This window comes from Ranitomeya variabilis, chromosome 4, assembly GCF_051348905.1.
Source record: "Ranitomeya variabilis isolate aRanVar5 chromosome 4, aRanVar5.hap1, whole genome shotgun sequence".
NCBI classification, from domain to species: Eukaryota; Metazoa; Chordata; class Amphibia; order Anura; family Dendrobatidae; genus Ranitomeya; species Ranitomeya variabilis.
In genome coordinates this window covers 627,280,757-627,352,845 of record NC_135235.1, presented here as the reverse complement: position 1 = coordinate 627,352,845, position 72,089 = coordinate 627,280,757, and the positions used below count along the sequence as shown (strand labels likewise).

The following is a 72,089-nucleotide window of genomic DNA, read 5'->3' as shown; positions in this document are numbered from 1 at the left end:
CATTCAAAATTCTACCAACTGCCTCCTTGAGTATGTGAGAACAAACTGTGCTCCTTGTCATATCCCACAATGCAACACATGCAGAACATGTGCTATCCATGTGGTAATCCAGCAGGGGGTGACACTGAGACAGGAAGTCATGCAGAATGGAATAAAAAGTAACTTGCAAACATTTTTAGATGCAGCTTTGGTGGTGAATGGAGTATAAGACTTCACCTAAATGGAATTTCATAGTGTAAATTGGCAAAACATGTAGATCTAAACATTAACCCCTTCCCAACCTGTGACATACAATGGCGCTGTTGCATGATGCGAAGGCTCTGGTGCCCATCGGTTCCCCCTATGACACAATCTTGGGGTGAAATTGTAGCTGGGGTCCACTGTCGCCACAGCCTGAGCTTCCTAGGAGACCATTTTTTCCTCTATATAATGTAAGCGGAAAAAGAGGATGAAAAAACTAATGCGCAAAAATGAAAATTCTCTACTAGAGAAGGGGTTAAAATAGACTTGAGATGTAGGGTGCAGTACCTCTTCTGGCCAAATGCATGGTGATGGCGCTGTTGTACCAGTCTTCCAGCAGGTCGTGGTCACATATGGAGGCAGGACATGGAAATGATGCCTGATAGGAACAAGGCAGTAACATTTTAGTGGCATTTCCTCTTCCATGCGGTTCACAGCCGCATGGGTCAGTATATGGGTCAGCACAGAGGATGTAAGGTTTCCCAAAAGTATGATAATTCATTAACAGCTAGCACTCCCATCATGTCCTCCAACCACTCTAGTAATCTATGTATCAATGACCGGATGCCAACAGCAGAGGAACATCATCAGCGGCAAAAATCTCTCTCCTTTTCTGAGAGTTTGCTGCAATGTAACAAACCCTCAGCAGTGAGAAGTATCAGGTATTCATGTGTTTTCAGTTTTAAAATTTAATATCAATCACCATAAATATGTAATTTTTTTAATCTGGTCTGAATGCCGCTGTTCTCCTGAATACAGTGATCTTTTTCTTTTCTTCCTGCGCCTCTCCGTTCCTGAGATATGGCCTCCTCTTCCCAGTATATAATTCTAGCCTTGTTATACAAGAAGGCGTGGTCACAAAGCAGACACCCTCTTGACTAACAAGACTAGATTTATATAGAAGAAAAAGGAGGACATATCTCAGGAATGGAGAGGCGCAGGAAGAAAAGGAAAACATCGCCGGATTCAGGAGAACAGCGACATTTACATCAAGTAAAAAAATTTACATATTGGCAAGTGACAAATCTCTTTGAAGTGTGAAAAGATTATTTCCATTCAGTGACAACTGGAGATCTTAAAAATGGCAATGAGACCCATATTTACTGAATTCATTTTACATAATTCACATTCAGCAATTATTGCAAGAAACTTCTTAACCTGTCTGAAACGGCGCCACCAGGTTCTGCCTGGTATTGCAGTCTAGCTTCACTGAAGTAAATGGCGCTGAGCCGCAGTACCGCATGCGACCTGTAGACATGTGTGGCACTATTTTTGAATATAAAGCCAAGTTTTTTTCATCCTGAACAATCCCCTTAAATGCTTCTTGCTTGCAGAGCCACAGAATCAAATGTTTCCACTTGATGGACGGGACTTTTCCTTCTGAAATTCCTGCTGGTATAGCATTTGTAGGGGATGTTTTTTCTAAGTGGAGGTGGCAAGACCCCTGACCTCCAGATTAGCCTGTGTCAAGCAGCAACAGTGAGGACATTGTCAGCGGGGGTAATTATATCTGGCATCTACCCTCACATACTGGGGTAATAGATTGGCGCAGCGGACTGGTCTCTTGGCACAGCGGGGCATCTTTCTCTTATGCTCATAAAGGCAATGAAACCGAAGACCGAAAATAGCGCGGTGTGATTTTTAGTAGAACAAGCGGGTGATACGGGAGTAAGGGGGACTAGCAGCTATCAGTGAGTAAGGACATCCATGGTTACATGCAGAGGGTTAATACATGTACAGGTCTACGCCTTTGGCAGATGGGAGTCACTGACTTCACCCGATATGGCGAATATTTACCGGTGTTCGTTTTAGTGCTACCTGTCAGGTTGTGTAACCAGAGCCTCAGTCCACCGCTTAGTCTATGTAAAGGGGAAAAATCCTGCCAGGATATTTACATCATATGGCTGCCAGCGGAGACGAGGAGCAGGACACAGGCAAGGTGTGTGTGTACAGTACTGGGCAAAAGCTTTCAATAGGTGTGAAAAAACTGCTGAAACATAAGAGTGCACAGGTCTGCTACATCAATACACACAGCTCTGCTACATAAACACACACAACTCACCTACATCAATACACAGCTCTTTTGCATCAGCACACAACTCTGTTACATCAACCCGCACAGCCCTGCTACATAAACAAAGACAGCTCTGCTACAACAACACACAGCTCTACCAGATCAACACACACAGCTCTGCTACATCAACACACATCTCTGCCAGATCAACACACACAGCTCTGCTACATCAATACACAACCCTGCTACATCAATACACAACTCTGCTACATCAATACACACCTCTGCTACATCAACACACAACTCTTTTACACCAGCACACAACTCTGTTACATCAATCTGGCGTCATTAATAGGCTTTTCACCATATACTTTGCATTCCTGTGTGAACATGCCACATACAGACTATTTTTTTGCACGGGTGCTCCAAGCAGCCAATTCCTGATTGTAGGTTGGCTGCATCGGTATTATTTGCACCTGTGTTTTCGCTATCTTCATTTGGGCCTGGTGCACCCTGGGTAGTGCAATTGTTGGAGGCCTTGAACAGGTAAGCATCCCTGCCTGTGTTCTGGTGTTTTTTTGTTTAGTTTAGTGGAGGGTTTCCTCCAATGGTGTTTTTTTTATCAATCTGCACAGCCCTGCTACATAAACAAAGACATCTCTGCCAGATCAACACACAGCTCTGCTACATCAGCACACATCTCTGCTACATCAGTACAAATCTCTGCTACATTAACACACACCTCTGCCAAATCAACACATAGCTCTGCTACATCACTATACACAGCTCTGCTACATCAACACACAGTTTTATTACATCAACACACACACAACCCAGGCAACTCTGCTACATCAACCCAAACAACTCTACTAGATCAACACACACGGCTCTGCTACATCAACACACATCTCTGCCAGATTAACACACGCCTCTGCTACATCAGTACAAATCTCTGCTACATTAACACACGCCTCTGCTACATCAACACACAGCTCTGCTACATCACCATACACAGCTCTGCTTCATCAACACACAGCTCTATTACATCAACACACACAACACAGACAACTATGCTACATCAACCTGTAGCGCCCCCACTGCCGCAGGGCCGAGGGGTACCCGGTAACGGGCCTCTGAGTCTCTGCTCTGGGGTTGTCACGGTGGCTAGACCCGGTCCGTGACCCTGCTGGGGGGGGCGTACAGTGATAGGTGTAGATGGAGAGTGGTGGTGGTACGGTGCAGTAAAGGTTGAAGTAAATAACGAGGACACCAGGTTGCAGTCTCTTTACCTCTTTACTGAAGATCTCTGGGTCCTCAGTCCGGAATCCGGATAACCAGGCTGCGCAAGTCCGGCCGGTCCAATGGCACCTCCAGAGTTCTCTTAACAGGTGGAAATCTGTGCCTTCCTTCTAGCGCTAGGTGTTGCGGTCCTTCCCTGCTGTGCTTACGGAAAGTCCCCACAACTGTTGTGTCTGTTTCTTAAGTTCCCTCACAACTCGATTAGATGATGTTCTGCTAATCCTCCGTCCCTCCCTGATGTTACGGTTAGGACGGCACCCGTATGACGGGTAGGCTCGGAGCTCTTCCGGGACAGTAGTGTCGCCCCTCTCGACAAGTTGCCCCCCAAGACTGCATAGGTGATTTAGGTGAGACAGCCCGCCTTAGACTGACTGTCCTGCCGTTGGTTTAGAGTATTGCCTGAAGCTGAATATTGTAATACTCCCTCGGCGTTCCGGCCGCCGGTTGTGCGCCTCAGTAGGATGTTGCCTCGGTCTCACAGCACGACTCCTACTGGTATTCTCCTTCTTGCTTTGATCTAGTTTCTCACTCAGCACAATCTATCTCGCTTCCAATCCCTCCTTGGGCACCACCGCTATGCTGAGCAGGCACGGTCCCGTTACGTTCGCTCAAGTTGCCAGGCCTCTGTCAGGATCCCACCCCTGACAGGGACCCTACTGAATCTTCTCCCACAACACCCTCTGCCACAAGGTGTTGCCTGGTTCCAACCCAGTCAGCTTTCTGTCCTAACTTCCTGCCTGACCCCCAGTTTTACCAGTATGTGAGGAGTGGCCTAATGAATAGAACCCTTAGCTCCCCCTGGTGGCCCGGCTGTGAAATGTATTGGTGTCTGTGATACCTGGTCAGATGAACTCCTTCAGTGCCATCAGACGTACCATAGCTCCCCTTAGTGGCGGAGCCACAGTACTGCAATGACCAGGACTCTGGGGCGCTGCATTCCCCCCCCCGGTTAAATCCAGTACTCCTGGACTGGGAAGAAAACAACAATACAGGTTAGCAAAAAGACATACAATTTTGAAAATGCAATAACAATAAGTAAGCTTGAACAGAGCTTCCCTTTATGGGAGGTGAGGACACTTGAACGTTACAAACATGGTTAAACATTATAAATTACAGGCTATAAATAACTCCTGTTACCCAACCGGGTATTCTACTCAGTGCAAACTTTTGAATAATAAGTTAACATTGCCTTTAAGGATGTACACTTCCTATCCACTAAAGACTTTACTTATAAAACATTATAGTATTAATTAACTCTTTCTCTTTCATTCTCCTTCATTAAATCTGCAGTACCGCCTGTCCTAACTGCTCCAGGCCTACTGCCTCTCCTTTCTTCACAGGACCGCCCCTTTCAGCCCGGGCCTTCTGCCTTTTCAACTACTATACACAGTATAGAACATAACATTTACTTTCAGTTTGAAATCACTGAGCCATCCTTACATAGCTCCCAAGAGGACTCACTGACTAACCCCGTACGGGTTCACTCTCTGTCCTCATTTTTCTATCAACATTATCAAACATTTCTTACAATCAACTGGCTGGATACACATAACTTTTTCATGTAAGCATCATCATCACTTTCTTTTTGTCAAGACATTATTGCTATCTATCAGTCTTAAAGCAATACCATTCTTTAAGTGCAACAAGTGAACATCCCCTTTAAGAGGGGACCAAATCTTTATGAGGTAGCACATCTTCTCAAGCTACCAGTCCATACTCAGCAAACGCTCCGGTGCGGTATCTTCACAAAGATTCCTTCTTTAAGTAAAACCAGTAGGGAGCACCTTTAAGAAGGTGCAAACTATTTGCAAGCAGTTTGTATCATGCGCTGTTCATGATTACGGCAGTTCTTGATAACGAAGAAGAAAATAGAAATAACCAAAAAGCAATAGGGATCCTGGGTCAACAAAGGGATCCCTTTAAGATAACCCTAAACGGGTTTTTGCAGCAAAATCAGGAAACAAACAGTTTAAAGAACTATGTACATGTTCAGAGTTTTAAGATCTTACTCTTGTGGTGCAGAAGGTGATTTCCTTCCGGGCCTCACCAGACCAACGGGTCGCGCTGCCAATCCAAGGAGCAGTTCCTGCCCCAGCAATGACAGGATCCCTCGCCGTGATGCCCTTCTCACTGATGGACCAGCACGCCCCCAGGGTACACGGTGGGTCCGGGTTCCCCGCCGCTCCGCAGGGACAGGTTCTGTTGCCTTTTCAGCAGGAGGTTCATCTTCTGATGTTCCGGCAGCGGCCTGGAGTGCGACGCACCGCTGGACGCCCCGAGCTACCCAGCCAGCTTCACCGGTTTCCCTCCTCCACCTGGTGTAGGTCACAGCGTCACCTGGCTCCAGGTCGCGGGCGAACCTTCCTCCGCAGGACTCCACTTCCTCCCGGTCCACACGGACCTGTAACGGCTCCCCAATCTCCTGTATAACTCCCCTTCCGCGTCGGGAGTTAAAGGATACCACTACACCCCAGTGTGACGGCGGGGTTTCTTCTACGCTGGTCAAGTCAATCTGGGCTGCCGGCTGGGGCCGGCTCCGCCACGCCGTCATCAAGCGCCGCAGGTGTTTGGCCTCCGGCAAGATCCTCATGCCCTGTGTTTGCAGCGTACCTTCAGCCGCGGCCGGGTTGGGAGGAGTGGGGGACACCGGAGATAGACGGACCTCCGTGGGCTGGCCCAGCAGAGCGAGCACGCGGGTATCAGCCTCCAAGCGGCGTGCTATTTGTCGGGCCTCGGCTGCGGCCACACACTCCTCGGACATCTGCCAGTTAGGTCGACCCATCGGTGGTTCCGTGAGGGCCAGTCCCCGCAACGATGGCGTCTCCGAGGCTGTGTCCGGTGATGCGGCTCCATGCCGAGTCAGGTCATCCCCACGCGGTGCTCCCGGCGTCGCCATCTTTATCTCCTCCCCAGCGTCTTCTTCCCGCGGTCTCTTTCGTGGGCGGCCCCGTCTCCATGGTCTCCACCCTCCAAACAGGATCAGGAGGCGGACCTCGGCTGTTGACGGACACGTCCTCAGGACACAGAAATATTTAGACTGGGCGGCCATTGTCCTTCGCGCTCTCCAGCTCGTCTACGCCCACTCCACGCCCCTCTTCTTCTCCTGTGCTCTCCTCAGCGCTGTAATGGCGTCGGATTTTGGCGGCAAGTGGCACAGCACAGTCTTTGCAATAAAGTACAGTCCAAACACACTAAATCACAGTTCCAAGGCACACATGACCTGATTCTTCAGGCTTAAGTAGATCCTGTTCGTGACGCCAAGTTGTAGCGCCCCCACTGCCGCAGGGCCGAGGGGTACCCGGTACCGGGCCTCTGAGTCTCTGCTCTGGGGTTGTCACGGTGGCTAGACCAGGTCCGTGACCCTGCTGGGGGGGCGTACAGTGATAGGTGTAGATGGATAGTGGTGGTGGTGCGGTGCAGTAAAGGTTGTAGTAAATAACGAGGACATCAGGTTGCAGTCTCTTTACCTCTTTACTGAAGCTCTCTGGGTCCTCAGTCTGGAATCCGGATAACCAGGCTGCGCAAGTCCGGCCGGTCCAATGGCACCTCCAGAGTTCTCTTAACAGGTGGAAATCTGTGCCTTCCTTCTAGCGCTAGGTGTTGCGGTCCTTCCCTGCTGTGCTTACGGAAAGTCCCCACAACTGTTGTGTCTGTTTCTTAAGTTCCCTCACAACTCGATTAGATGATGTTCTGCTAATCCTCCGTCCCTCCCCGATGTTACGGTTAGGACGGCACCCGTATGACGGGTAGGCTCGGAGCTCTTCCGGGACCCTAGAGTCGCCCCTCTCCACAAGTTGCCCCCCAAGACTGCATAGGTGATTTAGGTGAGACAGCCCGCCTTAGACTGACTGTCCTGCCGTTGGTTTAGAGTATTGCCTGAAGCTGAATATTGTAATACTCCCTCGGCGTTCCGGCCGCCGGTTGTGCGCCTCAGTAGGATGTTGCCTCGGTCTCACAGCACGACTCCTACTGGTATTCTCCTTCTTGCTTTGATCTAGTTTCTCACTCAGCACAATCTATCTCGCTTCCAATCCCTCCTTGGGCACCGCCGCTATGCTGAGCAGGCACGGTCCCGTTACGTTCGCTCAAGTTGCCAGGCCTCTGTCAGGATCCCACCCCTGACAGGGACCCTACTGAATCTTCTCCCACAACACCCTCTGCCACAAGGTGTTGCCTGGTTCCAACCCAGTCAGCTTTCTGTCCTAACTTCCTGCCTGACCCCCAGTTTTACCAGTATGTGAGGAGTGGCCTAATGAATAGAACCCTTAGCTCCCCCTGGTGGCCCGGCTGTGAAATGTATTGGTGTCTGTGATACCTGGTCAGATGAACTCCTTCAGTGCCATCAGATGTACCATAGCTCCCCTTAGTGGCGGAGCCACAGTACTGCAACGACCAGGACTCTGGGGCGCTGCAAACCCACATAGCTCTGCTAGATTAGCACACACAACTCTGCTACATCAAAACGCACGCACTAACCTATGCTGTACAGAAACACAGCTCTAATATACCATACTGTGCAAAAGTTTTAAACAGGTGTGAAAAAATGCTGACAAGTAAGAGTAATTTCGGAAACAAAAAAGGGTTAATAGATTTTTTTATATGAATTAATAAAATGCTAAGTGAATGAACAAAAGCGAAATGTAAATCCCATCAGTATGCGGTGACCGCCCTTTGCCTCCATGACTTCTTCTCGGTACTTGTCACTTGTACACAGGTTATGAAGGAGCTCGGCAGGAGGTTGTGCAGCTCCCCAGAGACCTGGTCGTTGCAGTAACATCGCTCTGCCACTAAGGGAAGTGAAGGTACGTCTGATCGCACTGAAGGAGTTCACCTGACCAGGTATCACAGGCACCAATACACTTCACTGTCTGGCCTCCAGGGGGAGCAAAGGGTACTATGTATTAGGCCACTCCTCACAATCTGGTAAAACTGGGGGTTGGATAGGAAGTTAGAGAAGAAGCTGACTGGGTTTTGCCCAGGCAACACCGAGTGAGAGAAGGGGTTGCTTGAGAAGATTCAGGGGGGTCTCTGTCAGGGGTGGGATCCTGACAGAGGCCTAGCGAACAAGACAGAACGTTAAGGAACCGCGCCTGCACTACATTGCGGTGGTATCTCAAGAAAGGACAAAAAGCGAGGTTTATTGTGGAGAAGTGAGAAACGAGATCACAGCAAAAAGGAGATAATACCAGTAGGAGTCGTGCCCCGAGATCGGCAACATCCTACTGAGGCGCGTAGCCGGTGGCCGGAACGCCGAGGAAGTATTAGGCTCCAAGCATTACTTCAAACCAACGGCAGGACAGTTAATTATAGGTTGGCTGTCTCACCTAAATCACCTAAGCAGACATAGGAGGCAATTGTGGGAGAGGGGCGACACTACGGTCCCGGAAGAACTCCAGGCCTACCCGTCATACGGGTGCGTCCTATCCATATCATCTGGGGGACGGAGAGAACGAACATCAGAATAGAAACGAGAGTTGTGAGAAAGAACATCAGAAACAGACACAACAGTTGTGAGGACTATCCCGTGGTGCTCAGCAGGGAAGTACTACAACACACAGGCGCTAGAAGGTAGGCACTGATTTCCACCTGCAAAGGGAACTCTGGATGTGCCTTCGGACCGGCCGGTCTCAGCCAGCCCTGTTAGCAGTGCTCCGGATTGCGGATCCTGAAGCCTACAGTAAAGAGGTAAAGAGACTGCAACTCTGTGTCTTCATTATTTCATCGCACCACGCACCACCACCTTTAATTGGACGCCCCTTAGCAGGGTCACGGACCGGGTCAGGCCACCGTGACAACCCCAAGACCGAAGACTGAGAGGCCCGGTACCGAGTGCCCCGCGGCCCTGCGTCTGGGGGCGCTCCAAACTTGGCGTCACGAACAGGATCTACTTAAGCCTGAAGAAGCAGGTCATGTGTGCCTTGGAACTGTGATTGAATTGTGCCTAAACCGTGATTTATTGCAAAGACTGTGCATTGCTATTACCACCAAGAGTTCCCGCCAAAACCGCCGCCATTACAGCGCTAAGAGGAGCGCAGGAGAAGAAGAGGGGCGTGACGTGTGCGTAAACGAGCTGGAGAGCGTGAAAGACAATGGCCGCCCAGTCTAAATATTATTGCATCCTGAGGACGTGTCCGTCAGCTGCTGAGTTCCGCCTTCTCATTCTCTATGGAGGGTGGAGACCATGGAGATGGGGCCGCCCCCGATAAAGAGCGCGGAAAGAAGATCCAGAGGAGGAGACAAAGATGGCGACTTCCGAAGCATCGCATGGGGACGACCCGGCCCGGCATGGGGCTGCACCACCCGTAGCAGCCCCGGAGTCGCCGTCGCTGCAAGGACTGGCCCTCATGGAGTTACCGATGGGGAGACCCAGCCGGCAGTCACCTGAGGAGTGGGTGGCTGCGGCTGAGGCCCGACAGTTAGCATGCCGCCGGGGGGCCCACGACCGTGTGATTTCCCGGTTGGGCCAGCCTACTGAGATCTGCCTGTCCCCAGTGTCTCCTGCTCTATCCATCCCAACCGCGGCAGACCTGCGGTCCCTGCCAGTGGAACGTGAGCCGCAGGCGCCGGATCTGAGGATCCTGCAGGCGGCAGAACGCCGACGGCGCCTGATGGCAGCATGGAGGAACCGGCCCCAACCTGCGGCCCTGGTCGACCTGACGGGTGCTGTGGAGCTCCCACCGTCAAAGTGGGGTGTAGTGGTCTTGTTCAACTCCCGGGAAGGAAGGGGAGTTATCCAAGAGATCGGGGAACCGCTGCAGGTCCGTGTCGACCGTAAAGAAGTGGAGCCTTGCGGTGGAGAGGATGATATGGACCGCGACTTGGAACCCGGAGATGCCGTGACATACACCCGGTGGCAGAGAGAGGTCGGATGGACGGCCAGGGGCGTTCAGCGGTGCGCAACTCTCCAGGTCGCTGCCGGGACTCCGGAGGTTGTACCCACTGCAGAAAAGGTGGCAGAACCCTCCGCTGCGAGCCACCATAACACCCAGACCCATCGTGTGTCCGTGGGTCGCGCCCGTTCTCGGCTGAGGAGGGTGGCCCAAGGAGGGGAGCCGCTGTTGCCTGGACGGGGATCGGGCATTCCCAGACCGCAGAGGGCCGCTTGCCAGGTAAGGCCCGGGTGGAGGCCACCTCCTGATCAGTCAGAATGAAGCCCGAGAGCCCTACCAACTGTACATAGTTCTTTTAACTGTTTGTATCCGTGTTGCTACTGATACCTGACCAGGGTTACTTGTAAAGGGATCCCTTAGTTGACCCGGGATCCCTTTTATCTTGTTATTTTTTGTGTTTTTGCTTCTTTTGTACGTCACCATGTTAAAAAAAAAAGACTGCCTAATTATGGACGGTGATTGGTTCACAAACTGCATTGTAAATAGTTTGCACCTTATTAAGGGTGCCCCCTACTGGTTTTACAAGAAAAGGAACTCTTTTCGAAGAAACTGTTCCTGGAAACAGCACAGGAGTTCCTGCTGTAAACGGACTTGCGACTTGAGAAGTTGCGCTACCTCAAAGAGACTTGGTTCCCTCTTAAAGGGGATGTTCACTAGTTGCACTTAATGTATAATGTTGCCTTAAAAGAAAGTGAATAGTAATAATGTTTTACATAGCAAGTTATATGTAGCCAGTTAGTTAGTTATAGGAAATGTTTAATAATGTTATTAGAAGACTGAGGACAGGAAAGAACTGAAAGCTGAATTTCAGGGAAAATGAACCTGTTGAGGTTAGTGAGTCCTCCTGGAAACCATAGAGAGATGGTTAATCAATCTTATACTGTGAATTAAGGAAAGAAAAGCTTACGGAAGGAAAGAGGCAGTAGGCCTGGGCAGATGGACAGGCGGTCCTGCATAAGACGAGTCAGAGAGTCAAAAGGAAAATGTTGCACTTAGAAAAGAGAAGTACAGAGAAGTTAATTTATATTTCAGAGTTTTATAGTACGGCTTTAGTGGGTTCAGCCTATACGCCCTTAAAGGAAGAGTTAAATTATTGTTCAGAATTTGCACTTAAGTAGAATACCCGGCTGGGTAATAGAAGTTATTTATAGTATGTTATTTAAAATATTTAAACATGTTTCTGTTTGTAACGTTCAAGAGTCCTCACCTTCCGTAAAGGGAAGCACTGTTAAAAATGTATTTGTTCAAATGCATTTCAAAATTTGTATGTCTTTTTTCTGACATGTATTGTTGTTTTCTTCCCAGTCCAGGAGTACTGGATTTAACCGGGGGGGGGGGGGGAGTGTAGCGCCCCAGAGACCTGGTCGTTGCAGTAACATCGCTCTGCCACTAAGGGGAGTGATGGTACGTCTGATCGCACTGAAGGAGTTCACCTGACCAGGTATCACAGGCACCAATACACTTCACAGTCTGGCCTCCAGGGGGAGCAAAGGGTACTATGTATTAGGCCATTCCTCACAATCTGGTAAAACTGGGGGTTGGATAGGAAGTTAGAGAAGAAGCTGACTGGGTTTTGCCCAGGCAACACCGAGTGAGAGAAGGGGTTGCTTGGGAAGATTCAGGGGGGTCTCTGTCAGAGGTGGGATCCTGACAGAGGCCTAGCGAACAAGACAGAACGTTAAGGAACTGCGCCTGCACTACATTGTGGCGGTATCTCAAGAAAGGACAAGAAGCGAGGTTTATTGTGGAGAAGTGAGAAACGAGATCACAGTAAAAAGGAGATAATACCAGTAGGAGTCGTGCCCTGAGATCGGCAACATCCTACTGAGGCGCGTAGCCGGTGGCCGGAACGCCGAGGAAGTATTAGGCTCCAAGCATTACTTCAAACCAACGGCAGGACAGTTAATTATAGGTTGGCTGTCTCACCTAAATCACCTAAGCAGACATAGGAGGCAATTGTGGGAGAGGGGCGACACTAGGGTCCCGGAAGAACTCCAGGCCTACCCGTCATACGGGTGCGTCCTAGCCATATCATCTGGGGGACGGAGAGAACGAACATCAGAATAGAAACGAGAGTTGTGAGAAAGAACATCAGAAACAGACACAACAGTTGTAAGGACTAACCCGTGGTGCTCAGCAGGGAAGTACTACAACACACAGGCGCTAGAAGGTAGGCACTGATTTCCACCTGCAAAGGGAACTCTGGATGTGCCTTCGGACCAGCCGGTCTCAGCCAGCCCTGTTAGCAGTGCTCCGGATTGCGGATCCTGAAGCCTACAGTAAAGAGGTAAAGAGACTGCAACCCTGTGTCTTCGTTATTTCATCGCACCACGCACCACCACCTTTAATTGGACGCCCCTTAGCAGGGTCACGGACCGGGTCAGGCCACCGTGACAACCCCAAGATCGAAGACTGAGAGGCCCGGTACCGAGTGCCCCTGCGTCTGGGGGCGCTTCAGTTGTACCAAACGTCTTGGAGAACTGACTCCAGATCTTCTGTGGATGTCACTTGTGCAGATCACTCTGTCTCTTCATGTGATCCCACACAGACTGGATGATGTGAGATCTGGGCTCTGTGGGGTTGGATCATCACTTCCAGGACTCCTCGCTCTTAATGACATTGGCTGGATGTTTGGGGTCGTTGTTCTGCTGCAGAATAAAATTGGAGCCAATAAGTCGCCTCCCTGATGGTGTTACATGATGAATAAGTATCTGCCTTTATTTCTCAGCATTGAGGACACCAAGAAATGGACAACATTGAGGCCCGCAGACACAGTGGTCAGCAAAAAAAGCTTAGTGCAGCAGATGAAGGACACATCATTTTTCCCTATGAAATAGGAAGATGTCCAGCAGTGCCACCAGCTCAGACCAGGTAGCAACCAGTGGGACCGAGTTATATCCGTGTACTATTTGGAGAGGTCAGGCCAGAAGGTTGGTGACACCAAATACTGATGGAATTTAAATTTCTTTTCTGCTCAGTCATTTTGAATTTTATTGCTTCCAAAAATAAACTTTTATTCTTCTATTTTTGAAAGATTCTTACTTTACAGCATTTTTTTGATACCTGCTATGAGGAGGATCAAATGAGGGCCAGTATGTGTCCCCCAGGATGCGGAAGGAGTCATATTAAATCCGCTGGAGCGAATTGTATTTACAGCAGAACGCCTGTGAGTCACAAGGCAAAATTAAAGAAAGTGTAGATTTTGTCAAAGTAGTGACCCTGTCAGATTTTTAGAAAAACCCGGCAAGGGCTTTTATTTTCAGAGAGATTTGCAGGTTTGGTAGTGGGGCAAATCCCTCTCTCCACTACGGGTTTTGGAAGTGGCTTTATGGCCACGATTCCATTTAATCTCTCAGTTTGGCCTTGGGGTTGTCAGTTCAAGCTGCAAAGCAGGAGGCTCTGTGCAACCCAGGCCTGTTTGAAGCTAACACCCAGCCAGGGACTTCAAAGCAGTTGACGCACCCAAGGAATACGGCGGTGCCATTGTCCACGGCAACAGGTTGGAACAAGGACTGTTTGTGGGAACCTGACTGCGAACCAGAGGATATTGCTTCTGTTTATGTGAGTCTGGAAATAAAGACATTTTTATTTTGAACTTTCTGTGGTCCCTGCCTATCTGTCGCACTGTATAAATGCAGCACCCCAGGGTCCTGGTCATTGCAGTAATGTCATTTTCCTCTAGGGGAGAGTGATATTACGTTTGGAGGCAAAGAATGACAACTGCATCCAGGTATCACAAACATGCAACACATTTCACACTCCACACCGCCAGGGGGAGCTCTGTTCCTATTTATTAGGTCACACTCCTCACATTGGTAAAACTAGTTGCCTGTAGGGAAAGTTAGTTAGTTGCTGGCTGAGCTTCGCTCAGGTAGTTGGTCCCTGACAGGGGTGGGATCCTGTCAGAGATCGAGGAAGAAGGACACGGAGCTGTGCCTGCCCTAAGTGCGGCAGCTCCTAGAAAGAGACATTGAAGGAGAACTGTATTGCAGAGAGGGTGAGAAGAAGTCGTAGCAAAGGAGTGGATACCAGGAGGGGAACAGCCCTACACAGGCTGCCTCCTTCTGAGGCGCAGGATCCCGGGAGCCAGAACACTGAGGGAGCAATGACCCTTTATGCCTTACTCCAGAGACCGGCAGGACAGCTAATATCACGTTACCTGTCCGCCCTATGTAGGGGACAGGGACCTGGTGAGCTGTGCAGACGGGTGGAACCATTGTTTCCGGGAGTTGGGGTTCCGGGGGACGGATTTGAGGGGTGCATGGGAAGCCAGGCTCATGTGACAGGAGGCAGAGTGACGCAGGGAGAGGAGAGGATAAAAAGCAAAACGCGCGAAAGCAGGGACAGAGAAGCGCGGGAAATCTCTGAGGAGAGGAAACTGCAGCGCAGTTGTTGTGTGTGTGCAGGTCGCAGTGAGACTTGCTGGAAGCAGGGGGAGAACGTGCAACAGACACTGCGGGCAATTACCAGAGCCCCCAAAGAGAGGCGCACTCGTCGTCAGCGACCCCCCAGGCAGAGGGGTAGCGCTGATCAGCTCAGGGACAATATTACCGTGCTCCCCGGGAGCATCTTGCCACAGAGTGCTCCGGGCCCTCCTGGGTTTTTCTTAGCTGTGACTGATACCGATTATTCTGCTAATTCTTCTCAAAAAGACCCCTCTCTGGACGTGGAAACTGTTACCCCGGATCAACGTCCGCCTGTGGGAGGTAACGCAGCACCGCAAAAGACATTCTGGACTCGAATCTACACCTGGGCCCGTCAACGGAGGACACCTCCTTCCCCCGCCATCAGGACTACGTCGCTGACGGAGCTTCACCATCAGGACTACGCCGCTGACGGAGCTTCACCATCAGGACTACGTCGCTGACGGAGCTTCACCATCAGGACTACGCCGCTGACGGAGCTTCACCATCAGGACTGCATCGTTGAAACAACGCTGATAAGTGAACTTGGTTGACTTGTTCTGGTTAGTGGGTCACTAGTGAGGCGCTGTCGTGTTTCGCGGGTTTAGTTCAGGGCGCCTATATAGTAGATAGGATTTACTGTGAAATTGTGATCGTGTACCTAAGTTCCCTGCGTGGAAAACTGTTGTTATTCTTTGTTGGGTTGGAAGTTAAAGGAAAGTTAAAAAAACGTTATTTGCTTTCTGACTCCTCTTTGTCCCTGCATCCTTCTTTATCTGCGGTCTCTACATTTGGCGTAGTCGGCAGGATGCAGGATCCAAAGAGGGAGCCAGAAGATACGGAGGATGGGGCTGACCCGAGAGCGTCTCTCTCATTGGGTGCCATGTTGAATAACCTGCCCAAGTTTAATGGGAGCAACATGTTGTTGTGGAGTTGGACTGAAAGGATGCGGGGGCTGCTGAGGATGCATCCTATGACCCCGGCCCTGGAAGCAGAGGTGGCCATTATGGCCTTAGACGGAGAGGCCCGAGATTCAGTGATGTTGAGACCCCCCACAGAGCGGAATACTTTTACCGGGGTGTTAAATGTGTTAGAGGGGACGCACGGGGATCCCACCGACGTGGGAGAGCTGCGGGCCCGGTTGTTTGGACGGCGACAAAAAGAAGGCGAGACTGTCACTCAGTACATGAATGCTCTGCAAGAGCTAAACATTGCAATCGTGCGGAAAGATGGTATGGGGATGGGACATGTTGACGTGACCCTGCGCGACCAACTGGTGACGGGACTGCGAGATGAGTTGACCAAACAGGCTCTACGTGAACGAGTGCGGGTCGACCCGCGCCTGACTTTTTCCGACATAGGCAATGAGGCCCGCACCCGGGAGCAAGAGAGGGGGGTGACGGTCCTGACAGGAGAGACTCGGGTTATCCAGACCGCTGCACCAGGAGGGGGTGAGCCGTCGTGGGTTCAGGAGATGCGGCAGGAGCTCAAACAAATCAGGGACGAACTGGCTGAAGTTAAAAAGAATGCGCGAAGCCCAAGGGAGCTACCCCGGGGGCAAGGGTCTGGGAGTCCAGGATATTATCCGGTCCCCGGTGCTTGCTATGGTTGCGGGGAGGCAGGACATTTCGCACGGGAGTGCCCCCGGAGAGGGAGGGCCTCGTCCCGTCAGGCGTTAAACTAGAGGGCTCCGAGCTAAGGGGACGACGCTCGGAGCCAGAGTCCCCGCGGATGGGTGGTGAAAGTCCCGGAAATTTGGTTGCCAGCTGCCCCCTGGTTTGGGCAGAGTTTGAAGGGCGGGCTGTCCGTTGTCTGGTGGACACCGGGTCCCAAGTCACGACTATGCCCGAGGCTTATTTTAGAAAACACTTTCCTTTGACAGTCAGACCCCAATGGGGTCCCGTAATTCGGTTACAGGCCGCCAATCAGCTGCCCATCCCAGTGGAAGGGGTCACCTGGATGCAAATATCTTTATGTGGGAAGGACCTGGGCCGCCGGGGGGTTGTGTTAACACGGGGAGATCCCGGCCCACAACATACTGTGACCTTGGGGATGAACGTATTGAAAGATTTTGGCAGTTTTCTGTTAGGGGAGACTACGCAAGAGACACTCAGGAGATACAGTGCCCATCAGGGAGCGGTACAGACAGATTCCCCCGCAGATGTACCAGGAAGTAAAGACGTTGTTAGGCCAGATGCTACAAAAGGGAGTGATCCGCGAGAGTCAGAGCCCGTGGGCTGCCCCGATCGTGCTGGTGCGGAAAAAGGACGGCACGCTCCGGTTCTGTGTGGACTATCGTAAGCTAAATGCATGCACCGTCCGAGACTCTTATCCACTTCCCCGTATCGAGGAGTCTCTCTCCGTGCTGGGTCGGGCCAAATATTTTTCCACCTTAGACCTAGCCAGCGGATACTGGCAGGTCCCGATGACAGAAGCAGATCATCCTAAGACAGCGTTTATCCTTCCCATGGGACTATTCGAGTTCAATCGAATGCCGTTTGGGCTGGCCAACGCTCCAGGCACCTTCCAACAATTAATGGAGCGGTGTCTGGGGGATTTGAACTTCGAGGCCACTCTCATTTATCTGGATGACATCATCATCTATGCTCCAACATTCGAGGAACATCTGTGCCGACTGGAGCAGGTACTAGACCGGTTGCTGAAATACGGGCTTAAGGTGAAGCCCCAGAAGTGTCACTTGTTCCGGGAACAGATCGAGTACCTGGGGCATGTGGTGTCCGCCGAAGGAGTCCGGCCATCGCAGGAGAAGATTGCCGCAATCCAGGAGTGGCCCACACCGGAGACCGCCAAGGATGTACGGGCGTTCTTGGGCCTCGCTGGGTACTACCGGCACTTCGTGAAGAACTTTGCTCGCCGTTCTCACAATCTACAAGTCCTGCTGAAAGGAAGCTCCCCCAAGGAACGGGGAAAGAAGATACAATGGCAGGAGCCACAAGAAGCAGCGTTCCGGGACTTGAAGACAGCTCTCATGGAGCCGCCGGTGTTGGCTTATGCGGACTTATCGCAACCGTTCATCCTACACACCGACGGCAGCTCTCAGGGATTGGGGGCTGTGTTGTCTCAGGTTCAGGATGGGCGGGAGAGAGTGATCGCCTATGCGAGTTGGTCTCTTCATGACTCTGAGTTGAACCCGGACAATTATAGTTCTTTCAAGGTGGAGCTGCTGGCCGTGGTGTGGGCTATGACGGAGCGGTTCGCTGAGTACCTGGCCGGTTCCGAGGTGCTGATACGCACGGATAACAACCCATTGGCACATCTGGAAAATGCAAAATTGGGTGCCCTGGAACAGCGCTGGGTAGCCCGGATGGCCAAGTACAGATACCGTATCCTCTACAAGCGAGGAGCGGAGAATGTTCATGCTGACGCGTTATCTCGTCTGCAGAAGAACCCCCCAAGAACTAACCGAGATGAGGAGCTGGAGGGAGAAGAAATCCCCTACGCCATCGGGGGCGCTGCTCGGACGGCTGTGAGCCGGGAACAGACCGGGAACGGAACGGCTACAGGACTGTTGGTTCAGAGTCAGGACGAATGGATACGGCTGCAACAGGAAGACCAGGAACTAGCTCCATTGCGACAGTGGATAACGAATGGTCTATTGCCCGTGAGAACCCCTGGACAAACTCTCCCGTCAAACCTGAACCTTCTTCTGCGGCAGTGGGAGCGCCTAACTCTTCAGGACGGGCTCTTATGCCACTTAACCATGGCTCAGGCAGATTCCGAGCCGACCTGGCAGATGGTCTTACCAGGGCCCGTGGTGGCCGCAGTTGCTAAAGAAGCTCATGAGTCCGGGGCACACTTCGGAGTGAAGAGGACGTTTAAGTGGCTGCAAACTCGGTTCTATCATCCTCGGCTGCTTGCGGAAGTACAAACTGCCTGTAGACAATGTGAGCTAACCAAGTCACCGGAGGAAAGGGCGCCTGTGCAGAGCATCACGACGTCTGCCCCTTTTGAAGTATTAATGATAGACTACATTACCATTGGAGCAGCGCATCAAGGCTACGAACACTGCCTCGTTATGGTAGATAATTTTTCAAAATTCGCGGTAGTCACCCCTACCCGTGATCAGACAGCTGAGTCAGCGGCGAGCGCTATCTGTAAGAACTTTATTCAAGTTTACGGCTGTCCGAGGCGAATACATTCGGATCAAGGCGCCTGTTTCTTGGGCAAAGTCATGGAAGAGCTGCATCGCCTCTACGGCATTGATAAGTCACACACCACACCGTATCACCCCCAGGGAAATGGGGCTTGTGAGCGGTTTAACCGGACTTTGCTTCAAATGCTGCGTGTGCTAGAACAAGATCAGAAGGCCCGCTGGCCGGAGTATGTGTCTGACCTAGTGTGGGTCTACAACAATAGAGTTCATCAAGTCACAGGACGCACCCCGTATGAAGTGGTCTTTGGGCGCCCAGGAAAAGGCATGACAGATCTGGAACTGTCTTCGGAGGAAGAAGGCCCCCGAACAGGGATGGCTTCGTGGGTGCGTGATCATCGGCATCGGCTGCAGACCTTACACCGACTGGTACACACTCGAATTCGGGAAGTGGAGCATCGGAGCACCCCTACAGCAAAACCCCCAGAGTTCCGGCCAGGTGATCGAGTACTCGTTCGAGAGCAAAGACCGCAAAACAAGTTAGACCATCGTTGGGAAAAAACACCCTATCGGGTGCTTCGCCGTATAGACCCGCATGGACCTGTATATGAAGTGCAGTCTGAGGCCCCCGGAAGTACAGGTACTCGCATTCTTCATCGCAACATGCTCCGGTTGTGTCGCTCTGTTGACTCGGACACCCCGGAATCCGCAATCAGGGAAGAGCCACCTACGACTGAGTCCCCCAACAACCATTGGTGGGATGAAGAAGATGATGAAGAAGAAGAACGGCGTCAAAATACTCCCCCTATCTCGACTACTACACTACCCCTGACCAGTCACCCTTCCGCTGACGACATTCCCCCAACACCCCCTACACAAGGACCCGAGCCACGACGTTCTGAACGTTCTACTGCCGGTAGACCCCCAACTCGCTACAGTCCTGACTTACACACCAGACAGACCCAAGTGTGGAACAACCCGTCAGATGGGCGACCTGTCAGTGCGAAGGCCTCGCCCGGGGACTGGCGAGCATACAGGGTGGGGGAATGTAGGGGACAGGGACCTGGTGAGCTGTACAGACGGGTGGAACCATTGTTGCCGGGAGTCGGGGTTCCGGGGGACGGATTTGAGGGGCGCATGGGAAGCCAGGCTCATGTGACAGGAGGCAGAGTGACGCAGGGAGAGGAGAGGATAAAAAGCAAAACGCGCGAAAGCAGGGACAGAGAAGCGCGGGAAATCTCTGAGGAGAGGAAACTGCAGCGCAGTTGTTGTGTGTGTGCAGGCCGCAGTGAGACTTGCTGGAAGCAGGGGGAGAACGTGCAACAGACACTGCGGGCAATTACCAGAGCCCCCAAAGAGAGGCGCACTCGTCGTCAGCGACCCCCCAGGCAGAGGGGTAGCGCTGATCAGCTCAGGGACAATATTACCGTGCTCCCCGGGAGCATCTTGCCACAGAGTGCTCCGGGCCCTCCTGGGTTTTTCTTAGCTGTGACTGATACCGATTATTCTGCTAATTCTTCTCAAAAAGACCCCTCTCTGGACGTGGAAACTGTTACCCCGGATCAACGTCCGCCTGTGGGAGGTAACGCAGCACCGCAAAAGACATTCTGGACTCGAATCTACACCTGGGCCCGTCAACGGAGGACACCTCCTTCCCCCGCCATCAGGACTACGCCGCTGACGGAGCTTCACCATCAGGACTACGTCGCTGACGGAGCTTCACCATCAGGACTACGCCGCTGACGGAGCTTCACCATCAGGACTGCATCGTTGAAACAACGCTGATAAGTGAACTTGGTTGACTTGTTCTGGTTAGTGGGTCACTAGTGAGGCGCTGTCGTGTTTCGCGGGTTTAGTTCAGGGCGCCTATATAGTAGATAGGATTTACTGTGAAATTGTGATCGTGTACCTAAGTTCCCTGCGTGGAAAACTGTTGTTATTCTTTGTTGGGTTGGAAGTTAAAGGAAAGTTAAAAAAACGTTATTTGCTTTCTGACTCCTCTTTGTCCCTGCATCCTTCTTTATCTGCGGTCTCTACACCTATACCCAGGAGGAACGGTGACAACTATAGAGCTGGGTTATCTAAGAGACCCTATAAACAGGCTCAAGTCACCAGTCATACGGGTTTGTCCTATCCTATATGGGGGACAGAGAGAGAGACATTACATCAGTGAGGACCTTATGTGAAGCCTTAGGCAGTAAGGAACTACAACACCACGGCGCTAGAGGAAGGCTACTGATTTCCACCTGGACAAGGGGACTCTGGACTTGCCACCAAACCGGCCAGACTCTGCCTGCCCTGTGATCTGGTGCCCTGGACTGTGGATGCTGAAGCCACCAGTAAAGGTAAAGAGACTGCAACCTTGTGTCCTCATTCTTCACTGCGCCTCTCACCATCCACCACCTACACACTGGGAAGCCCTGGGGATACACTTCACCTGTGGGAAGGTATACCATCTAGCTGCCATAACATCACCCCAGCGGACCCCTTAAAGCTGCGTCAGTCACCCTGACCGAATACCACAGGTGGCGTCACAAACATAAACTCTATCCCTTTAAAGACCTTGGGGTACAGGATAGTGATGCTGATACTTGGGGTACAGGATAATGGCACTGACAATACAGGATAAGTAATGTAATGTATGTACACAGCGACTGCACCAGCAGAATAGTGAGTGCAGCTGTCATGGGGATACTGCGACAAAGAGGGGCCAGAAAATCAGGGTGTCTGGTTACATGAACTCCTGCTCTTATTAGAACTGCTTCACCATCCTAATCAACAGTGCAGGTTTCCTTGCTGTCATGGCAAGGTTTAATCAGTGAAATTGTTCTCCTGCAACTCTCCTTCCTGAATTGTCTCAGCTGCTCTGTGTTGGCCACCCCCTCTGGTATATATTGGCCACTGGCTCTTGGGAGTTGCCAGTGATAGTTCTGCTTCCTGATTTGGTGGGTAAGGAGAAAGTTCAGTGTTTGGAGTTAGCGGTTGGACAGTTTTTTTTTTTTAGATTGCTACGTGGATTTGGTTTGCATGTTTTTCCTTATCCACTCACATTTGGTTTCCCCTTCCTACACCTCCTCTGTTTCCCACTCTGTTGTTTTGTGAGTGTACTTGTATTATTGTAGCTTTTGTTTTTCCTTGTCTATTAACCCTGTCTGTCTGTTGTGTTTTTCTGTAAACCTCGGCCCCTCACCTCCCTGGGTGGGGGAGAGATCAGATAAGGGTTACATTAGGGGCAGCTAGGTATGAGATCCCCGCGTCTCCACCATCCAAGGTAATCTGGGGGACAGAGATAGACTATGGCACCTTTAGTTCAAAAGATCGGGTAGGTGCCCACAGTCCCTTGACACTACGTGACAGCAACCTTTTGTAGATCTGAGACTGCCAGTCAGAAAAGGAAAATAAAGTGATCCCCTTTAAGATTTCGGTGACATGATATTATACTGTGTTTTATCTTTGGCTCATATTCTGCATTACTGATGGCTTCATTGTCTGATTACCTGATCCCGGGTAGACCTCCGTCATCTCCACTGATCCTTGCATTTATCTCTACGTCCTAAGTGCCGCACTTTGCAATTCAGCCGAAATGAGATTTGTCTCAGGGCGGATTAATCATTTGTTCTCACTCCTTCTTCCCTGGGTGAAGTTTCAGTATTTGTGTTTTTCTTAATTTATGGTAAGTACATTTCTAATATGGAGGATTAATGGTTGGCATTACTCCGTGAAGTGACAGCAGATCATATTTCTTGATGATTTTTCTGGTGCGTTTGACCCAAGTAATAAGATTACATCATGAGTTATATGTTACATTATTCCAGGGAACCTAGAGATTCAGAACAAAGAGGAGCAATTACAATATTACTCATCTCCTTAGCTCTGCATCACTTTCAATGGACATCGCCTTTAAGACCAAATGCACCACTGATTTAAAGAGGAAATGACCAATGGAATATTCCTAGTGGACTCTGACTCCTTAGAAGACCAGTATGAGTGTTTAAATACATATCATGGTCTCCCACTAGGATCCCTGTATTGATTCCACAAGGATCACTATTGACATGTGACTATACGAATAGAGTTGATTCTCCTCCAGGATCTATAGATCACTCTGTCAGACATCTTCAAGATTCCTACGGGATGCTGGGTAACCTTCCTTAAGGTCAATATTAGTAGTGCTATGTGCATAAAGGGGTTAATCCCCCTAGGAACCATTTACAATCCTACTGCCTCAAGGATCACTACTAATATGTGACTATACTAACAGGGATATCTCTCCTTAGTATCCTTAGATCCCCACCTCAAATAATCCCCCCCCTTCCCACCCAAATAATCCCTATTGTTATCTTCCAAAAAAAGAGTAAGTCTTCTTATGTTTGGACTCTCAGTAAGAAGTACATGAATGACAGCTCCCGAGATCCATAGAGGACTCTTGGTTTGTGAGGACCATAGAGGACCCTATTGGTTTGTGATTTTGCAAATGAGTGACTCCTTTCAGGATCCCTTTTGTTTTGTGACTGTATAACCAGGAAAGACTCTTTCAAGCACTTTGAATGACGGCCCCCGAGGTCCCGATTGGTATGTAACTTGTCCATCATCCTTATAGGACTCTAAATGACTCTTCTCAGGATCACTATTAGTATTTAACTCTTTCAACAGGGGTGGTTTCTCACAGGATCACTATTGATGTGTGACCATACATGCAGTTCCCCCAGGTTTCTACGGCACTGAGAATGATTCTACCCAAGATTCCAATAAGTAACAAAAAAATAAAGTTAAAGATTTGGAATAAAAGAGTCAAAGACCTGACCTTAATCCTATAAAAATGTTGTGGAAGGACCTGACATGAGCAGTTAATGGGAGAAAACCCACCCACATACCAGAGGTGAAGCTGTTTTATAGGGAGTAATGGGATAAAATTCCTCCCAGTCATTGTGCAGAACTAATCTACAATTACCGGAAAGGTTTAGAAGCAGGTTTTGCTTCACAAGGAGGTTGCACCAGATTCTGAAAGTGAAAGCAAAGTTGCTTCTGGGTATGAATCCTTGAGCCTGTGCTTTGTGGTTGTCTTCTCTTTCCACCAAGCCATAGCAGATACACCTTTTCTCTGGGTGTTTAGTTTCTGTTATCCTTGCTTTAGTATTTTTAGGGAAACAAGTGTTTTCATCCACTCATTTGTCTGCCCTATCACCTATCGGGTGCGGCTTTATATTCTTTCAGCTTGCTGGTTTTTCCTGCTGGTGATAGTCTCATTTGGAAGTCCAGCCATACTGCTGTAGTTTAAGGCAGTCAGTGAAAGACCAGCTAGGGTTTAGCTCTCTACTTTTTATGTTCTTAGCCCTGCACCTATCGTCTGTTAATTTTTAGGAAGTAAGTGACATATTCTATAACAGTACATACTTAATCCTATATTTTGTCTTTCATGGTTTGTTTTACTCTGGGATCTCTTTCCGTTTCAGCACACTTTCCCTTCTGTAGGTAATTTACAGTCCCCTCTCCTCCGGTTCTTTAGGAGGAAGGTGAAGCGCTTGACGGCCTTTCAGGCAGCATAGGTCCAAAATGCCATTGTCTTCTCTGTACAGGAATCGGCAGGGTCAGTTGCAGTTTTAAGTATGTTGCTTATTTTCCTGAGTGAGTCTCTACACTATCTTAACACAAAGGTTCACATACTTTTATCACTCACAGAAATGTGATATTGGATCATGTTCCAAAATAAAAAAAATGACAAAGTCTAATATTTTTTACTAAATTGTTGTATTTGATTCCCTTTATCTACTTTTATGGCTTGTGTGAAAATCTGATGTAGTTTTAAGTCAAATTTGTTAAAAAATATGGAAAACTATGAAGGTTTCACAAACTATCAAGCACCGTTGTATGTAACTATATAAAAAGAGGTGACTTCCTGCAGGATTTCTATTGGTATGTGACAATACATACAGGAAAAACTCACCTTAGGTTTCCTATTGTGCTATATGACTATATATAACACAGACTTCCCCTAAGATCTATATTGTGACTACACAAAGCGGATGACTCCTCCAGCAATCCCCAGAAGGACTGACTGTCCCTGGAGGTGACTCCTCCCATGATTCCTATGGATGTCTAAATACCTCCCAAGAGGATTTCAATTCTTATGTGTCTATGCAAATATTAGTGACTCCCCCTAGGATCCTTATTTGTATGCAACTGTACAAAAAGATTCCTACTCATTGCTGTGAATATACAATGGAGAAGCATTGACTGCCAATCTAGGAGCCCTCATAGAGGACACCATCACAAGAACTTAAAGGGTCCAGTGCTCATTTGCCCTTTTTACTCCCATCTAAGTGATTCTTACCCCTTTTTTGGGCGAAATTAAGGACCTCGCTTAACTTCTCACCACCCAATAATTACTATGATACAACCCAAGATTACTCGAGTCCTTCTTTTCCAGGTGTGCCAAAGATGTATGAGGAAACCTTGCATTAAGAAGAGCAGAATGAAAGGGCATGGTATGGCAGGGCACAAAAATATTTTTATGGAAGGCTGTCCACACAACCACTTCCAAAAACAGCGCCATACTGGTCCACAGGTTGTGTCTGGTATTGCAGCTCAGCCCTTATAACTGCTATGTATCGTTTGCTGCAATACCAGACACAACCTGTAGTGGCACTGTTTTCCTGAAACTGCCACATTTCATCCTTTTAAATTGTTGTCATTGCCAATGTGCTGATAATTTTTCAATGTCATGTGAGGGCCTTTTTTTCCAATCTTTTTGTCATAGATTGATGCATGTGTCCCAATATGTTTATGCTATGAAGAAACTATCTGACACCTGGCAATAGGCCCGAGGGAATGAACCCTAAGAGAAGGTCAGATCGGGCATGAATAGGATACATGTGTTTGTATATGCAATAGTATTGAATTTTCACTCCACCAATTCAACTTCTATCTATATTTGGGGTGTATGAAGCCCTGCAGAATAGGAAAACTAAGAAAGACGTAAATATTGCTTTTATGTCTAAAGAGAAAATAATGATGAGAAGTCAAAGAGCTATTATCTGTCTTCATGATAAATGGCGCACAAGACATTTGTTTATAGACACTTATTATCGCACGGTTAGATTTTGTCTTCATTACCACTAATGGCGTTTATTTGTCCAAGGGGTAAAAGAATCTAAAGCAAATATGGAGCATTTAGTTTCTGTTACATTCCCCTTTAAGAACACATAATCAGGAAAGTTCACTGATCCCTGGGCCTGGATGTAAAATCGGAGCACAAAAAACCTATAAGACCAGCAGATGAAAGGAACTAAGAAAACAGCTTCAGAAGGAAAAGTCGTGATTTATGACATCCATCAAGGGTACCTAAAAGTATCATTCCCTGCAGTGCCATCCCTAGTACCATCAAAGGTTTATACCCACTGCTGCCTATGTGTCATCCCTGGTGCTGACAAAGTGTTATTAACAGTGCCCTCTCAGTGTCATCCCCAGTGCCCCCCAAATTGTCATTTACAACACTTTCAAAGCATTTCCCCAAGCATCATCCCCAAAGCCCCCTAAGCATCAACCACATATGCTCCGTAGGCTTCAGCCACTTCTCCGTCATACAGTATCAGATATAGTCTCAGATACAATCTCCTTTCTAATGTCAGCCACAATGCCTCTCTCTACTGTAAGCCACAATGTCTATCTCTATTGTAAGCCACAATGCTCCCTTTGGTGTAAGCCAAAATGCTCCCTCTGGTGTAAGCCACAATGCTCCCTCTGGTGTAAGCCAAAATGCTCCCTCTGATGTAAGCCACAATGCTCCCTCAAATGTAAGACACAATTCTCCCTCTGGTGTAAGCCACAATGCTCCCTCTGATGTAAGCCACAATGCTCCCTCAAATGTAAGCCACAATGCTCCCTCTGGTGTAAGCCACAATGCTCCCTCTGGTGTAAGCCACAATGCTCCCTCTGATGTAAGCCACAATGCTCCCTCTGGTGTAAGCCACAATGCTCCCTCTGGTGTAAGCCACAATGCTCCCTCTGATGTAAGCCACAATGCTCCCTCTGGTGTAAGACACAATACTCCCTCTGGTGTAAGCCACAATGCTCCCTCTGATGTAAGCCACAATGCTCCCTCAAATGTAAACCACAATGCTCCCTCTGGTGTAAGCCACAATGCTCCCTCTGGTGTAAGCCACAATGCTCCCTCTGATGTAAGCCACAATGCCCCCTCTAGTGTAAACCACAATGCTCCTTCTACTGTAAGTCACAATGCTCCTTCTACTGTAAGCTACAATGCCCCAGCCTACTGTACGCCACAATGTTCCCTCTAGTGTAAGCCACAATGCCCCCTCTGTTGTAAGCCACAATGCTCCTTCTACTGTAAGTCACAATGCTCCCCCTGTGGTAAGCTACAATGCTCCACCCTACTGTAAGCCACAATGCTACCTCTAGTGTAAGCCACAATTGTCCCTCTATTGTAAGGCACAATGCTCCCTCTATTGTAAGGCACAATGCTCCTTCTACTGTAAGACCCAAATCCTGTCTACTGTAAGTTCAAATCTCCCTTTACTGTAAGCCACAATTCTCCCTCTGATGTAAGCCGCAATGCTCCCTCTAAGCCACAATATTTCCTCTAGTGCAAGCCATAATGCTCCCTCTAATATAAGCCACAATGGTCCTTCTAATATAAGCCACAATGCTCCCTCTAGTGTAAGCCACAATGGTCCTTCTACTGTAAGCCACAATGCTCCATTAACTACTGTAAGACCCAAATCCTGTCTACTGTAAGGAGCAATTCTTCCTTTACTGTAAGTCACAATGCTCCCTCTAGTGTAAGTCACAATGCTCCCTCTAGTGTAAGTCACAATGCTCCCTCTAGTGTAAGCCACAATGCTCCTTCTACTGTAAGTCACAATGCTCCTACTGTAAGACCAAAATCCTCTGTCTACTGTAAGACACAGTTCTCCCTTTACTGTAAGCTACAATGCTCCCTCTGGTGTAAGCTACAATGCTCCCAATACTGTAAGCCACAATGGTCCTTCTACTGTAAGTCACAGTGCCTCATCTACAGTAAGACCCAAATCCTCTGTCTATTGTAAGCCACAATTCTCCTTTTACTGTAAGCCACAATGCTCCCTCTGGTGAAAGCCACAATGCTCCCTCTGGTGAAAGCCACAATGCTCCCTCTGGTGTAAGCCAAAATGCTCCCTCTGGTGTAAGCCAAAATGCTCCCTCTGGTGTAAGCCAAAATGCTCCCTCTAGTGTAAGCAACAATGCTCACAATACTGTAAGACCCAAATCCTCTTTCTACTGTAAGCCACAATTCTCCCTTTACTGTAAGTCACAATCCTCCCTCTGGTGTAAGCTACAATCCTCCATCTGGTGTAAGCCACAGTGTTCACAATACTAAGACCCAAATTCTTTTTCTACTGTAAGCCACAATTCTCCCTTTACTGCAAGCCACAATGCCCCCTCTAGTGTAAGCAACAGTGCCCTTCCATATGTGTATTTTGAAGTGTCCCCTCAGGTCTTAACCCCAGTGTCTTATAGCCCAGATCCTTTCTCATGTGTACGTCCTCCTCTGTGCTGCTCTATGTCCTCCTTCACCATCCAATTGTGTTCTCGAGCATCTTGTCCAGCTTTGTCTTCCCCGGTACCTGGTGTCATCAGTGCTTTCCGTCAGTGAGTCATCCATGTGTAATCCATTTTTTCTAATATGGCTTTAGAAAAATTAAATCCAAAGCTTCTCCTATACTTTGCAATGTTAATCACGTACATAAAACAGATGACACATTGATGCCATCCCTGTGCTGTGCAAACATATGGACATGTGTTCAGCACCATAGGTTATAATGGGTACATGTGATATATGAACAAATATGATGCCACATGTATCTGAAACATTGACAAGTGAATAGGGCTTCACATTGAATGGGGTATTAACTGCCACTGATTAAGTCTGGGGAAGGAGACTCAGTGGAGGGGGAAACATGTCTGGTCTATAAGGCAAAACCCTACAGTAGCATATCAGTGTCTGATCAGTGGAGATCAAACAATCAGGAAACTTATCGATAAGAAGGTAACTTTGAGACCTCTTTACAGTTTGTCTATGCACATGGCACAACCACTTCAGTACCAGGAACATCTGCATGAATGGGTATGACCCTTTCCAAATGATATCCGAACATTGTTTATTTCCAGGAAACTACTTTTCCCTAGAGATGGGAGGACACCTGGATGCTCTGGTCCGGCGGGTTCGGCCGAACAGTTAAAAAAGTTTGTGTTTGGGTACCAGAACAGTACCTGGACCCGAACCTGGACCCCATTCACTTGAATGGGGGCCCTGAACATCCAGTGTTTGCCACGCTGTCATGTGCATGACAGCGCGGCAAACACCACTTCTGATTGGCGGTAAAATCATCACCGCCGGTCAGACAGCCTCGGTTCCCACGCTGTCAAAAGACAGCGTGAGCGCGCAGCTGTGATCAGAGGTATAAAGTTTACCTCCACTCACTGGTGTCGGAAGATGGGACTACTGCTCACATCAGCTGATGCCTGCTGCCACTAATAACAGTGAGAGCAGATGCGGCTGATGGGAGTATTTATCACCCCTGCACTGTAAATAATTTTTTTTTTTAAATATCTGGGTTTCCCTGTATTTTTGTAACCAGCCAGGCAAAACTCACAGCTGTGAGCTGGAACCTTCAGCTGTCAATTTAGCAAGGCTGGTTAACAAGAATAAAGGGGTCACCACATTGTGTTTTTTAATTACTTAAATAAATAGTTAAAAAAACAGAGGGGTTCCCCCTTCATTTTTCACAACCAGCCTTGCTAAAGCATACAGCTGTTGGCTGGTATTCTTAGGCTGGTGAGGGGTATTAGATGTGCCAATCCTGGCACTGTGCCCGCCTCTTCCCACTTGTCCTGTAGTGGTGGCAAATGGGGTTCATATTTGTGGGATTGATGTCACCTTTGTATTGTCTGGTGACATCGAGCCCACGACTTAGTAATGGAGAGGTGTCTATAAGACACCTATCCATTACTAATCCTATAGTTACATGGTGAATAAAGACACAGCCAGAATAAAGTCTTTTATTTGAAATAAAACAAAACACACTTTTACTTTTTATTTAAAAATAACAAACACAGTTATACTCACCTAATGCCCATTCCACCGAAGCCCTCGTTCTCCTATAATAAACCAAAAATAAAAAACAACCATATCCCTTACCTGTCCGTCGTTCTGTCCCACAAGAGGTAATGTTACCATTTGAAGACCCATTGTTCAGGTTCTGATGCAGTTATGGGAAGAGGACACATCCTCTGAACACTAACAATGTGCATTACTTAGAAGCCCCTCTTCAAAGAAACACAACGTTAAGGGCATTTCCTGATTCTGGGCTATCATCAAGTAATATTCTTAACTTCTATCACCTCTTGACCTTCATGAAAAAGTCTTTAAAAAAACTTAGAACATTCCTGGAATATTAGTTATTTTTTGCCAAATTGGCACCTTACTTGGACAGAAAAGGCTCTTCACAAATGAAGCATGACCTACACTCCACAGAATGTCATCGTTGCATTAAAATCTTATGATGATGTGCTTTACAACGGCCTCCTGACGTTATACTTTTGATCCCAAGTTTGTGTGGAGCTGTTTGCTTGATCATGCTTGTAATAGTAAAACACGGCACTCTGGGTATCTTGGAGGTGCTCAAGTTAGGTATCCAACCCGTAATGTATAAGCAATAATATACTTGGCACTCAGGAGAACTTTACAGTGAAGAAAAACATCATTTATTCAGTGCATCCAGTTCAACATGAACGTTTTCGGTCCAAACATAGGACCTTCATCAGACAGTGTTTGAATACTGCAATATATACACAAAAAAATTCAAGAAGATTTTTTTAGACAAAATTCATGATGCACAATGAGAATACGATGTATTATATTCGAAACTACATAGCATAAAGCAGATATCACTGGTAGAGTGACCAAACAACACTTGTGGCGGACTAGGTGAATCCGACTTGGTGCTACGTGAGTCGTGAGCCTCGTTTTGGAGATACTAAGAGCTGTGAGCGTTGACAAGAAGATTGTGATAAGGTGACCATGCTAAGTCTTGATAAAAAAAAAAAATCACAGCATCACCCAGCTCCGCTTCCAGGTTCTGGAACAAATTGATATCCCTAGGAGGGGCCAGAACCGCATCAAAATGCTCCAGAGAAGGGAGGCTTATTGGATTTATACGTTGCAGACTTTAGAACACAAGGGATTGAATAGGGACTACGACGTCTCAGCTTTTTTGTAAAAAACACTGTGAACATATTGTATTGTAATTTTGGTATGTTTTTCATGCTATGTTGATTTTAATCTCTTCTTCTTGTATCCTCACAGAATCGTTAGTTGCACCTTTATGCACCGAGCACCGACTATTCCTCACATGGTATAGTATTTCTACATCATGCCATATCAATATAGAGTATTAATATTGTCTCTATATTGTATTTGTGTGACCAACATTAGGAATTTCCTAGGGATCTACTGGTTAACATTTGCTCATCCATTATGCGGATGTATAGCCTCTAAAGGTAGTCATTTCTAGCTCCAGTTCCCCTCTTTTTGTTCTCCAGTGCCCACAAAACTTCCCTGTGCTGCGTCCTCATTGACACATTGACACATGAGCTCCGATTTTCACTCACACACTGTAGCTACAGTACGCAGGCGCCCTCTGGCCTGGATACCTGCCCTATGCTCCCCTGAGGCTGAGAACTGTTTTACGCATGCGCTCCCCGCACTATCATGTGACGCCGATGACGCAATGGGTCAGGTGACCCCCTGCCGGCGTGCACATAAACCCGGAAGTACCGCTGGGATGCCAGCATCTCCGGGAGGGTTCCCTTCAGCACGGCGCCATTCTCCGCAGCAGTAACAGGTACAGCGGCGCACCGCACTGTATTAACCTCCTACCCCTGCTCCTGACGTCGGGGTTATTCATTTATCTGGTACCGCCTTTGTTCCTTACAGCGCTCTTTGCACCAGCGATTACTTCGCCTCTCTGCAGCGCATTTTCACTAACTGTAGAAGGTAATACCTCCTTTTGTTCAATCTTATCTTCACTGTGGGTCTTCAGTAGTGCCTAGTGATGTTTATACATATCTGCTCCATAATGTCTTTTTTAGGCGGCATTACACCCCCTGGATTCTGTCTGGCACTGGCACCATTTGTGGGCCCATACAGACAAACTGTGTATTCCAGGTATATAACCTTTCTGGGGGGGACAGTTCACTCCCACCCTATATATGCTACTACGGGGTTGTTTATCCATACACCTAGTGTTGGTTCAGACACAGCTCTGGTGGTCACACATCAGGGTCACCACGTCCATGGTGACCTCATACTATATATCCTAGCACTGATTCCTTTTAATGGCATCCTGATGTCTTGATATGTCTTTATATGTTGTCACATGGTTTTACGTGTCTGTATTCTTGTATTTTAGGCAGCTCACCCTGCACGACCTTGGGGCAATCTCTCTATTTATTCCCCACCCTGGCAGGCCGTTATCAAGACTTAAGGTACCTTCACACGAAGCGACGCTGCAGCGATAGCGACAACGATGCCGATCGCTGCAGCGTCGCTGTTTGATCGCTGGAGAGCTGTCACACAGACAGCTCTCCAGCGACCAACCATGCCGAGGTCCCCAGGTAACCAGGGTAAACATCGGGTTGCTAAGCGCAGGGCCGCGCTTAGTAACCCGATGTTTACCCTGGTTACCAGCGTAAAAGTAAAAAAAACAAACAGTACATGCTCACCTTCGCGTCCCCTGCCGTCTGCGTCCTGACACTGACTGAGCTCCGGCCCTAACAGCACAGCGGTGACGTCACCGCTGTGCTTTCACTTTCACTTTAGGGCCGGTGCTCAGTAAGTGTCAGGAAGCGGACGGCAGGGGACGCGAAGGTGAGCATGTACTGTTTGTTTTTTTTTACTTTTACGCTGGTAACCAGGGTAAACATCGGGTTACTAAGCGCGGCCCTGCGCTTAGCAACCCGATGTTTACCCTGGTTACCAGTGTAAAATATCGCTGGTATCGTTGCTTTTGCTTTCAAACACAACGATACACGGCGATCGGACGACCAAATAAAGTTCTGAACTTTATTCAGCGACCAGCGACATCACAGCAGGATCCTGATCGCTGAAACGAGGCTCACGACTCACGTAGCACCAAGTCGGATTCACCTAGTCCGCCACAAGTGTTGTTTGGTCACTCTACCAGTGATATCTGCTTTATGCTATGTAGTTTCGAATATAATACATCGTATTCTCATTGTGCATCATGAATTTTGTCTAAAAAAATCTTCTTGAATTTTTTTGTGTATATATTGCAGTATTCAAACCCTGTCTGATGAAGGTCCTATGTTTGGACCGAAAACGTTCATGTTGAACTGGATGCACTGAATAAATGATGTTTTTCTTCACTATAAAGTTCTCCTGAGTGCCAAGTATATTATTGCTTGCTTGATCATGCTAACATCGATCTACATAGCTGTCAACTAAAAGTCCTTGCTCTAATAACACTTCAAAGTAGAAGGAGAGTCGCCATTAGAAGACACATTGGCCATGACTATATAGCTGTAATGTTGTTTTATGGACTACCTTTCAGGAAAATGTGGCATCTTATGGAACCATCATTAAGGCCAAGCAAAGAGTAACCCATCTCCTCTTTGACCACAATCAAGCGCTTAGTGAAGGACAGGCACTGACAACCCTCCCCATCTACAGCATCCCATAGTTATGAACTCAAAAAATAATTAGCAGAATTTTCTTTCTTACAAAGAATTAAGTTTTCAAGTTGACTACCAGCCTTGCCCCGGGCCACAGTCTCTTCTTGACGAGATTATACTTGCTATATTTGTTCTATTTAAATCTAGTGCACCCATTGATAGAACATTGTTTTTATCCTTTCTGTTGCCATTAACCAGGATATTTTTTCCAGACTTGTACATCCCTAAACTCAGATAAACCGACAAATAGCAATTAATTAAGATTGATTGCACGGGACTTGGTTTTCTCTTGGGTCAGTCCTGAGATAACATTGTGGAGAAGGTTTAGGGTTTTGTTTTTTTTCGGAAAAATGTGTTTTTGTCTATGGAGGAATTTGTGTCATTTTTTAAATCTCTCGTTTCATTACACAGAGAATTGAGATAATGCAGAGATGTCAAACACACCCGGAAAATGGCAGAGATATCAGATTCTGGTCCCTGAACTCAACAATGCAAAATACAGTTTTAACTACCTGCTTAAATGGAGCTTACTAGGAAGAGAAACGCTAATAACTACTGACATCAATGGTAAAGTTACTGTTCTTACTTTTTATGCTTTCTATTTATACTGCAAGTTATATCTTTGCTTTATTTAGGGACTATATTCTTCCTAAGAAGAAAATAATAGCATTACTACTGTACAAGAGTATGACTACCATAATACTGACCGCTATGTACAAGAATATAACTACTGTAATACTGCTCCTATGTACAAGAATATAACTACTATAATACTGCTCCTATGTACAAGAATATAACTACTATAATACTACCCCTATGTACAAGAATATAACTACTATAATACTGCTCCTATGTACAAGAATATAACTACTATAATACTGCCCCTATGTACAAGAATATAACTACTATAATACTGCCCCTAATATACAAAAATATAACTACTATAATACTGCCCGTGTATACAAGAATATAACTGTTATAATACTGCCCCTATATACAAGAATATAACTACTATAATACTGTCCCCTATGTACAGGAATATAACTACTATAATACTGCTCCTCTGTACAAGAATATAACTACTATAATCGTGCCCCTATGTACAAGAATATAACTACTATAATACTGCCCCTATGTACAAGAATATAACTACTATAATACTGCCCCTATGTACAAGAATATAGCTACTATAAAACTGCCCCATGTACAAGAATACAACTACTATAATACTGCCCGTGTATACAAGAATATAACTGTTATAATTGGAGCGCTCCCACACCGCCGCAGGGCCGAGGGGTACCCGGAGCCGGGCCTCTGGGTCTCAGTCTCGGGGTTGTCACGGTGGCTAGACCCGGTCCGTGGCCCTGTCCGTCAGTGGGGGACGTCCGGTGTAATCGGTGGTAGTAATGGTAGCGATGTAGCGGTGCAGTTGTGGGGTGTAAGTCGCGGTAAATAACGAGGACACCAGGTTGCAGTCTCTTTACCTCTTTACTGGAGATCTCTGAGTCCTCAGTCCAGAATACGGTTCACCAGGCTACGCAAGTCCGGCCGGTCCAATGGCACCTCCAGAGTTCTCCTCTCAGGTGGAAATCTGTGCCTTCCTACTTAGCGCTATGTGTTGTAGTCCTTCCCTGCTGTGCTCTCGGAAAGTGACCCCACAACGGTTGTGTCTGTTTCTTAAGTTCCCTCACAACTCGATTTGATGTTCCTCTGTAATCCACCCCTTCCCTGTATTCAGGTTGGAATGGCACCCGTTTGTCAGGTAGGCCTGGAGTTCTTCCGGGACCCTAGAGACGCCCCTCTCCCGCAATTGCCCCCCAAGACTTCATAGGTGATATGTGGTAGACAGCCCGCCTGAGACCGACTGTCCTGCCGCTGTTTGGAGTATGGCTTGAAGCTGTATTCTAATCCACTCCCTCGGCGTTCCGGCCACCGGTATTGCGCCTCAGCAAGGTGCTGCCTCTTTCAGCACAACCCCTGCTGGTATTCTCCTTCTGCTTGATCTCGTTTCTCACTCAGCACAATCTGTCTCGCTTCTAGTCCTTTCTTGAGTCCCGCCGCTTCCAGGAGCCTGCGCGGACCCGTTACGTTCTTTCAATGCCAAGCCTCTGCCAGGATCCCACCCCTGGCAGAGACCCTACAGTCTCTCCCTTCACAACACCCCCTGCCACAGGGTGTTGCTCCGTTCAATCCCGTCAGCGTTCTCTCTAACTTCCTGCCTGACCCCCAGTTTACCCACTATGGTGGGGAGTGGCCTAATGAATAGCACCCTTAGCTCCCCCCGGAGGCCCAGCTGTGAAACATATTGGTGTCTGTGATACCTGATTGGAGGAACTCCTTCGGTGCCATCGAACGTACCATGGCTCCCCTTAGCGGCGAAGCCACAGCACTGCAACGACCAGGACTCTGGGGCGCTGCACTCCCCCCTGGTTAAACACAGTACTCCGGGACTGGGAAGAAAAACAACAATACAGATTAGCAAAAAGACATACAATTTTGTTGAGTGTAAAACAATAAGCATACTTGAACAGGCTTCCCTTTATGGGAGGTGAGGACACTTTTAACGTTACAAACATAGTCAACATTATAAATTACAGGCTATGCATAACTCCTGTTACCCAACCGGGTATTCTACTTAGTGCAAATTCTGGAACAATAAATTAACATTGCCTTTAAGAAACATACACTCTTAGTTTACCAAAGGCCTTCCTATAATCACATTACAGGGTAAGGTAACTTCACATTCTCCTACTTTGAACCTGCAGGACCGCCTGTCCCTATGGCACCAGACCTACTGCCTCTCCTTTCTTTTACAGGACCGCCCCGTTCAGCCAGGGCCTACTGCCTTTCGCTACTATACATAGTATAGACATAACATTCCTTTCTTTTTAGAGAACTCTGAGCCAGCTCTACTCGGCTCCTTTAAGGACTCACTCTCTAACCCCTACGGGTTCGCCTTCTGTCCTTAGTAACAAAGTAACTTTCTATGGGGACGCAGGGTTGACCTTCTATCCTCACCTTCATCATTACTTCCTTACTTTCAGCTATGCAGATCTCTATCTCTACCCCTACGGGCTCTCTGCATCTTTTCTTTCTGCAAAACATTATTTAGATTTCACATTTCAACAAATTCAACACATATAACTTTTCATGTAAAACAGTTACATTTCTTTTCAAAGCATCATCATGGCATTACTGTTCTGCAACAGTATCTTTCTCAAGTTCAATTCTTCACATCCCCTTTAAGAGGGGACCAAGTCTTTCTGAGGTAGCTCGTCTCCTCAGCCTACCAGTCCATGCAAAGGTTCCGGTATGGTATCTTCGCAAAGTGTCTTTAACTAGAACCAGTAGCAAAGGTATCTTCACAAAGTGTCTTTGGCTCAAACCAATAGGGCAAATATCTTCGCAAAGTGTCTTTGGCTAAAACCAGTAGGGAGCACCCTTAAGAAGGTGCAAACTATTTACAAAGGAAGTTCGAATCATGCACAGTCCATGATTTCTGCAGTTCTTTAAACTTGTGCAAAATTTTAGGAAAACTCAGAACAAACACAGGGATCCCGGGTCAACAAAGGGATCCATTAACCCTGGGCGGGTTTAGCAACTTAAAGGAATAAAAGACAAACAGTAACTATTTACATTTTCATGGTATCGAGGTTTATTCTTCTTCCGGTGGCTGGGGCTCCCGGCCCCCGGCCACTGCAGCACCAGTGTCCTCGGTTCGAACATGCAGATGGACTCGACTGGCCAACTCCGGGGCTGCCACTAGGCGTACCGTTGCGATGGTGACAAGTTCAGGCGCTCCCGGGACCAGGTCTGGGGCTGCAGGTGCCGCAGGCCCAGACATACACCGCCGAACATTCCGTGCATACCACCCCAGTGGGTTCAAGTGGCGGCTGTAGGTCACAGGATCCCCCTTCTGTAACGGTTCTCCGCTTCGGCCACAACAGGGAGCCCTCACGTTACAATGCGCAACGAAAACATCAGTATCCAGTCCCGGCTCGTGTATGAGGCCCCACCCCCTTTTTACATGGTAGGCCAACACAGTGCCCCGCCTTACCGCGTCTCTGTCATCCCATGCCGGGGGGGGTTGTTGTACTTTCGATGGGCCCATCGACTCAGCTCCTTTCCGTCCTTTCCACTGCAGAATCAAGCACTGTCTATATTGCTCCCATGTAAGCACCGCAAGGGTGGACCCGTTCTCCCGGGATCCATCTGCTCTAAACCAGGGGGTGTCCCACCGAAGAACTACTCCATCTAAGCTCACATCCACGGGCTCCCCCACTCCGGTCGACAGCGGTGGCACCATCCTCCCCAGGTCACCAGGGGATAACACCATTAACCCTGCCGAGAAGGGTCGCCCTTTACTGAGATGGAGGTAGGTTGTGGAAGCGGACTCGTGAGGGGGAGCAGGGGCGTCTTCCGTACCTACGCCTGATGTGGTTCCACCGATGTCGATCCGGTCCGCTAACAAGAACGCTGGAGTCGGCTGCTGCTCGGACCGCGGCTCTTCCGATGCGGCCTCCGAACGCTGCTCCGCTCGCTGTGGTTCCTCCTCCTCTAACTCCGAGGTCGGGATTGGTGGACGTAGCTCCGCTGTCAGGTCCGCAGGCTCCTGGTCCGTCTCTGGTGAAGGAGAGCAGGCCGGGATCGCTCCTTCCTTGCTCAGGCACTCGCTGCTCATCATCGCTGCCTGATAGTCGGTGGCAGTGCATGCACCTGACCGCCATTTCTCCGAGGTCGGGCTTCTCCGTCTCCAGCCTCTCGCCGTTGCATATCAAGGGGTGTTTCTCCTCTGCTTTGGGGCAGGTCATTCCTCTGCAGCCAGAAGTGCAGGGGGCGGTAGCCATTTCTCGCGCCACACTGGGAGTCTCCGCCCATAACACGCCCTCCTTCCCCTTGGGTGTAGCAATGGCGGCGCCTTTTGGCGGGAACTTTTGGCGGCTAATGGCGCAGCACAGTCTTACAATGAAGTACAGTCCAAGCACAACAAATCACAGTCTCTAGGCACACATGACCTGATTCTTCAGGCTTAAGTAGATCCTGTTCGTGACGCCAAGTTGGAGCGCCCCCACACCGCCGCAGGGCCGAGGGGTACCCGGAGCCGGGCCTCTGGGTCTCAGTCTCGGGGTTGTCACGGTGGCTAGACCCGGTCCGTGGCCCTGTCCGTCAGTGGGGGACGTCCGGTGTAATCGGTGGTAGTAATGGTAGCGATGTAGCGGTGCAGTTGTGGGGTGTAAGTCGCGGTAAATAACGAGGACACCAGGTTGCAGTCTCTTTACCTCTTTAGGGCTGTCCCACACGTCCAGATAATTCCGGTACCGGAATAAATCGGTACCGGAGTTATCCGTGTCCGTGTGCCTGGGAACTCACGGAGGCCATACCTGCGGCACACGTGTGCCGCCCGTATGGCGAGTGGGTACCACACGGAGCGTGTGGTACCCACTCTGCATGGTGCTGAAGCTGCGATTCATATCATCCCTGCAGCAACGTTTGCTGCAGGGAAAATATGAAGAATAGTGTTTAAAATAAAGATCCATGTGTCCGCCGCCCCCCCACCCCCTGTGCGCCCCCCCCGCTGGTCAGAAAATACTCACCCGGATCCCCCGTCGGCAGTCGCTCCTTCCTGGTCTGGCCGCGGCACTGTATGCGGTCACGTGGGGCCGCTCATTTACACTCATGAATAGGCGGCTCCGCCCCTATTGGAGGTGGAGCCACATATTCATGAGTGTAATCGGCCGCATACAGTAGAGAAGCCGCGGCCAGACCAGGAAGGAGCGACTGCCGACGGGGGATCCGGGTGAGTATTTTCTGACCAGCGGGGGGGGCGCACAGGGGGTGGGGGGGCGGCGGACACATGGATCTTTATTTTAAACACTATCATTCATATTTTCTCAGTAGCAAACGCTGCTACAGGGAACATATGAATGGCGGCTTCAGCACCATGTGGGGGGGACAGCGCTTACTGTAGCGCTGTCTCCGGCACGCCACACGGACCCCAGACGGAGAATGTCCGTGTGAGGTGCGTGTTTTACACGGACCCATTGACTCTATTGGGTCCGTGTAATCCGTGCGCTCCCACGAACACTGACATGTCTCCGTGTTTGGCACACGGAGACACGGTCCGCACACGGTCCGCACAAAATCAATGACATCTGAACAGATGCATTGATTTTTATGGGTCTACGTGTGTCAGTGTCTCCGGTACGGGAGGAAACTGTCACCTCACGTACCGGAGCCACTGACGTGTGAAACCGGCCTTACTGGAGATCTCTGAGTCCTCAGTCCAGAATACGGTTCACCAGGCTACGCAAGTCCGGCCGGTCCAATGGCACCTCCAGAGTTCTCCTCTCAGGTGGAAATCTGTGCCTTCCTACTTAGCGCTATGTGTTGTAGTCCTTCCCTGCTGTGCTCTCGGAAAGTGACCCCACAACGGTTGTGTCTGTTTCTTAAGTTCCCTCACAACTCGATTTGATGTTCCTCTGTAATCCACCCCTTCCCTGTATTCAGGTTGGAATGGCACCCGTTTGTCAGGTAGGCCTGGAGTTCTTCCGGGACCCTAGAGACGCCCCTCTCCCGCAATTGCCCCCCAAGACTTCATAGGTGATATGTGGTAGACAGCCCGCCTGAGACCGACTGTCCTGCCGCTGTTTGGAGTATGGCTTGAAGCTGTATTCTAATCCACTCCCTCGGCGTTCCGGCCACCGGTATTGCGCCTCAGCAAGGTGCTGCCTCTTTCAGCACAACCCCTGCTGGTATTCTCCTTCTGCTTGATCTCGTTTCTCACTCAGCACAATCTGTCTCGCTTCTAGTCCTTTCTTGAGTCCCGCCGCTTCCAGGAGCCTGCGCGGACCCGTTACTTTCTTTCAATGCCAAGCCTCTGCCAGGATCCCACCCCTGGCAGAGACCCTACAGTCTCTCCCTTCACAACACCCCCTGCCACAGGGTGTTGCTCCGTTCAATCCCGTCAGCGTTCTCTCTAACTTCCTGCCTGACCCCCAGTTTACCCACTATGGTGGGGAGTGGCCTAATGAATAGCACCCTTAGCTCCCCCCGGAGGCCCAGCTGTGAAACATATTGGTGTCTGTGATACCTGATTGGAGGAACTCCTTCGGTGCCATCGAACGTACCATGGCTCCCCTTAGCGGCGAAGCCACAGCACTGCAACGACCAGGACTCTGGGGCGCTGCATAATACTGCCCCTATATACAAGAAAATAACTGCTATAATACTGCTCCCATATACAACAGTATAATTACTATAATACTGCCTCTATGTACAAGAATATAACTACTATAATACTGCTCACCTATGTACAAGAATATAACTACTATAATACTGCTCACTATGTACAAGAATATAACTACTATAATACTGCTTCTATGTACAAGAATATAACTACTATAATACTGCTCCTATGTACAAGAATATAACTACTATAATACTACCTCCATGTATGAGAATATAACTACTATAATAATGCTCCTATATATAAGGATACAACTACTATAATACTATCCCTATGTACAAGAATATAACTAATATAATAATGCTCCTATATATAAGAATATTACTATAATACTGCTCCTATGTACAAGAATATAACTACTATAATACTGCCGCCTATGTACAAGAATATAACTACTATAATACTGCCCCTATGTACAAGAATATAACTACTATAATAATGCTCCTATATATAAGAATACAACTTCTATAATACTGCCCCAATGTACAAGAATATAACTACTATAATACTGCCCCCTATGTACAAGAATATAGCTACTATAATACTGCCCCAATGTACAAGAATATAACTACTATAATACTGTCCCCATGTATGAAAATATAGCTACTATAATACTGCTCCTATATATAAGAATATAACTACTATAATAATGCTCCTATATATAAGAATATAACTACTATAATACTGCTGCTATGTACAAGAATATAACTACTATAATACTGCTCCTATATATAAGAATATAACTACTATAATACTGCTCCTATGTACAAGAATATAACTACTATAATACTGCTCCTATGTACAAGAATATTACTACTATAATACTGCTCCTATATATAAGAATATAACTACTATAATACTGCTCCTATGTACAAGAATATAACTACTATAATTCTGCTCCTATGTACAAGAATATAACTACTATAAGGGTATGTGTCCACGTTCAGGATTGCATCAGGATTTGGTCAGGATTTTTCATCAGTACTTGTAAGCCAAAACCAGGAGTGGAACAATTAGAGGAAAAGTATAATAGAAACACATGCACCAATTCTGCATTTATCACCCACTCCTGGTTTTGGCTTACAAATACTGATGGAAAATCCTGACCAAATCCTGATGCAATCCTGAACGTGGACACACACCCTAATACTGCTCCTATATATAAGAATATAACTCCTATAATACTGTTCCTACATATAAGAATATAACTACTATAATACTGCCCCTATGTACGAGTATATAGTTTGAGACTGCAGTGCGCTCTATATACAAATATATAACTGTGCGTAAGACTCAACATTTGTGGTACAGAATATTTCTACTTTAACGCTCTGCTTTGTTGAGTTTTCTTTCTGCATTTTCATTGATCCCATCCATGGAACATGACACGGTGCGTAGGAAAACTCGTAGGGCTGGTTTGTACATGTATCACATACACAGAGACCCCCATAGGACCCTTAAGATGAAAGCAGCTTCTAAGAATTTCTGCAGAAGATGATGCCCGTCTGTAGAAGAGATTTACCCAGGCAGGGTATTAAATTGCAAGGAAGTACCCTGTCTGAGGGGATTTAGCCCTGGTGTGACTTTATTGCTGTCTGGTTTCTCACCTTGGTGCTGAGTTATTTGTCTCTTGGGGTCCGGTAAGCCTACGCCTCAGTCCTTCTTGAGTTGAAGGACTGTTTTCCATCACCTCCTGCCGCTCCCGAATCCCAAGAATCTCGGGGAAGCTTTTCACTAGACACTTTATAAATTCTACCTGATTGTGTATCACCCATTCACCAGCCAGACTTCTAGGGCTCTAGGAGCTGAGACAACTTCTTCACACCCCTTGCTTTGCCTCTCTGAATAGTGACCCTTTAGTGCCTGAGGATTGAGGGCCTCAAATATCCCTGAACAGCGCGTTGTGCCGGCTTTGTGCTCTTTACATTTGTCCTTACAGTTTGGTTTCTACATTTGTACCAATTTGTACATCTTACATTCTTGATACTGTGCCCCACACCTGCAAATTGTTGCTTACTTGTCCCAGCTCCAGTGCCGAGCTTTGCACCCTTCTTCCCTAACGACTGGCTCCCTCTGCTGGTGCACACAATTCATTTCATGTGCTTAGGCTCTTTTAGGCTGGCACGGGCTCCTGCAAGTAGCCTGAGTATTCAGGTAGTTTATCATTCTCACAGCTACCCAGATTCTGAGATGTAAAAAAGGTGCAAATGGAGCTAACTAGAAGGAAAAAAAGAACTATAGAGATAACATGAACATTTCAAATTCCCATTCATTGTACCATCCTTGGTCTGCCCAGGCACCGTCATTAAAGAGCTGGGCCTATCACATACTGTAACTAGCCATGCTGCTCACTCCCTCCTCTCACAGCATGGTATCTCGCACACTGCAGCTTCATCTCCCTCCTCCCTTGATTTTCCTGTGTGTTTTAGTCTACAAGGATTATTTTGGAACTGAAGAGGCTTCTAAATTTTACAGAGATCATGTAACCCGATAAAGGGGAATATTAGGCTACTGGGATGGCTAGAAGATGCCACTATGTCCTAATATCAGAAATGAATTAAAGTTGGGGTCCAGAACTTTTATATTGATGGACGGTCCTTAGGATAGGTTATTAATATCAGATCGGTGGGGGTGATACACTTGACAACACCCGCTTATTACCTGTTCCCAGTACATCTCGATGTGCTAAGTTGTGGAGTGGAACAGCGCTGCTCTGTCAACTGTATAGTGGCCCCGGCCGAGTACTGCACATTTGCTCCTATTTGAATTTGAATAGGCGTAGATCTGCAGTACCCCACTATGGTACTGCATCTGAGTACATTTGGCCAGCATCGGGAACTGCTGATCGTCGGGAGAGCTGAGCAGCTACATGCAGACTTACATTACCAAGTGCAATGCTGAGTGTTGGATGGAGTGGTGTGAAGCCGCCACCAGTGGACTCTGGATGAAATGTGTTCTGTGCAGTGATGGATCACACTTTTATATCTGGTATCTGTCTGGTGGACAAGCCTGGGTTTGGCGATTGCTGGGAGAACGTGACCCGCCTGACTGCATTGATTAGTGGAGGAGACATAATGCTATGGCCTGTTTTTCAGGATTTGGCCTCATTCCCTTAGTTTCAGTGAAGGGAAATCCTAATCCTTCAGCACAAGACATTGTTGGCAATTGTAGCTTCCATCTTTGTGGGAACAGATTGGGGAAGGTCCTTTTCTGTTCCCCATGACTGTGCCCAATGCACAAGCTCCACAAAGACACGGAGGGGGGAGAACATGACTGGCCGCACAGAGCCCGGTCCTTAACTCCTTCCAACACCTCTGAGATTGTGAGCCCATCCTCTCCCCAATATCAGGGTCTGACCTCACAAATGATAAAGGGGCAAAAGTTCCACAGACGCCTCCATGAATCAATAGAAATCCTTCCCAGAAGGGCGGGAGCCGTTATATCTGCGCAGGGGCCGACTCCCTATTACTGTCCATGGATGAAGGACAGGTGGTGAGAAAAGCTCCTGTAGTGTAATGTGGAGGGGGCACATACTTTTCTTCATACTGTTTTTCTTTATTATACAGTCCTGATTGTGGTAACCATGCTTGGATCAGGTGGGATAGAAATGGGCCAACGGTTGTCAGAAATGTAAGGGTTAAACGTCAACGTCTGAAACAACGTGAAACATGCCGGGCTTGGAATACTAAATGCATGTACTAGGAAATCAGCTCAAAGGACAAAAAGAAAAATGCTTAAGGTCATGTCTATGGCAAACCAATTTCCATAATTTTGTCATTCCCGACCTCCTGGGATATTAATAACTGGGCCTGCGTGCAGGGCCGTATTTGCCACTAGGCACTCGAGGGCATGTGCCTAGGGCGGTGACGATGCGGGGGGGCGGCACCAGAGCAAGGATGTTTTTTTGTTTTTTTTTGTAAAGTCCGGCGGGGTCACCTTAATAAACAACCCCCCCGCCCCCCCAGCTCGTGGTCGCCCGCCCGCCCGCCCGCGCCCCAACATCATGAGTGGTGAGTCATCATCAATCATACATAGATACTCACCTAGCTAGCTCCAGCGATGCCTGGTCTGGTCTCCGCGTCGGCCGGCGGCAGCTCGTCCTGTGTGAGCGGTCAGGTGGTACCGCTCATTAAGTTAATGAATATGCGCATATTCATGAACCTAATGAGCGGTACCACCTGACCGCTCATACAGGAGGACTAGGGTGCTGCGCCGCCGCCGGGACAGAGGTGGATTCCATGCGGTGTGGAAAGGAGTCGGACGGTGAGTCGGTGACTCGGTGAGTATGATGTCATGTGTCAGCCAGGGTGGGAGGACGGCGGGGGGAGGACCGTGGACGGGGAGCGGAGCAGCGAGCCGAGCCATAGGATGGGACAGGAGCACAGAGCGGCGGGGAGCCTCAGCCGATGAAGATGAGCCTGGAGGCGGCTGGCCAGGCTGCATGGAGGGTGGAGCCTGGGGGCGGCTGGCCAGGGGGGAGAGGAGAGATGACGAGCCATGCAAGATAGGAGCCCGAGCCGGGCGGCGATGAGCCACGCGTACAGGGGGGGAGATGGGAGATGAGCCAAAGAGCCACCCCTGCATACAGTGAGACCTGGGAGGGGGACATCACATGAGCCACGCATGGGGGGGATGGGACATGAGTCAGAGCCACCCCTGCATACAGTGAGGCCTGGGAGAGGGACATCACATGAGCCACGCATGGGGGGGGGATGGGAGATGAGTCAGAGCCACCCCTGCATACAGTGAGGCCTGGGAGGGGGACATCACATGAGCCACGCATGGGGGGGATGGGACATGAGTCAGAGCCACCCCTGCATACAGTGAGGCCTGGGAGGGGGACATCACATGAGCCACGCATGGGGGGGGGATGGGAGATGAGCCAGAGCCACCCCTGCATACAGTGATGCCTGGGAGGGGGACTTCACGAGCCACGCATGGGAGGGGGATGGGAGATGAGTCAGAGCCACCCCTGCATACAGGGAGGCCTGGGAGGGGGACATCACATGAGCCACGCATGGGAGGGGGATGGGAGATGAGTCATAGCCACCCCTGCATACAGGGTGGCCTGGGAGGGGTACATCACATGAGCCACGCAGGGGGGGGTGGGAGATGAGCCAGAGCCACCCCTGCATACAGGGAGGACTGGGAGGGGGACATCACATGAGCCACGCATGGGGGGGGATGGGAGATGAGTCAGAGCCACCCCTGCATACAGGGAGGCCTGTTGTGAAATTGGATTTTAGGCTCCCCCGGTGGCCACTGGTGGAATTGAACTGGTGTGCATCATCCTCTCTGTTCACCTGTTTCCATCAGGATGTGGGAGTCGCTATTTAGCCTTGCTCCTCTGTCACTTCCATGCCGGTCAACATTGTAATCAGAAGCCTTTCTGTGCATGTTCCTGCAGCTAGACAACTCCCAGCTAAGTTGGACTTAGTCCTTGTTTGTTTTTGCATTTTGTTCCAGTTCACAGCTGTAGTTTCGTTTCTGTGTCTGGAAAGCTCTTGTGATCTGAAATTGCCACTCTGATGTTATGAGTTAATACTAGAGTCTTAAAGTAATTTCAGGATGGTATTTTGATAGGGTTTTCAGCTGACCATGAAAGTGCCCTTTCTGTCTTCCTGCTATCTAGTAAGCGGACCTCAATTTTGCTAAACCTATTTTCATACTACGTTTGTCATTTCATCTAAAATCACCGCCAATATTTGTGGGGACCTCTGTCTGCCTTTCGGGGAAATTTCTCTAGAGGTGAGCCAGGACTATATTTTCCTCTGCCAGGATTAGTTAGTCCTCCGGCCGGCGCTGGGCGTCTAGGGATAAAACGCAGGCTACGCTACCCGGCTACTGTTAGTTGTGCGGCAGGTTTAGTTCATGGTTAGTTTAGTTTCCATCCTTCCAAGAGCTAGTTCTTATGTTTGCTGGGCTATGTTCTCTTGCCATTGAGAACCATAATAGTTTGACCGGCCTAAAAGGGTTAAATTAATTGACAGAGAAAGGAGAGAAAAAGAGAAGTCTGCTGAAGATTTTATTTTTTTTTTCTCAGTTCTGAGTGTGCTTGTAATTGAATCTCTTGCAAGTCTGCCTATATTGCAGCCTTTCTCTCTCTCTCCTTCTAATCCTGGAATAACTCTGTGCTAGGATGGGCTGTGCTTACTCAGTGGAATGAGTGCGCCCTGGCGGCGAATTTCAGAGAGGGTCTCTCTGATGCCATTAAGGATGTTATGGTGGGGTTCCCTGTGCCTGCGGGTCTGAATGAGTCCATGACAATGGCTATCCAGATCGATAGGCGTCTGCGGGAGCGCAAACCTGTGCACCATTTGGCGGTGTCTACTGAGAAGACGCCAGAGAATATGCAATGTGATAGAATTCTGTCCAGAAGTGAACGGCAGAATTTTAGACGAAAAAATGTGTTGTGCTTCTATTGCGGTGATTCAACTCATGTTATATCAGCATGCTCTAAGCGTACTAAGAAGCTTGATAAGTCTGTTTCAATTGGCACTTTACAGTCTAAGTTTATTCTATCTGTGACCCTGATTTGTTCTTTATCATCTATTACCGCGGATGCCTATGTCGACTCTGGCGCCGCTTTGAGTCTTATGGATTGGTCCTTTGCCAAACGCTGTGGGTATGATTTGGAGCCTCTTGAAACTCCTATACCCCTGAAGGGATTGACTCCACCCCATTGGCTAGCAATAAACCACAGTACTGGACACAAGTAACTATGCGGATTAATCCGGATCACCAGGAGATTATTCGCTTTCTTGTGCTGTATAACCTACATGATGTGTTGGTGCTTGGATTGCCATGGCTGCAATCTCATAACCCAGTCCTTGACTGGAAAGCTATGTCTGTGTTAAGCTGGGGATGTAAGGGGACGCATGGGGACGTACCTGTGGTTTCCATTTCATCATCTATTCCCTCTGAGATTCCTGAATTCTTGACTGAATATCGTGACGTTTTTGAAGAACCTAAGCTTGGTTCATTACCTCCGCACCGGGAGTGCGATTGTGCCATAGATTTGATTCCGGGTAGTAAATACCCTAAGGGTCGTTTATTTAATCTGTCTGTGCCTGAACATGCTGCTATGCGAGAATATATAAAGGAGTCCTTGGAAAAGGGACATATTCGTCCTTCGTCATCTCCCTTAGGAGCCGGTTTTTTCTTTGTGGCTAAGAAAGATGGCTCTTTGAGGCCGTGCATTGATTATCGGCTTTTGAATAAAATCACGGTTAAATATCAATATCCGTTGCCACTGCTGACTGATTTGTTTGCTCGCATAAAGGGGGCCAAGTGGTTCTCTAAGATAAATCTTCGTGGGGCGTATAATTTGGTGCGAATTAAGCAGGGGGATGAGTGGAAAACCGCATTTAATACGCCCGAGGGCCACTTTGAGTATTTGGTGATGCCTTTTGGTCTTTCAAATGCCCCTTCAGTCTTTCAGTCCTTTATGCATGACATTTTCCGTGATTATTTGGATAAATTTATGATTGTGTATCTGGATGATATTTTGATTTTTTCGGATGACTGGGCTCTCATGTCCAGCAGGTCAGGAGGGTTTTTCTGGTTTTGCGGTCTAATTCCTTGTGTGTGAAGGGTTCTAAGTGCGTTTTTGGGGTTCAAAGGATTTCCTTTTTGGGATATATTTTTTCCCCCTCTTCCATCGAGATGGATCCTGTCAAGGTTCAGGCTATTTGTGATTGGACGCAACCCTCTTCTCTTAAGAGTCTTCAGAAATTTTTGGGCTTTGCTAACTTTTATCGTCGATTTATTGCTGGTTTTTCTGATGTTGTTAAACCATTGACTGATTTGACTAAGAAGGGTGCTGATGTTGCTGATTGGTCCCCTGCTGCTGTGGAGGCCTTTCGGGAGCTTAAGCGCCGCTTTTCTTCCGCCCCTGTGTTGCGTCAGCCTGATGTTGCTCTTCCTTTTCAGGTTGAGGTCGACGCTTCTGAAATCGGAGCTGGGGCGGTTTTGTCGCAGAGAAGTTCCGATTGCTCCGTGATGAGACCTTGTGCTTTTTTCTCGCGTAAATTTTCGCCCGCCGAGCGGAATTATGATGTTGGGAATCGGGAGCTTTTGGCCATGAAGTGGGCTTTTGAGGAGTGGCGTCATTGGCTTGAGGGGGCTAGACATCAGGTGGTGGTATTGACTGACCACAAAAATCTAATTTATCTTGAGTCCGCCAGACGCCTGAATCCTAGACAGGCGCGCTGGTCGTTGTTTTTCTCTCGGTTTAATTTTGTGGTGTCCTACCTGCCGGGTTCTAAGAATGTTAAGGCGGATGCCCTTTCTAGGAGTTTTGAGCCTGACTCCCCTGGTAATTCTGAACCTACAGGTATCCTTAAGGATGGAGTGATATTGTCTGCCGTTTCTCCAGACCTGCGGCGGGCCTTGCAGGAGTTTCAGGCGGATAGACCTGATCGTTGCCCACCTGGTAGACTGTTTGTTCCTGATGATTGGACCAGTAAAGTCATTTCTGAGGTTCATTCTTCTGCGTTGGCAGGTCATCCTGGAATCTTTGGTACCAGGGATTTGGTGGCAAGGTCCTTCTGGTGGCCTTCCCTGTCTCGAGATGTGCGAGGCTTCGTGCAGTCTTGTGACGTTTGTGCTCGGGCCAAGCCTTGTTGTTCTCGGGCTAGTGGATTGTTGTTGCCCTTGCCTATCCCGAAGAGGCCCTGGACGCACATCTCGATGGATTTTATTTCGGATCTTCCTGTTTCTCAGAAGATGTCTGTCATCTGGGTGGTGTGTGATCGTTTCTCTAAGATGGTCCATTTGGTTCCCCTGCCTAAGTTGCCTTCTTCTTCCGAGTTGGTTCCTCTGTTTTTTCAAAATGTGGTCCGTTTGCATGGTATTCCGGAGAATATCGTTTCTGACAGAGGTACCCAATTCGTGTCTAGATTTTGGCGAGCATTCTGTGCTAGGATGGGCATTAGATTTGTCTTTCTCGTCTGCTTTCCATCCTCAGACTAATGGCCAGACCGAGCGGACGAATCAGACCTTGGAGACATGTTTGAGGTGTTTTGTGTCTGCAGATCAGGATGATTGGGTTGCTTTTTTGCCTTTAGCGGAGTTTGCCCTCAATAATCGGGCCAGCTCTGCCACCTTGGTGTCTCCCTTTTTCTGTAATTCGGGGTTTCATCCTCGATTTTCTTCTGGTCAGGTGGAATCTTCGGATTGTCCTGGAGTGGATGCTGTGGTGGAGAGGTTGCATCAGATTTGGGGGCAGGTAGTGGACAATTTGAAGTTGTCCCAGGAGAAGACTCAGCTTTTTGCCAACCGCCGGCGTCGGGTTGGTCCTCGGCTTTGTGTTGGGGACTTGGTGTGGTTGTCTTCTCGTTTTGTCCCTATGAGGGTTTCTTCTCCCAAGTTTAAGCCTCGGTTCATCGGCCCGTACAAGATATTGGAGATTCTTAACCCTGTGTCCTTCCGTTTGGACCTCCCTGCATCTTTTTCTATTCATAATGTTTTTCATCGGTCATTATTGCGCAGGTATGAGGTACCGGTTGTGCCTTCCGTTGAGCCTCCTGCTCCGGTGTTGGTTGAGGGCGAGTTGGAGTACGTTGTGGAAAAAATCTTGGACTCCCGTGTTTCCAGACGGAAACTCCAGTATCTGGTCAAATGGAAGGGATACGGTCAGGAGGATAATTCTTGGGTGACTGCCTCTGATGTTCATGCCTCCGATTTGGTCCGTGCCTTTCATAGGGCTCATCCTGATCGCCTTGGTGGTTCTGGTGGGGGTTCGGTGCCCCCTCCTTGAGGGGGGGGTACTGTTGTGAAATTGGATTTTGGGCTCCCCCGGTGGCCACTGGTGGAATTGAACTGGTGTGCATCATCCTCTCTGTTCACCTGTTTCCATCAGGATGTGGGAGTCGCTATTTAGCCTTGCTCCTCTGTCACTTCCATGCCGGTCAACATTGTAATCAGAAGCCTTTCTGTGCATGTTCCTGCTGCTAGACAACTCCCAGCTAAGTTGGACTTAGTCCTTGTTTGTTTTTGCATTTTGTTCCAGTTCACAGCTGTAGTTTCGTTTCTGTGTCTGGAAAGCTCTTGTGATCTGAAATTGCCACTCTGATGTTATGAGTTAATACTAGAGTCTTAAAGTAATTTCAGGATGGTATTTTGATAGGGTTTTCAGCTGACCATGAAAGTGCCCTTTCTGTCTTCCTGCTATCTAGTAAGCGGACCTCAATTTTGCTAAACCTATTTTCATACTACGTTTGTCATTTCATCTAAAATCACCGCCAATATTTGTGGGGACCTCTGTCTGCCTTTCGGGGAAATTTCTCTAGAGGTGAGCCAGGACTATATTTTCCTCTGCCAGGATTAGTTAGTCCTCCGGCCGGCGCTGGGCGTCTAGGGATAAAACGCAGGCTACGCTACCCGGCTACTGTTAGTTGTGCGGCAGGTTTAGTTCATGGTTAGTTTAGTTTCCATCCTTCCAAGAGCTAGTTCTTATGTTTGCTGGGCTATGTTCTCTTGCCATTGAGAACCATAACAGAGGCCTGGGAGGGGGACATCACATGAGCCACGCATGGGGGGGGATGGGAGATGAGCCAGAGCCACCCCTGCATACAGGAAAGCCTGGGAGGGGGACATCACATGAGCCACGCATGGGAGGGGGATGGGAGATGAGTCAGAGCCACCCCTGCATACAGGGAGGCCTGGGAGGGGGACATCACATGAGCCACGCATGGGGGGGATGGGACATGAGTCAGAGCCACCCCTGCATACAGTGAGGCCTGGGAGAGGGACATCACATGAGCCACGCATGGGGGGGGATGGGAGATGAGTCAGAGCCACCCCTGCATACAGTGAGGCCTGGGAGGGGAACATCACATGAGCCACGCATGGGGGGGATGGGACATGAGTCAGAGCCACCCCTGCATACAGTGAGGCCTGGGAGAGGGACATCACATGAGCCACGCATGGGGGGGGGATGGGAGATGAGTCAGAGCCACCCCTGCATACAGTGAGGCCTGGGAGGGGGACATCACATGAGCCACGCATGGGGGGGGATGGGAGATGAGCCAGAGCCACCCCTGCATACAGTGATGCCTGGGAGGGGGACTTCACGAGCCACGCATGGGAGGGGGATGGGAGATGAGTCAGAGCCACCCCTGCATACAGGGAGGCCTGGGAGGGGGACATCACATGAGCCACACATGGGAGGGGGATGGGAGATGAGTCAGAGCCACCCCTGCATACAGGGTGGCCTGGGAGGGGGACATCACATGAGCCACGCAGGGGTGGGGGGGTGGGTCGATGAGCCAGAGCCACCCCTGCATACAGGGAGGACTGGGAGGGGGACATCACATGAGCCACGCATGGGGGGGGATGGGAGATGAGTCAGAGCCACCCCTGCATACAGGGAGGCCTGGGAGGGGGACATCACATGAGCCACGCATGGGGGGGATGGGAGATGAGCCAGAGCAACCCCTGCATACAGGAAAGCCTGGGAGGGGGACATCACATGAGCCACGCATGGGAGGGGGATGGGAGATGAGTCAGAGCCACCCCTGCATACAGGGAGGCCTGGGAGGGGGACATCACATGAGCCACGCATGGGAGGGGGATGGGAGATGAGTCAGAGCCACCCCTGCATACAGGGAGGCCTGGGAGGGGGACATCACATGAGCCACGCATGGGAGGGGGATGGGAGATGAGTCAGAGCCACCCCTGCATACAGGGAGGCCTGGGAGGGGACATCACATGAGCCACGCATGGGGGAATGGGAGATGAGTCAGAGCCACCCCTGCATACAGGGAGGCCTGGGAGGGGGACATCACATGAGCCACGCATGGGGGGGGATGGGAGATGAGCCAGAGCCACCCCTGCATACAGGAAAGCCTGTGAGGGGGACATCACATGAGCCACGCATGGGGAGGATGGGAGATGAGTCAGAGCCACCCCTTCATACAGGGAGGCCTGGGAGGGGGACATCACGTGAGCCACACATGGGGGGGGATGGGAGATGAGCCAGAGCCACCCCTGCATACAGGGAGGGGGACAACATGAGCCACGCATAAAGGGGGGGGGAGATGAGCCATGCATACAGGAGGGGGGGAGAGATGAGCCATGCATGATGGGAGCGAGGAGCCGATGAGCCATGCATGGGGGGAGATGAGCCATGCATACAGGATGGGAGGGGGGTACATTATGCGTGGAGCATCATATGTGGCCATTTTATTCTAAAACAATCCACAGTGAGGAGATTGGAACAAAACAAAATCCTCTAAACTGCATGCTCGCAAACGCCAGAAGCCTGACAAACAAGATGGAAGAACTAGAAGCAGAAATATCTACAGGTAACTTTGACATAGTGGGAATAACCGAGACATGGTTAGATGAAAGCTATGACTGGGCAGTTAACTTACAGGGTTACAGTCTGTTTAGAAAGGATCGTAAAAATCGGAGAGGAGGAGGGGTTTGTCTCTATGTAAAGTCTTGTCTAAAGTCCACTTTAAGGGAGGATATTAGCGAAGGGAATGAGGATGTCGAGTCCATATGGGTCGAAATTCATGGAAGGAAAAATGGTAACAAAATTCTCATTGGGGTCTGTTACAAACCCCCAAATATAACAGAAATCATGGAAATCTACTTCTAAAGCAGATAGATGAAGCTGCAACTCATAATGAGGTCCTGGTTATGGGGGACTTTAACTACCCGGATATTAACTGGGAAACAGAAACCTGTGAAACCCATAAAGGCAACAGGTTTCTGCTAATAACCAAGAAAAATTACCTTTCACAATTGGTGCAGAATCCAACCAGAGAAGCAGCACTTTTAGACCTAATACTATCTAATAGACCTGACAGAATAACAAATCTGCAGGTGGTCGGGCATCTAGGAAATAGCGACCACAATATTGTACAGTTTCACCTGTCTTTCACTAGGGGGACTTGTCAGGGAGTCACAAAAACACTGAACTTTAGGAAGGCAAAGTTTGACCAGCTTAGAGATGCCCTTAATCTGGTAGACTGGGACAATATCCTCAGAAATAAGAATATAGATAAAAAATGGAAAATGTTTAAGAACATCCTAAATAGGCACTGTAAGCGGTTTATACCTTGTGGGAATAAAAGGACTAGAAATAGGAAAAACCCAATGTGGCTAAACAAAGAAGTAAGACAGGCAATTAACAGTAAAAAGAAAGCATTTGCACTTCTAAAGCAGGATGGCACCATTGAAGCTCTAAAAAACTATAGGGAGAAAAATACTTTATCTAAAAAACTAACTAAAGCTGCCAAAAAGGAAACAGAGAAGCATATTGCTAAGGAGAGTAAAACTAATCCCAAACTGTTCTTCAACTATATCAATAGTAAAAGAATAAAAGCTGAAAATGTAGGCCCCTTAAAAAATAGTGAGGAAAGAATGGTTGAAGATGACGAGGAAAAAGCTAACATATTAAACACCTTCTTCTCCACGGTATTCACGGTGGAAAATGAAATGCTAGGTGAAATCCCAAGAAACAATGAAAACCCTATATTAAGGGTCACCAATCTAACCCAAGAAGAGGTGCGAAACCGGCTAAATAAGATTAAAATAGATAAATCTCCGGGTCCGGATGGCATACACCCACGAGTACTAAGAGAATTAAGTAATGTAATAGATAAACCATTATTTCTTATTTTTAGGGACTCTATAGCGACGGGGTCTGTTCCGCAGGACTGGCGCATAGCAAATGTGGTGCCAATATTCAAAAAGGGCTCTAAAAGTGAACCTGGAAATTATAGGCCAGTAAGTCTAACCTCTACTGTTGGTAAAATATTTGAAGGGTTTCTGAAGGATGTTATTCTGGATTATCTCAATGAGAATAACTGTTTAACTCCATATCAGCATGGGTTTATGAGAAATCGCTCCTGTCAAACCAATCTAATCAGTTTTTATGAAGAGGTAAGCTATAGGCTGGACCACGGTGAATCATTGGACGTGGTATATCTCGATTTTTCCAAAGCATTTGATACCGTGCCACACAAGAGGTTGGTACACAAAATGAGAATGCTTGGTCTGGGGGAAAATGTGTGTAAATGGGTTAGTAACTGGCTTAGTGATAGAAAGCAGAGGGTGGTTATAAATGGTATAGTCTCTAACTGGGTCGCTGTGACCAGTGGGGTACCGCAGGGGTAGGTATTGGGACCTGTTCTCTTCAACATATTCATTAATGATCTGGTAGAAGGTTTACACAGTAAAATATTGATATTTGCAGATGATACAAAACTATGTAAAGCAGTTAATACAAGAGAAGATAGTATTCTGCTACAGATGGATCTGGATAAGTTGGAAACTTGGGCTGAAAGGTGGCAGATGAGGTTTAACAATGATAAATGTAAGGTTATACACATGGGAAGAAGGAATCAATGTCACCATTACACACTGAATGGGAAACCACTGGGTAAATCTGACATGGAGAAGGACTTGGGGATCCTAGTTAATGATAAACTTACCTGGAGCAGCCAGTGCCAGGCAGCAGCTGCCAAGGCAAACAGGATCATGGGGTGCATTAAAAGAGGTCTGGATACACATGATGAGAGCATTATACTGCCTCTGTACAAATCCCTAGTTAGACCGCACATGGAGTACTGTGTCCAGTTTTGGGTACCGGTGCTCAAGAAGGATATAATGGAACTAGAGAGAGTACAAAGGAGGGCAACAAAATTAATAAAGGGGATGGGAGAACTACAATACCCAGATAGATTAGCGAAATTAGGATTATTTAGTCTAGAAAAAAGACGACTGAGGGGCGATCTAATAACCATGTATAAGTATATAATGGGACAATACAAATATCTCGCTGAGGATCTGTTTATACCAAGGAAGGTGACGGGCAAAAGGGGGCATTCTTTGCGTCTGGAGGAGAGAAGGTTTTTCCACCAAAATAGAAGAGGATTCTTTACTGTTAGGGCAGTGAGAATCTGGAATTGCTTGCCTGAGGAGGTGGTGATGGCGAACTCAGTCGAGGGGTTCAAGAGAGGCCTGGATGTCTTCCTGGAGCAGAACAATATTGTATCATACAATTATTAGGTTCTGTAGAAGGACGTAGATTTGGGGATTTATTATGATGGAATATAGGCTGAACTGGATGGACAAATGTCTTTTTTCGGCCTTACTAACTATGTAACTATATAACTATGTATGTAACTACAGTATGGAGCATCATGTAGAGCCATTATACAGTATGGAGCATCATGTGTTGCCTTTATACAGTATGGAGCACTGTCTGGCCATTATACAGTATGGAGCATCATATGTGGCCATTATACAGGATGGAGCATCATGTGTGGCCATTATACAGTATTGAGCATCATGTGTGGCCATTATACAGTATGGAGCATCATGTGTGGCCATTATACAGTATGGAGCACTGTGTGGCCATTATACCGTATGGAACATCATGTAGGGCCATTATACAGTATGTGGAGCACTGTATAGCCATTATACAGTATGGAGCACTGCGTAGCCATATTTTTTTTTTGTTTTAATTATTGTATATGAAACAGTGTGATCAGCAGTGCTAAATGGCTGTGGTTGTGACGTGGATATGGGTGTGATTAGTTGTGAAATGGGTGTGGTCAGAGGCGTGGCCTAAAATTTGCCGCGCCCTTTAGACCTTTTTCCCTTCTTCAAAAGTTGGGAGGTATGGTACCACATTTCCCAGATCACAGCAAGTACCGCAAATCCCATAGGGAATGAATGAAACCAAACGCAGTGTTGCCGTAAGTGATTCGTTACACAGCAGATGCAGAAAAACTGCCGGATCTGCTGCAAAAGGTCACTTTCACAACAGCGATTCTTGCCAAAGTCTATGCAGATAGTGTCAAACTCACCAATGGTGGAGGCAGCACTAAAAGTGCCTAGGGCAGCAGAAACTCTAAATACGGCCCTGCCTGCGTGGAGAAGGGCCCGGCATGGAGAGGGGCCTGCGTGGAGAGGGGCCGGTGTGCAGAGGGGCCTGCGTGGAGTGGGTCCTGAGTGCAGAGGGTCCTGAGTGCAGAGGGTCCTGAGTGCAGAGGGGCCTGAGTGGAGAGGGGCCTGCGTGGAGAGGGGCCTGCGTGGAGAGGGGCCTGAGTGGAGAGGGGTCTGAGTGGAGAGGGGCCAATACAGGATTTTCTTCTGCTCGTGGCCGCCTTTCACGAGCCCATTTGCCACCCACACGGTCAAACAAAAGCCTTTAAGATGCAGCGAAGCCTCCGTGGTTGATATCAGACACCTCATTTATTTACCTAAGCCGTCTTGGTTTCAGAGATCATAAAAACATATTTCTCAAAGTCGTATATTATTTTGGAAAGGAATCGAGTCTTAAGTTAACCAAACACTTTTTTCCCCCTGCTTTTTAGACTCTTAAGGAACAGAAGTGCTTGGACAAGTAGGTATGTAGGAACTTAGAGGAGAGAGGAGACCGCGGCAGGTTGGCTTTTACCTATCATGATGGGTAATGCTTGACTTCTCCTGCGGAGGCACTGCAGGGTAGTGATTCATACTGATACTGGACTTCTCCAGGGAAATGAGGCTTAATGAGAAAGTGTGTAATGCTTGACTTCTCCTGCGGAGGCACTGCAGGGAGCTGAGACATAATGAGAACGCATGTAATGCTTGGCTTTTCATTTAACTCTTAACTGTTCTAGACCACCAATTATATTAATAGGACTCTTGGCTGCCCTAGACCACTAAAAATGATATCATGAACACTTTAACTGCCCTAGATTATTAGGTACATTACTATTAAGCTCTACACTGCCACCGACCACCAGGGATGTTACTATCCCTTCGCTACCCTAGACCACCTTAAACCCTACCCTAGACCAGATAATACCTTTAACACCTCCATTGCCCTCTAAAGGAATTACTCACTGTTCTAAGTATTACCATTAATTCCTTTACTGGCCTAGCCCTCTAGCCCACCAGGGATGATAGATCATTAACATCTTTACTGCCACAGATTACCAACTATGTTAATATGAATCTCTTCACTACTTCTCCTTCACTTCTGTACTATTCCTTACCCACCAGGGATGTTATCATTAGCTATTTACTACCATAGAATACCAGGATTGTTACGGTTGTAGGATTCTTCCAGTTAGACCACCTGTGACATTTTCTATCACTACAAGTCAGATGACTGCTGAAATTTTATTTTGCAACAGGGATATTATTTTTTATCCCATCACTACCCCAGGCCATCAGGAATGATATTTTTAACATCTTCATTGCCCTAACTTACAAAGAGTTTATATTATTAACTTATTCAGTGCCCCAACCCTCCAGGAATATTATTTATAACCCGTTCGCTTCGTTAGATCACCAAGATATTTATTAACCCCTTTTCTTCTCTAGACCACCAGGGATACTATTATAAACTACTTTGATCATTTACAAATGACATTTTTAACTTTCTCTTCTGCTCTAGAACACCAGGGATGCTATCGTTAATTTGTTTGCTACCATAGATGGATGGAGATGTTTTTATTATCCACTTCACTGCTCCAGACTACCAGGGATGCTATTATTAATGTCTTCAGTACTGTAGACCAATAGAAATAATATCATATACTTCTTCACTGCCAAATCACACCAGGAAAGTTATTATTAACCTCTTTCCTTTTTTAGACCAGCAGTGATGTTATTATTAACCCATCCATATAGGCCTCCTTCACTGCTCTAAACCGCCAGGGATGTTATTATTAATTGTTTCCATATACAGCTGAAGATGTTATTATTAACCCCATCACTGCTCCTAACTGATAGAGAGGTTAAGATTTCTGGCTCTCACAGACCTGTAACTTCTTCTTTAAGAGTCTCCTCTTTCCTCCACTCATTACCTGTAGTAATGGCACCTGTTTAAACTTGTTATCAGTATAAAAAGACACCTGTGCACACCCTCAAACAGTCTGACTCCAAACTCCACTATGGTGAAGACCAAAGAGCTGTCAAAGGACACCAGAAACAAAATTGTAGCCCTGCACCAGGCTGGGAAGACTGAATCTGCAATAGCCAACCAGCTTGGAGTGAAGAAATCAACAGTGGGAGCAATAATTAGAAAATGGAAGACATTCAAGACCACTGATAATCTCCCTCGATCTGGGGCTCCACGCAAAATCCCACCCCGTGGGGTCAGAATGATCACAAGAACGGTGAGCAAAAATCCCAGAACCACGCGGGGGGACCTAGTGAATGAACTGCAGAGAGCTGGGACCAATGTAACAAGGCCTACCATAAGTAACACACTACGCCACCATGGACTCAGATCCTGCAGTGCCAGACGTGTCCCACTGCTTAAGCCAGTACATGTCCGGGCCCGTCTGAAGTTTGCTAGAGAGCATTTGGATGATCCAGAGGAGTTTTGGGAGAATGTCCTATGGTCTGATGAAACCAAACTGGAACTGTTTGGTAGAAACACAACTTGTCGTGTTTGGAGGAAAAAGAATACTGAGTTGCATCCATCAAACACCATACCTACTGTAAAGCATGGTGGTGGAAACATCATGCTTTGGGGCTGTTTCTCTGCAAAGGGGCCAGGACGACTGATCCGGGTACATGAAAGAATGAATGGGGCCATGTATCGTGAGATTTTGAGTGCAAACCTCCTTCCATCAGCAAGGGCATTGAAGATGAAACGTGGCTGGGTCTTTCAACATGACAATGATCCAAAGCACACAGCCAGGGCAATGAAGGAGTGGCTTCGTAAGAAGCATTTCAAGGTCCTGGAGTGGCCTAGCCAGTCTCCAGATCTCAACCCTATAGAAAACCTTTGGAGGGAGTTGAAAGTCCATGTTGCCAAGCGAAAAGCCAAAAACATCACTGCTCTAGAGGAGATCTGCATGGAGGAATGGGCCAACATACCAACAACAGTGTGTGGCAACCTTGTGAAGACTTACAGAAAACGTTTGACCTCTGACATTGCCAACAAAGGATATATTACAAAGTATTGAGATGAAGTTTTGTTTCTGACCAAATACTTATTTTCCACCATTATATGCAAATAAAATGATAAAAAAACAGACAATGTGATTTTCTGGATTTTTTTTTCTCAGTTTGTGTCCCATAGTTGAGGTCTACCTATGATGTAAATTACAGACGCCTCTCATCTTTTTAAGTGGTGGAACTTGCACTATTGCTGACTGACTAAATACTTTTTTGCCCCACTGTACACAGTGACTGCACCAGCAGAATAGTGAGTGCAGCTCTGCAGTATAATACAGGATGTAACTCAGGATCAGTACAGGATAAGTAATGCAATGCACACAGTGACTACACCAGCAGAATAGTGAGTGCAGCTCTGGAGTATAATACAGGATGTAACTCAGGATCAGTACAGGATAAGTAATGTAATGTTTGTACACAGTGACTGCACCAGCAGAATAGTGAAGGCAGCTCTGGAGTATAATACAGGATGTAACTCAGGATCAGTACAGGATAAGTAATGTAATGTATGTACACAGTGACTGCACCAGCAGAATAGTGAGCACAGCTCTGGAGTTTAATACAGGAGGTAACTCAGGATCAGTACAGGGTAAGTTATGTAATGTATGTACACAGTGACTGCACCAGCAGAATAGTGAGTGCTGCTCTGGGGTATAATACAGGAGGTAACTCAGGATCAGTACAGGATAAGTAATGTAATGTATGTACACAGTGACTCCACCAGCAGAATAGTGAGTGCAGCCTGGGGTATAATAAAGGATGTAACACAGGATCAGTACAGGGTAAGTTATGTAATGTATGTACACAGTGACTGAACCAGCAGAATAGTGAGTGCAGCTCTGGAGTATAATACAGGATGTAACTCAGGATCAGTACAGGGTAAGTAATGTAATGTATGTACACAGTGACTGCACCAGCAGAATAGTGAGTGCAGCTCTGGAGTATAATATAGGAGGTAACTCAGGATCAATACAGGATCAGTAATGTATGTACACAGTGAGTGCACCAGCAGAATCGTGAGCACAGCTCTGGAGGATGTATCGCTACTCTTCAGTATTTGAGTATAATGTACCTTCCCCGCTTTCCCTCTAATATCTGGCTTACAGACCTTATTGTAATACAATACAAATAACCAGCCGAGGGATTGAGCAACAAATCATTGTTAGACGCCGCTGCCAAACATCATATGATACACTCGCTGCTACTGTTCAAAGCTTTTTTAATTTTCTTTATCTGGTTCAATTTTCAGATTTTGGCTTCACTCAGTTCACTTTTTGATAATGACTTTTCCTCATCGGCTCCACGGTTCTTTCTTCAGGAAATTCCAGGTCTTTCATTTTGATTATATACCTGAGCTTCTGAAACTATCTGAGCAGATAATGTGTCATACTGAGTTCTGAGCTAATGTATCTAAGTCTCCCATGTGTGATACTGTCTGAGCTGTATATTTTAACCTATTCTGATACTTTGCCTACCAGTAGGGTTCTCCTAGCATCAGTGTTGGTATCTACTTGGAGTACCGACAAGCAGCCGTCACAAAGTGCAGCGTTCACCAGCTCCCGGAGATTTTCTGTGAAGATCCTCGTCATGGAAAGTAACAGCCCCTACTTGGTTTAAGATAAAGCAGAACAAATGTATCCAGCCATTCACATATAAAACTTTCCCAATTTATTATTACAGCACAAGGTTCCAGGACAGTTCTATGTTCAAAACGCGTCGGTTTTTGTTTTGATGCAAAGTTTTTAATGTACCTGGAACTTTTTAAGCTGTGCTAATAGGTTGGTGAACTTTTATATCCAAACGGCTGGGTACCTCTCGTCACCAGCATACGGGGGGTTAATGTGTGGTATTAGCCGTTAGCGCTGTGTTATATGATTGTGTCACTCACTGGTCAGGATGGACAATCGGGCTGATCAGAGTGACGGATTGCACCAGGCGCTGTGTACCCGGTGGTGAGGTACACGTCTAGACACAAGGCTAATCTCGTACTATATATAAGCCACATTCAGCAGGAAACCATGGCATTTTCCATAAATTCTCACACTCTGGTTTCTTCTATGTATAGAAATTATAACAAGGAGCCTAAAAGCCCCCCAAACTGTAGAACAAACACTATTGTGTGTATAGCACTGGCATATACTGCAGAGATGTACACAGAATATAACACTGACATAGATAAATAGAATAGTAGATGGGTAGTAGAAGTATGTCCAGAGCGCAGTCCATTATTAGTATTTTGTCATTGCGTTGTAGACATCTGATGCCGGGTTTCCTGGTGATTTGCAGCCGTCTCGGTCAGGATGGAGCGGGGATATTTCTACTTGTGGTTTTATAAAACATTATACAGAGATCAGATTTTAACCACAGAGAACTGCTGGAATATTGCTCTGATTCTCCGGAGGAATCTTCTAAAAGATGGATTTTATCTAAACCGCAACAGGGGCCAATTAGTGAGAGCTTAGTGCACTTTGCCCGACACTCAGCACCTTGTTAATGTTAAGGGAACAGAGCTGGGACCCGGTCACTGAGGTCTGGCTCTAGGATGGTGGCTGGCTTGTGAATCAGTGCGGAACAAAATAGTATGGTGAAGAGAACATATGGTACCATAATTTGGCTCGCACATAACAATGATGATCATGTGAGCCATTGGTGAGGGTATGTCCAGTCTGGGTTGGTCCACCTTGTCCATTTTTTTGTATTAGGTGGCCAAAACCTGTGGAAAGAGTGTGAAATTAGCCCAGTGGAAGTCTGTGAAAGCCTACTGGTCAACTATCATAGAACATCTTGGAAAATGAGAAGGCCTTCTGAACTATTGTAAGGTTTGGTAACTCTCCCAAGTGAGGAATCTGTGAATCTTTCTACAAACAGTGGTTCTGAAACAATTATTCAATGGAAGACTCATAGAGGATTGTTCCCTTGAAAGGTTGGCATTGTTAGAGTCAAAGATTTTGTTAACTCTATTCATTCTACTATATCAGAACAGGACTTGGCCAAAAGTGTCCAAGTAGGGGTAACAGATGGAACAACTACCACGTCCTTCTGTCCTGGGTGTTCAAAACTGGGCATGATAGTGTGGGGCACATTATGGAGCCCTCTCTTTTATCTCCACAAAGACCTGAATATACTCAATCAAGATGTCAAAAATCCATAAAGTCCATGTAGATGTTTCCACCAATCGGGTAAAAACTCTTGACCAATTACTTGACTCCTACAGTGGTCAGATTTAACATGACTAATATTTTCTAGGAAGGCACACCTCGATGGTATCATTGATTCTACAGGAATTACTTAGAACATAACTTTTTTATTCAAAGCCTCAGAGTAAAAAATGTCTATAATGTATTTGTACAATAAGCGTCAACATTCCCGAATGTCTCAACATATTCTCTCAATAGCCTTCAAGGGTTTGAAGATAACATAACCAAGTGCCACCTGCACCTTTCAGCTGTTTTAACGCCCCAGGGCAATAGAAGGGTTAACCAAGATGGGAGTCAAATTTTTTTCAAGCTGAATTCCCCCCCCCCCCATTTTTTTTTTTTTACATTTTGAAAAAAGAAGTTTAGAACAAGGAGCAGGCTATTTATTTTATGAAGAGAAGTATCCATTTTATAGAACTCGGGGCTCAGGGGAGTCTGTAAATGTATGTGCGGAGATTTACTCGTTCACATCTGCTGGAAGTTACATCTGGAAAACAGACCTGGGTTATACGGCGCATTCCTCAAAGGCCTCTGGGAAATACAATAGCCAATTAGACATGGGACCATTGTGGTGTCGGGAAAGGGGGGTACTGAATCACTCCAGCCTAACACAGAGGAACCAGAACGCAACTGCTGTTTCTTCCTAAAAATTTCATTTCACACCTCTGTCTCCGATGTGACCATTATGTTCCTGTTTTGATAAACCTCCTCCTCCCTCCTTCCTCAGAAGGGTCTGGATTTTGGAAACCCTGATAATTTGCTACTAAATTCGATACCTATCTGATCCACAGATGGAGCTTTGTGGAATTGCAAAAAATTCAAATGGGGACTTTTTTTGTTTTCATAACCGACCTTCTCTTAAAGGAACGATCTTTTCACACCACCTCGGCAACCCCTCTTCTTCTCCACATCTTGACAGCTTTATGAGCGTTGGTCTGGAACCAGCGGGGGCGCATGCTATTCCTTTTTGTTCTGTACCCCCCTGTGTTCCATAGAGTGGAAACCCAGCTTTTTTAATTAGAGCCCCTGAGTTTTGACATATATCCAATGTTTGTGATGTTTCTGGGGGATTTTTGATGACTTTTACTGATTCAAGGTGGCTTGAAGGTCAACTACGTTACTGGCCAATGGCCATGCCTAGGATTTTATTGGCGTCATGACATCTGTGTTTCACATCTATGGTTTCCAATTAGGTTGCACTGCGCTACATGTTTGATGAGGGGTCATCATATTTTAGGATTGTTGAGGAAGTCTGTGTTCAGTTGAGATGATTTGGGTTTTCACTTGATATGTTGACTAAATGCCAAAAGTTTTTGCCAATAAAAATGTTTCATTTCTTTCTGTTGACCAATAAAATGTCACCTACTTTTTGGGATGGGTGAGTCAATGAGGTGACTATTTCATGGGGGGGACCAGTGATATAGTTTAGCCTGTAAAATGGAAATTAGAATCAGACGTGGGAATGTATTTCATACCAGTGGACTCATGTTAAACAGGGTCTCATTGGATAGAAGTTAATGGGACAAGAAAGTTGGGCCATCATGGGACGCTAATAATTTAAAACTCTCTAACCAAGCATTGTTGTCTCTAAGCCCCTATCTAAAGGTGGCCCCCATAGATCGACTGAGTGTTGTACACACCATCGAATCCCAGCAAGTCTGGCTGACCATTGAATACTTGGTGATGACCTTTCCATTTCCCTACGGCAAACTTTGGGATAAAGAGGTTGAATTTCAACACACCCGATCTTTTGTTCGGAAGGAACATACGCCCCTGCTGGAGTGTGTAGGTCATCCTATTGAGGAGCCTCCGCTCTAGAGTGCATATATATGGGATAAACTGGAAGTAATAGCTCTTCGGTCAAATGAGCGTACGTAGCCACCATTAGTCAACCTGTAGATGACCAGATGCCATTTAGAGCATCCTCTGCTCTTGTGGTCTGTAGGGCACATCCGGCCTTTATGGCCTCCCCAAAACACATAATTTATATATATATATATATATATATATATATATATATATATATATATTTGGAATAATAGTTTTGGAAAAATATATATTTTCCAAAAATATTTGATAGATGTGGGTTCCATTTCTCAGTCTTACCTTTTGAAAGAATAGGAGGCCTAATTCCTTTTCTCTTTCCATTACAGTCAAATGTTTCCATGTTCTTCCACTAGGTGGGAGTCTAAAAAGTGCAAGACCCTGAAATGAAGCCTTATTGTGGCTCCTTGGAGTTGTCTATCGTACAATGTGGACCTCAGACCAGAAGTTGTGGGGCACCTTTGCGCTCTTGAATGGCTTAAGCATAATAAACTTGTGTAGTACCAAATCTAGTCTAGAGTATAGGGGTTGTCCTAAACAAGTAGGGATGTCTGACATATTTATGCCAGCCAACAAGTACCAAATGCAGCGGCTTCCACCAATGAAATTAATGGATGGTTATAATCTTGACCAACTAAAGTACAAAGTCCTTCTTTTGGGTCTTCACGGTTCTGCTTGGCCACCTTCTTGAAGGATCCATTCATCCTCTCATGGTGTCAAGAATTCCAGCTCTCGAACTTGTCTATAACCCAAAAGTGTCCAGTCCAATCAGTGATATGATTATCATTCGAAAAGTGAAGAGTCAAGAAGGGTCATGTTAAGCATTTATCATGCTTATCCCACTCTATAAACCCAACCTGACACCGAACACATCCGTGACACTCACTGCGACATCGGGATGATAGATGTTGTGTTTACACTGTACACATAGGATCAAGTATAAAAGACTTCCAGGATTTAACAGGCGAGGAAGACATTAGATTCCAGAAGAAGACGTTCTTCCTACCGACCTCTGTACACTGAGGTCACAGAAATGCACCAAGAAGACCAACAGTAACAACACTCAAAGGATCAGATTCCTGGTCAAGAAGAAAAATAAATCAGACATCAAACAACAAAATGATATGTAATATATAGATTGTAGCTTAGGAGCAGCAGGGCCCTCACTCCTCTTGCTCTCTGGTGGAGTTATGTGTTTCTCTGTAATGTCTTCATTGTCTGTACACATACGCATACCCTCTATAATGGAACGTGCCGCAGAAAATGGTGGAGCTATAGAAATAAAAGTTATCATTATTTATTTTGTATGCAATACATACAGAGGATCCATCTAACTATCTATCTATTTAGAAGAAAAAAATGGAACACCACCGTATAGATGAATTCAGGGTGCAGGGCCCTCCAAACAAATATCCATTTGTATTAATTAAAAAAGAAAAAAGGAGGCAGCATTCCAATAAATGATGAAAAAAGTGGACTTTATTAGCCCAGATGGTGTGGCTATCTATCTATCTATCTATCTATCTATCTATCTATCTATCTATCTATCTATCTATCTATCTATCTATCTATCTCATATCTAGCTATCTAACCCATATCTATCTATCCCATATCTATCTATCTATCTATCTATCTATCTATCTATCTATCTATCTATCTATCTATCTATCTATCTATCTATCTATCCCATATCTATCTATCCCATATCTATCTATCCCATATCTATCTATCTATCTATCTATCTATCTATCTATCTATCTATCTATCTATCTATCCCATATCTATCTATCTATCTATCTATCTATCTATCTATCTATCTATCTATCCCATATCTATCTATCTATCTATCTATCTATCTATCTATCTATCTACCCCATATCTATCTATCTATCTATCTATCTATCTATCTATCTATCTATCTATCTATCTATCCCATATCTATCTATCTATCTATCTATCTATCTATCTCATATCTATCTATCTATCTATCTATCTATCTATCTATCTATCTATCTATCTATCCCATATCTATCTATCTAACCCATATCTATCTATCCCATATCTATCTATCTATCTATCTATCTATCTATCTATCTATCTATCCCATATCTATCTATCTATCTATCTATCTATCCGATTATCTATCTATCTATCTATCTATCTATCTATCTATCTATCTATCCCATATCTATCTATCTATATATCTATCTATCTATCTATCTATCTATCCCATATCTATCTATCTATCTATCTATCTATCTATCTATCTATCTATCCCATATCTATCTATCTATCTATCTATCTATCTATCTATCTATCCCATATCTATCTATCTATCTATCCCATATCTATCTATCTATCTATCCCATATCTATCTATCTATCTATCTATCTATCTATCTATCTATCTATCCCATATCTATCTATATATCTATCTATCTATCCCATATCTATCTATCTATCTATCTATCTATCTATCTATCTATCTATCTATCTATCTATCTATCCCATATCTATCTATCTATCTATCTATCTATCTATCTATCCCATATCTATCTATCTATCTATCTATCTATCTATCTATCTATCTATCCCATATCTATCTATATATCTATCTATCTATCCCATATCTATCTATCTATCTATCTATCTATCCCATATCTATCTATCTATCTATCTATCTATCTATCTATCTATCTATCTATCTATCTATCCCATATCTATCTATCTATCTATCTATCTATCTATCTATCTATCTATCTATCTATCCCATATCTATCTATCTAACCCATATCTATCTATCCCATATCTATCTATCTATCTATCTAATTATCTATCTATCTATCTATCTATCTATCTATCTATCTATCTATCTATCTATCCCATATCTATCTATCTATCTATCTATCTATCTATCTATCTATCCCATATCTATCTATCTAACCCATATCTATCTATCTATCCCATATCTATCTATCTAATTATCTATCTATCTATCTATCTATCTATCTATCTATCCCATATCTATCTATCTATCTATCTATCTATCTATCTATCCCATATCTATCTATATATCTATCTATCTATCTATCTATCTATCTATCTATCTATCCCATATCTATCTATCTATCTATCTATCTATCTATCTATCTATCCCATATCTATCTATCTATCTATCTATCTATCTATCTATCTATCTATCTATCTATCTATCTATCCCATATCTATCTATCTATCTATCTATCTATCTATCTATATCTATCTATCTATCTATCTATCTATCTATCTATCCCATATCTATCTATCTATCTATCTATCTATCTATCTATCTATCTATCCCATATCTATCTATCTATCTATCTATCTATCTATCTATCTATCTATCTGTCTATCCCATATCTATCTATCTATCTATCTATCTATCTATCTATCTATCTATCTATCTATCCCATATCTATCTATCTATCTATCTATCCCATATCTATCTATCTATCTATCTATCTATCTATCTATCTATCTATCCCATATCTATCTATCTATCTATCCCATATCTATCTATCTATCTATCTATCTATCTATCTATCTATCTATCTATCTATCTATCTATCTATCTATCTATCTATCCCATAGCTATCTATCTATCTATCTATCTATCTATCTATCTATCTATCTATCTATCTATCTATCTATCTATCTACTGTATCTATTTATCTATCAGTCATCCCTTTCCTCCGTTCTTTTTCTCCCTTTCTTTCCTTCTTTCTTTCCTTCGTTCTTTTTCTCCCTTTCTTTCCTTCATTCTTTTCTCTCTGTCTTCCTTTCTCTCTTTTTATCTTTCCTTGTTCCCTTCTTTTTCTTTCTATGTTTCCCATTCTTTGATCTTTTTTTTTCCTCCATTTTTCTCACTTATTATTATTACTTTTATGATTTTTCATTATTTCCACTGTGGTCACTGTACGTCTTCCCGCCTCCTTTATACTGCAGAATCATTCAGAAAATTTATTACGTTATTTTTCTCTCCAGACAAAGCAAATCGGCGTAAATGTAACAGAGGTGGCCCGTGATCGGGTGACTGGGGACGATCGGCGCTGCTCCTTTTGTGGTTTCTAATTGTCTCGTTTGGATTCAGTGTGCGGTGTGATTAGGGATGAGGGATGCTGGTTTTGTCGGTGGGCCACACTCCTCTATTGATCCAATGGGGGGTAATAACAGGGAGGTCAGGTTGCTCTGTAGATTTTCCTATTTTCAGAGCGTCATGATGTTCACTAGCAGATTGGCCTAGCTGATGAAAGGGTCCATTTTAGGGTGACCTGCCACTAATAGCCACTAATGGTCGGGATGTTTGCAGGCGAGACTTGATGCCCTATAGTGACACTTAGCATCCAGCTACCTCATTATAATGGCGTGCAAGGTCGCATGTTGTACAGTGAGTGTGTGCCTTTGGCGGGGGGGGGGGTGTAATTAGCGCACATTCCCTCCCCCGACGGAGCATGCTGCCTGTGTGTGCACAATCATTTGTGAATTCCTCAATTATCCCGCTGATGGAATATTTAATGTCTACTGTACGAGACTGGACTAATCAATACATTTTATGAAAGAGCAGGAGCTGGAGTCAGTGCAAAAGGCACGAGACACCACGTTTTCTACACTGAGACAAAATGCTTGGATTGTCAAAGACTTAATGTTATAGGAAAGTATGGGCCCGGGCTAACTGCGTGGAGTACATAGTGAGAAATGACTGTAAGTCCAACTATGCTGAGGCTTGTAGTCTGTCATGGTTGTAAATATGCTAGAGGCCAAATATGTATGAGATAGTGCTGAGGATGAAGGGGGGCCCCTTAGTAGTAACAGCCATAGTGGTCCGAATAACAGTGACAGAAACAGCGACCTCATAATCATGACATCCACAGTGCCCCCATAACAGTGACAGTCACAATGACCCAAGAACCAGAAGAGCCACAGTGCACCCATAACCATGACAGCCACAGTGATCCCATAACAGTGACAGTCACAGTGACCCCATAAGCATGACATCCACAGTAACTCCATAACAGTTACAGCCACAGTGACCCCAGATCATAACAGCTACAGTGCCCCATAACAGTGACAGCCACAGTGACCCCAGAACCATAACAGCTACAGTGCCCCATAACCATGACAGCCACAGTGACCCATAACCATGAAAGCCACAGTGCTTTCGATAAGTGTCAAGCACTGTTTTTACATAAAAGTGTCATCCACAATGCCCCATAACAGTGACAGCCACGGGGCTCCCCTGACAGTGACAGCCACGGGACTCCCCTGACAGTGATAGCCACGGTGCTCCCCTGACAGTGACAGCCATGGTGCTCCCCTGACAGAGTCAGCCACAGTGCTCCCCTGACAGTGACAGCTGCAGTGCTCCCCTGACAGTGACAGCCATGGTGCTCCCCTGACAGAGACAGCCACAGTGCTCCCCTGACAGTGACAGCTGCAGTGCTCCCCTGACAGTGACAGCCATGGTGCTCCCCTGACAGTGACAGCCACAGTGCTCCCCTGACAGTGACAGACAGTGCTCCTCTGACAGTGACAGCTGCAGTGCTCCCCTGACAGTGACAGCCACAGTGCTCCCCTGACAGTGACAGCTGCAGTGCTCCCCTGACATTGACAGCCGCAGTGCTCCTGACAGTGACAGCTGCAGTACACCCCTGACAGTGACAACCACAGTGCTCAACTGACAATGACAGCTGCAGTGCTCCCCTGACGGTGACAGCCATGGCGCTACCCTGACGGTGACAGCCACAGTGCTCCCCTGACAGTGACAGCTACAGTGCTCCCCTGACAATGACAGCTGCAGTGCTCCCCTGACAGTGACAGCCACAGTGATCCCCTGACAGTGACAGCTGCAGTGCTCCCCTGACACTGACATCTTCATTGCTCCCCTGACAGTGACATCTTCATTGGTCCCTTGACATGAAGAGCCAAAGTGCCCCATAAAAGTGACAGCCACAATACTCTGGTAACAGTGACAGCTGCAATCCCCCCATTAGAATGACATCTACAGTGCCTCCTTAACAATAGAGACCTCACAGTACCCCTATGACAATAACACTAATATACCGTAATACACCCAATAAGGTATGGACCATAACCATACAACTTCTGATGGCACTGCTTGCTAACGTTAGATCAGTTCTCCCCTGGATCACACACTCAGACTAATGTATTCTCCTCTGCTCGTTAATTATAGATTACAATGAGGAATGAGTGCAGTCTGGTTGCTCTGCATTCCTCGAACCCGGGGATAGCCCTATTATATATTCCTTGCCTGGAGCCAGGTTACTGGGAATTCCCATATTAAGATCTGCTATTATATTGTTAACATTACATTTCAGCAGCTCATAAACTTCTCCCGCTCTGTGATGGTGGGGAACGTACAAATGATGAGGGTTATACATTTACCAGGTGGGGGACTTTTGATTTGAGAAGAGAAATATAAAGGAGCGGTAAGGAGCGGCAGGTAATGAGCGCCGGGGAGAGGAATCTGGCTCCGTCAATAAACATTCAGGATGAAGAAGATGACATTACCTCTGAGCTGCGAGCGGAGAAGGCAGTAAACGCGCTCAGCCTTTGAAATCGAAACATATAAAGTGCCAGACGTGGCGCTGGGGATGTGTCACACCGTAAAAGCTCTATGTATTTTATATTTTATGTGGCTTACATATTATATTTTTCCTCTCTTGACAGCTGTTCCTCATAACGATCCTCCTTATACTACAATCGAACTGATTTAGGTGGTACGGTTCAAATATTGTTTTCTGGTATGAACCTATAATGAGAATGCTTCCCATTTTCGTGTCTGAACAAATATCTATGATTATGGAGTGGTGCCAGTTGACAGCCACTCTCACCTGATCTAAACATCCAGGTGCAATCAATCTGGGCTAATGATGTGATTGTGTTAAGCTTTACCAAGCAATAGGTCACTTGGACTGGGAGTGATGGCACAGCATCGAGAACCTGAACAATTGGCTATGCTGTATGACAAGAACACAAGCAGAGCAGGACACACCATAAGCTATAGTGTCATGAGTGTAGACAAACAAGGAGGAGCAGGTGAGGTTTAAACACCAGGTCAAAACCAGGATGTAGATGTAGTGTGTAGAAACCACAGGACTTTTGCAGAGATAATTGCAGTATAATATAAAAAGTCTC

At 46.8% G+C, this 72,089-nt stretch overlaps 1 long non-coding RNA gene across 1 annotated transcript; it reads left to right on the top strand.

The window, feature by feature from the left end:
• Positions 1 to 31,762: 31,762 nt before the first annotated feature.
• Positions 31,763 to 66,194, top strand: LOC143766139 (uncharacterized). The gene is made up of 4 exons (XR_013213540.1): positions 31,763 to 31,859; positions 31,952 to 32,011; positions 34,120 to 34,275; positions 65,828 to 66,194. It is a non-coding gene; the product is annotated as an uncharacterized LOC143766139 (long non-coding RNA).
• Positions 66,195 to 72,089: the final 5,895 nt, after the last annotated feature.